Here is a 72,089-nt window from a genome sequence, read left to right as displayed (position 1 = left end):
TTTGTTTCAACTCCCCGCTCTCTTAAGAGACACTGTTCTCTTAAACAATGCTTTCAGGTTAACTCTAAAGGTTAAAAACAAGACGTTATGCTGAGTTCCTGGCATTTGAAACTTTGTTCGCTGTGCCCCACGAACAGCGAAAAATCAGCTTTCGTTTGAAACATCGATCATTGAGGTGCTGACGTGAGCTTAAACACAGCTCTGGTAAAGAGCAACAATTTCACATGAGGACTGTTTACATCAGAATGTAAGCATCCACATGGAGAAAATGCAGTGCCTCTTTTATTTTCAGCCCCTGCCCTATATATCAGTCACTTATCTGGAGCAAGTGGGATATGGCGCGTTGTTAATGCTTCAGAAATACACCGTTTCTGAAGAACATTTTATTCGCTAGACTTTAATAATAGGGAAAGGACCTCAGCAGTTGGTATGCGTGAACAATATTTCAAACTATACCTAGTCGTCCGTTCCGCGCCTCCCTACCCTTCCTGTACAACATGACGACAAAAGCTAATAGGAAAATGTTTTTTTCATCAAAAGAGACATGCGTCTTGAACTTTCATAACTTAATAAGTTTCGTCCATATTAGCACTTTAAATATTGATTGCAAGCTTTTCACAGGCTTAATGGTCTTGATGAGCGTCGGAAGGGCTCAAGTATGTTGGGCGACCTAGGTGTTACATTTCGTAGCAACAAGTGGCGAATCCACAAAATAAAATATTTATCCGTAATAATATAAAGGCAGAGGGGCCTGAATATCGCGTCTTGTGGCATGTGCATTCAGCAATCATGTGAGGATGAGTTCCCAGCGCGAGGTCTGATGAGTCGTTGAAGGGCCTACGAGTGAACTGAAAAGTGGGGGCAGAGTCGTCTACTCCGGCCCCCACTCCGTGTGGAGAGAAGTGAAAGCGGCACTAAAATTGACACGGCTGGACTACCAGGCATATTTTCCAAACTGAACACATAGTCGCCCGACGGCGCGTACAACCTATCTTTACTGCGCTCTCAATCGAGAAAACAAAATTGACAGTGGCTTAGCTCAGCTATGTCAGGATATACATAGCGGTATTTACGTTTGCCTGACAGTGCTTGTTGTGGTAATGTATGTGTCGCAATAAGTGACATTGTGTATACATATCTTTTTTTCATTTTGCTTTACAGCGACGAAGACTCCGTGATCATCTATGAAGTAGCATGCATAGACCTCAGATTCATCTGTTATAATATTAGTAATAATTGGTTCACAGGAAGTGAAAGGCGAAGTATCTGTCACACTTCCTTTGTGGACACCTGAACCGCGCCATAAGGTTAACGACGGTTCTTTTTCGAACTTAGCCGCTGTTGGTGGCGGATTACTGGCAAGACCTGCAAAAAGCGATTCCTTCACACATCTCAGTAATAATTTCACTTTCGCTTCCCCCGTCATGTTTGGGTTAGCGCGCCGCAACAGGCGATTCATTTCATCGACGTAAACGAGTACATACTCATTTGGGAGCGGAACTCTAGACTGGATGAGGGTCTGGGCTATTTCGTTTCAGACGAAACTTACGAAGGCCATCAAACTGTCGGATTTGAATGTCTCCCAGTCCTTCAAAGAAGTCTCATTATTTTCGAGCCAGGTTCGTGCAGGTCCTTGAAGGGTGAAGAATGCCTAACTTAGATTCGAAGCATCGTTCCAAGCATCAAATGCTGCCTCATTGACGAAAAGTTCCAGCCAATATTTCGCGTCTGCAGTGGGCAGTGCTTGAAAGATGGGGACTCCCGGGACTGTACAAAGACGAAAGGTGATGTAGGTTGGACCATTATCCATGTTGAGGCCTTCTTCCGTGGTCGTTCACTATTCTCACCCATCTTCTCTTAACATAGCTCTAACTCTCCTAGAAAGGGTAGTCCTATTATACATTACAGAAATAAAAATTAAAAATAAAGGCATAAAGTACAATCCTCAATGCTTTCCTTGGCCTTGCCGACTGTTGGCTTCTTACCTTCATGTATTATAACGAGTACCCTCAGTTCCCCTTCATTTATCTGCTTGTAGCCTACGGGGCTCTCGGTTCTGGCAGTCTTGAAGACACAGGTGGCGTAAAAGGGTTCTAGCTAAGCTTTCTCCCTCGCTCTTGATCACGTTCTACGTGACGCTGGTCATAACACAGGACGTTCCACGTCCTCCGCTATGGTTGAGGGCAGCGCTAGTGAACACCATCAAGGTTCGTATACAGACAACAATAATACCCAAGAAAGTAGCAGCTGGGACAGCGTCCGATGTAGCTCAGTTGGAAGAGTACCGGACTCGATGTTCGGAGGTCGTGGGTTCGGTCCCCACCATCGGCACGCTGTTTTTTCTTCGACTTTATGTTTACCTTTCCCCTAAATAAGATTACATTAATTTACGCGATTACCGAAATAAAAATTAAAAACAAAAGACAAAGTACAATCCCCAATGCTTTCCTTGGCCTTGCCGATTGTTGGCTTCTTTCCTTCATGTATTATAACGAGTACCCTCATTTCCCCTTCATTTATCTGCTTAAGCCCTACGACATGACAAATACGCTGCGACATAATATCCAGGGCTACCAAGGGCTTCCCCGGGCATGTTAAGTATACTCTACAACTCGCTACAGATCAGAAAGGTACACACTATCTGGAAGCCTCGTGTGCACAGCGCCCCAAAAATATGTTTTTCTCGTCATCAAACCTCCCCCAGTTGCCCCACTCATCACCGTTCCTTTCATAAATGCTCCGTCCCATAGTACCACGCATCCGACAGTCGGGTCTCCAAATTCAACAGGAAATGATAGCCACCACGCCATACACTAAACCAGAGCCAGAGCAACCCCACTACATATCTCATGTGTGGCATCGGAAGCCGCAATCACAGCCTGATGAAAGAAAATAGAGACAGTTTAACTCAGTTAATCACGGATTATGAGGAGCAGCAGGGCGTTTGATAGGATTGACTTTGGAGTTTAAATTATGAAACATTATTTTGCTGTTTTAATGAGCTGCTATGCTTCCAGATCACACGTTGCTAGTGCTTCAGAGGTGCGATCTTAAAGCAATGTTTTTCTTAGCGATGGCGTTGGATACGATTCACAATTTGTAATATAGTATGGTAAATACAATTTCTTGGTCAGTGAATATTGATATGGCCTTAATGTCCTCCACAAGAACACAAGATTGAATACAAGGTCTCTATAACTATTCTATTACCCTTCTTATAGGTTTCTTGCTGGTGTTTTCTGCCCATTCTGCCTTTTTGCGTCCACAAGTTCCTTTCGCTCAGGAAAGACATAGATCTCCGTTGATGCCTACTGGTACTGGCGTCCTGCCGGCTCTTCCCGTCATAACACACGACGATACTCATCGACAGACAACAAGAATGGCATCAGTTATTCTCCTCGCTAATCCAGAAGCCGTGTCATTACAGAAATTAGTCAAACACGCCTAGCAGTCGCAGTCGATGCAAACCAGGGGGAACTTTTCTCTGCCTCTCTCCCCTTTAACCCCCCGCCGGGGTGGCGCAGTGGTTACGACGCTCGACTACTGTTCCCAAGGACGCGGGATCGAATCCCGGCCTCGGCGGCAGCTTTTCGGTGGAGGCGAAAAGCAAGGCGTCCGTGTGCTGTGCAATGTCAGTGCACGTTAAAGAACCCCAGGTGGTCGAAATTTCCGGAGTCCTCCACTACGGCGTCTCTCATAGCCTGAGTTGCTTTGGGACGTTAAACCCCACAAACCAAACTACAAACCAACCCATCTCCGCTTTACCGATAGTAGTGCGGATAGTGCGGACACAGACACCCGGGTATGCTGAGGCGTACCAAAATCAGTAATGGGTTCTAATATTATACAGGCTGGGTAGCCCAAGTTAAGTAACATTGACCGATATGCGCAGGTAGAACGAGGAGGAGGAAGACGAGGTTTTGGAATAGAGGCGCGCGAAGAAAACAGTGGCATCGTGCCATACTGTTAGCCAAGGGGCCAGCCAGGAATTAAAGACAGTCAGAGGTGATCCTGCTTCTGCCTTGTTACCTGCATAGACATCAGGCAGCACAAAGAGATGGCAAAGTCAGGCTCTCCGATTGACATGAGTTGCCACTATAACTAAGTGATATTTTCATTCCCCATATAGGCAGTGCCACTGCATAACATTTTCAATCGTGGCACCCTTTCTGTCCTCTCTTGCAACCATATTGTAAATGCCACTGCATTACACTGACAACAATCACATTGGTTGTCGACTCATCATCATCATCACCATCAGTCTGGCTATACCAACTGCAGGGCGAAGGCCTCTCCTATACTCCTCCAATTAACCCGGCTCTTCGCTAGCTACATCCACTTGACTCCTGCGCACTTCTTAACCTCCTCCGCCCAACTAATTTCCTGCCACCCCCTGCTACGCTTTCCTTTTATTGAAATCCAGTTTGTAACAGTATGCGACCATCGGTTATTCTCTCTTCGCATTACCCATTTCTTCTTGATTTCCACTAGAATGGCAGTAACTTTAGTTATTTTTCTAATCCACTCTGCGCGCTTCCTATCTGTTAATGTTAACCCTACCAGTTTTCGTTCAATAGCCCTCTGCGTTGTCATCAATTTAAGTAGAACCCTCTTGGCTAGCCTCCAGTTTCAGCCCCAAAGACAAGTACAGGTAAGATGCAACTGTTGTATACTTTCCTCTTGAGCGATACCGGTAATCTGCTAGTCATAATCTGCGAGTGCTCACCAAATGCGATCCATCCCAATCTTATTCTTTTTGTTATTTCCATTTCACGGTCCGAATTTGCGGTTACTACTGGTCTTAAGTAGATATATTCGCCTACTACTTCCACTGCTTCGCTACCTAATGCAAACTGCTGTTCCTTTCTGAGGCTGCTGAACATTACCGTAGTCTTCTGCATATTAATTTTCAAGCCTATCTTTCTACCTTTCCTGTCTGGGTCACCAATCAATCTTTGCAATTCCTCTCCTGAGTAACTTAGCAAGGCAATGTCACCAGCAAATCGCAAATTACTGAGTTATTTTCCATCTACCCTTATCTCTAACTGCCCCCATTCCAATCCTGTAAATACTTCCTATATATAAACTGTGTATAGCACTGGGGAGATCGGGTCTCTTTGCCTAACGCCTTACTTTATTGGAATTTTGATACTTTCTTTATGCCGAACCATGGTTGCTGTACAGCCAGTATATATATCTTCCCTGACTTTCGCGCACGGCTCGTCTACCCCCTGATTTCGAAATGCCCGCATCACTGGCGAGATTTCTATCGAGTCAAATGCTTTTTCGTAATCAATGAAGCCTATGTATAAGGGCTGGTTATATTCGGAGCATTTTTCTGTCACCTGGTGGCGGCTTGGAGCAGGTTTTCGACGCACGAATCACTTCCCCGGTTGACCCAAAGGGTGATATCATCCGCATATATACTAAATTTTAATCCTTCGAGCTTTGCCAATTGCTCGGGGAGTTCCCTCATAGCCACGTTGAAGATTAGGGGGGACAGCACTGATCCCTGGGGCGTACCCTTACTCCCTAGCTCTATTGCGGGGGATTCCAGCGTCTGGAACTTCATGCAGGCCGTTCTACCCGTCAGAAAGTCCCTGATGTACCGATATGTCCTGGTACCTACATTAATCTTGTTCAGCCCTTCCAGGACCGCCTCATGTTTTACGTTGTCGAAAGCCTTCGTGAGATCGAGCCCCAAAATTGCTTTCGCATCTTTAGACTTTGAGTCTATTATGTCATGTTTGATTTGGAGCATGACGTCCTGCGTACACAAGTGAGGACGGAACCCGACCATCTCATGTGGCCACAGATCACCCTGCTCCATGAAATTCATCAGTCTGGTCTGGACGACGTGCTCCATCAATTTCCCCACGCATGAGGTTAAGGAAATTGGTCGTAAATTTGCTAGTTGAGGAGGGTTCCCTGGTTTCGGTATTAAAATAATGCTTGCCGTCTTCCACTGTTGTGGGAGCTCGCCTTTTTCCCAACATTCCTGCATATACTCCGTTAGATACCTAATGGAGTCATCATCTAGGTTCCTGAGCATTTTGTTCGTTACTCCGTCAGGGCCTGGAGCCGACTTCGTTTTAAGTCTTCAAATCTCCGCCCTCACTTCCGCTTCTGTGATGGGGGCGTCCAGCGCCTCGTTAGGCGATCCACCATAGTCAGGAAGTGGGGTTCGTGAAGTTTCCCCCACATACGTCTCAATTAATTTGTTCATGAAATCGTCATCGTTCCCTTCGAAAGCGTGCCTCACTTTTGCCAATCTTATACCAGATTGCGTCTTCGAGTTGTCTGGGTCCAACAAGTGCCGGAGGAAGCTCCAAGTCTTGGAGAGGTTCATGCTCCCCTCCATTTCGTCACACTTGTCCCAATTTTGTTCGCATAATTTGAAAGTATAGTCTTCGATTTCCTTATTATGTCGCGCAATCCTTCTTCTGAGGTTGCGGTTCCATTTCTGCTTTTTGAGACGACGCTCCATGCTCTGCTTAGCTTCCCACATATGCAGAAGACGGCTGTCCGCAATCTCCGGGGCGTTATCACCTTCGAGCAATTTTGTTGCCTCTCTAACGTCCGATTTGAGCGCCGTCGCCCATTCCTCGATGCTTCTGATGGGTTCTAGTTTCTGAGCCCTCCTCATATCTCTAAATTCATCCCACTCAACGACGGCCGGCGCGCAAGCCCGGCGTGTTTTAACGCCTTTCCTCAGTTTGGAGACAATTATGTAGTGGTCGCTGCCAAAAGTTTGATCCGAATTATGCCATTCTAGACCTTTTACGTTTTTCGAGAATGTTAGGTCTGGGGATGTATCCTTACTGACGCTATTGCCCACCCTCGTTGGGCTCTCGGGGTCCGTGTGCAAAGTGAGCCATAGGTCATGCGTATCCTCCCACAGCTGTCTACCTTTTGGGCACTGGTGCGGGTACCCCCATTCCTGGTGATGTGCACTAAAGTCCCCCACTATCAACAGTGGCTGGTTGTTTGAAATTTTGAGGGCCTTGCGAAGCAGAGCTCTGAACCTCACCTTCCTTTGCCTGGGTGAGCTGTACAAATTTAGAATGAATAGACTAGGGTCTTTCTGTTTCCCAGTTAAAACTTCTACAAACACGTTCTCGATCTCTCTCGACTCTAGATCGTGTTCAATGGCTGCAATGTTTCTTTTCACGAGTGTTGTGACCGAGGATTTCTCTCCCCTGCCACTATGAAATGACTGATATCCCGACAATTTTGCGGGCCCCCCGGTTTCCTGGAGAGCAATTGCCAATGGAGTCTCATCTAGTAGCAAAAGGTACTGTTGCAGAATCGGCTGCTTGCGCCGGAAGCCGCGACAGTTCCACTGCCAGATTTGATTTTCATTTGCGCGCCTGGCCATTTTGCAGTTGCGAGACGACCTGTTCTATATTTTGTTGCCACCCGTTTATGGCGGCCATCTCATTCCTTAACCTTTGGCATTCCTCGGCCTGTTTCTGAACTGCCCCGAGGACAGCTTGAATTTGGATGTTGATATGATTCATAAATTCACTCATCTTGGCATCTAACCTTTCCAAATTTTCCATCCTTTTCTCCATAGCCTGAATAGGGTCAGTGTCTTGAATTTTGCGTTTCACCGGTGGTGGGAGGGACGGCTCTGTGACCATCTTATCCTGTCCCTGCGGCTGTTGACGTACCGCTTGGGAGGTCGGTTGTCTAATGGGTTGTTGCGGAGGAGGTGTTGCCTGCCTCTGTGATTTCTTTAAGTTTTGGATCTCGGACCGCTGCGATTCGACTATCCCCGTTAAGTTTTCGATCATTTGCTTTAATTTCTCAATTTACTCGTCTCGTTTACCCCTGTGATTATTTTCCTGGGAGACCTTGCCCGCAAAACTCACACCCTTACGTTCCATGCTCCTACCTCGTCTCCATGCGTTGGCAGTATCCCTTGAGCTTGAGCGTCCCCTGGACTGGCTCCTGGCACAAGAATCGGAGCGGTCTCTGGGCGGCGGCGGTGGTCTGCCTTGTTTCGTTTCCAGAATCGGGAAAGAGTCCTCGCGGAATTCGAAGTCTTCTTTTACTTTCGGTTCGCTTTTTCGACTCTGATGTCCCCCACCAGTCGTCGCTGCATGGTCCATCTTCTCCCAATGTCGCTTCTTCACTTCGTAGGGAGTGCGGAAAAGTTCTCGACACTTGAGGTCTCCTAGTGCATGACCTTTGCCGCAGAGCTGGCATGTTGGTTCACATTTGTGTTCTCTTGACGGGTTCTCGAGGCCGCAGCCACGGCACTTGACGTTCGTCGGATCCGGGCACACGTCCTCGCGAGGACCGAGTCGGCCACAGGCGACGCATACTTCGTATTTTTTGCGGTACAGCTGGCACCTGTGCGGCGTCCCGTTCAGATAAATCCATCTTGGCACTTCTTTCTCCTTGAAGAGAATGAAGATCGACTTGGAATATTTGCCCAGTCTGCGGACGCCTCGAATTTCGGGGTTGTCCTTGCGATCTAGGCGGTATAGAATTTCTTCGACAGAATATCCGAGCGGAACCCCGTGGATGACTCCCTTGCCGCAATGCTCGGGGGTGGCCACGTAGGTGGAAGTGTCCACTTTTTCACCGTCGAACATGAGGTGTTTCACGCTCACGTACTTCAGCTTCCTCTCCGCACTTGTAGTGATGACCAGAACGAAGTGCTGCTTCATATTTGGAATTATTATATCTTCCTTCTCTTCTCGTGGATTGATCCCCGCCGACATTTTGATGATGTCAGTGAGATGTGCTGTTCCAGATTTGGTAAGCCTAAGTAGGCCTCCACGAGGTCGGAGAAAAATTTTCTCGGTGCCATCTGGAATGCGCGTCTGCTGACGATCGATCGACTTTGCCGCCATTTTCCTGCGTGCTTGCTTTTCCTTGGCTCGCTGTTTCGCAGTTTTCTGCCCGCTCTTCTCTAGCGGCACGTACCTTCCTCCTTCGCTCGTGAACCATTGTCCTGGTTCCAAAAGTTCCTCCGGTGTAATCGTGGTTCCTTCCACAATATCCATGATTCACAGCTTTCGCACGACCACGAGCGGCAAACGATCCCCCGGTAGGGACGCCGTGGGCCCGGTCGGCCGTTTTAGGCTTAGCGCCGTTAAGCTCAATTCAGCTACGTGCTGCGTCGAACAAACAAAGTCAAAAAATGGCAAAATAAAGTCCCACTTGCCGAAAAAAAGGTATCCTCGTGGTTCTCTTCTCTTCTGCCGTCGATTGAGCACAAAAGCCAGGAAAGCAAGATCGACAGGCTGCCGAAAAAGCCAAAATTCGCGGAGCCCATCTGAAGCGCGTCCACCCGCTTCGGCTCTCCAACAACATTATAGTCGATTACGCGGCAGAGAGAGGCCTAGCGTGCTCGCCGCAGAAATCAGAACTGTTTATATACAACCGAAGCACTTAAGGTGCAAGGAACCGTCGGAGATCAAAATTAAAGTGGCGGGTAATGAGGTACCAATAGTCGAGCAAATCAGAATCTTGGGCTTGATTCTCCAGTCACACGGACATAATGGCGAGACCATCAAGAGGCTGGAGAATCACGCGATGCAGACCCTGAGCCTAATTAGGCGGGTGGCCAACAGAGGCCGAGGGTTAAAGGAAAAAAATTTGATGAAACTGATACAGGCCTACATCTTCAGCCGAGTGAGCTACGCAACGCCGTATCTAGATTTGAAAGCGGTGGAAAAAGAAAAAATTGAGTCTCTAATGGTGAAATGCGTAAAAAGAGCGCTGGGACTGCCCATATGCACATCCACAGAGAGACTGATGGCTCTAGGGGTACACAACACATGGGCAGAACTTGTGGAAGCGGTGCGAACCTCTCAAATTGAGAGACTTAGCACCACGAAGACAGGAAGAGTCATTTTGACGAAAGTTGGAATAAATCCGGATAGGGGTCCCACGGTCAAGGTGGAGGTAGCTGGAGAAGTCAGACAAAATTTGGTTATTCCCCCGCTGCCAAAACCATGCACCCGGAATATAACAAAGACAGGAGGAAAAAACGAGCCGAAGCATTAGAAATTAGATTCGGCGAAATTTCGGAACATGAAGTGGCCTATGTCGACGCGGCGGGAGGTGGTGGCAGTTTCACGGTAGCAACGGTCGTCAGCGGCCGGGGCAATCCCGTGACAGCTGCCACTTTGCGCAGGCGGAGCATAGAAATAGCCGAGGAAACTGCGATCGCGTTAGCTTGCGTCGGAACGGAAGCGAAGTTTGTCATAAGTGACAGCAAAACTGCCATACAAAATTTTAGCAAGGGCAGGATCTCGCCCTTAGCAGCCAGAATCCTAGGCCAGAAAAAGTTGGATAGGAAAATTCAAATAATTTGGACTCCTGCGCACGAAGCCGTCCCCGGCAACGAGGCGGCCCACAAGCTGGCTCGAGATCTCTACCGCCGAGCCGCTACAGGGCCACTTGATGACCGAGGAAGTGGAGAGCGCTTGCTAAAATATGGGGAGATCACGCAGCACTACAGATTGGAGCGTAGACTGGTACCCCCACCAGACCCGAAATTAAACAGCAGACAAGCAGTGGCGTGGAGGCGACTGCAAACTTATACATATCCGCACCCGGTTATGGCGAACCACATGTTCCCTGAGGCTAGGAGTGACAAGTGCAATCTTTGTGGGGCGAGAGGGACCCTCGACCACATAATATGGGAATGCCCGTATTCTCCCAGGAGGACGAACAATATAGGCTGTAGAGACACCTGGGAGACCCTGCTGTGCAGCTTGGACCCTGAGCTCCAGCTCCTACTCGTCCAACTGGCTGAAGAGGCTGCTGGGACCCAAGACCTCCCGGCCTGCCTCTGAGGCGGCGGCACCCGCCCCTTGACCTGCGTGTCGGGGGGTGGGTAGATCACCTTATCTGTTGGACATTAAAGTTTAGTCCATCCATCCATCCATCCATCACCTGGTTGATGGTACGAATATGATCTATGGTAGTGTACCGTTTTCGAAAGCCTGCTCGATCCTTTGCCTGATTGCAGTCTAAGGTTGTCCTGATTCTATTAGCGATTAGCTTAGTAAATACCTTATACGTAACAGACAGTAAGCTGATCGGTCTGTAACTTTTAAGGTCCTTAGCGACCCCTTTCTCATGAATGAGGATAATGTTTGCGTTCTGCCAGTGTTCCGGTACCGTCGATGAAACCAGGCACTGCGTATACAGGGCGGCCAGTTTTTCTAGCACGATATCCCCCCCCCCCGTCCTTCAAAAAATCTATAGTTAACTGATCTCCAGCTGTTTTCCCCCTTTTTATAGTTTCTATTGTTTTCTTAACCTTGACCTTCGTCACTGGTGAAACGCCTGACTGTTTTTCCGTACCGCCAATCTCATTATGGTCCTACCTATTTTGGCTGCTGTAGAGATCAGTATAGAACTCCTCATCTTAGTTGGCTATCTTGTCCATATTCATGATGACGTTGTCCATCTTGTCCCTTTGCGCTCACATCTGATTTTTGCCTATGCTTAATTTCTTCTTCAGCGCTTTAAGACTTCCCCCCGTTCTTTACAGCATGCTCAATTTTCTCCATGTAATACTTCCTTATATCGGCCACTTAGCGTTTATTTATTAGCCCTGATATCTCTGCCAATTCTATCCGGTTTGTTGGATTAGAAGCTTTCATACCCTGGCGTTTCTTAATCAAACCTTTCGTCTCGTTAGACAGCTTACCGGCATCCTCTCTAACTATCCGACCGCCTACTTCTGCCGCAACGCACTCATAAATCATATTGTGAGCACTGTGTGGCGCTTCATCTTTCACACGGCTGAACGGGCTGCTTCATCTTCATCCTGCTCTCTCGTTTAGATACCCATCGTCATTGCGGGGTGTGGTTCGCTACAGTGTGCGACCGGCGCTTCAGGTCTCCAATAAACCTTGATCCGTCAAGTGCGACCTTCGTGTTACCTTACACGTGATGGAGGTGCGCCTTGATTTCCCCGCTGCTTCGTCACCTGTATCGACCTGGAGCTCCGTTCTCGCCACCGTTTGACCCCGACCACCGTCATCATGACCCAAGAGGGCCACTCCGCTCTACTGGGTTCTGCCAACCCTACCCCAACTCCCCTTGTCAGTTGGACTGTCAGCAGCCGTCAGAGCCACCCGCAGATGTTCATGGGTCTCCGCGGCGACAACGCTGATGACTGGCTCGACAGTTACGACCGGGTAAGTGCTTTCAGCCGTTGGGACGATTCTCCTAAACTAATTGTATTGTCATTTTATTTGACAGCTGTGACCAAAACGTGGCTGCTAAACCATATCAATCGACGATTTCGGACTGGGTTAAACTTAAACAAATGTTACACAAGATTTTCTGCACTCCTACTGTTCGCACAGAATCCGCCAAGAAGCTAGAAGCCCGACTTCGGCAGCCCAATGAGGCCTATACCTCTTATATAGAAGACTTTCTTGGACTTTGGCGGCGCATAAATGATACCATGCCAGAGGCCGAGTGAGTTCGGCACGTCCTTAGAGGTATGTGGCCAATCGCCGTTAAAGCCCTACCCCTGCAGAACCCTACCACCATCGACGACATTAAATAGACTTGTCAACGCCTTGACGAACTACAGTCAATACGCCTACAGCCTTATCCCACTTTCTTTGATTTCAATGCCGACGCTGACCTCCGTGCGCTTAATCGCGGTTTAATTCGTGAAGAGCTCTCGGCTCAAGATATTTTGTGCCGCCCTGCATCTGAGCCACATCCTTCAAGTTCCAGCCTGCGTAGCATTGTCAACGAAGAGCTGACCACAATGACTTCTTCCCCCACCACCGGTCGCTCCTACCATTTGTCATGTACGGCCAAGCCACCTCCTTACGCCTGCAGTTGGAGCGCCTACGCCACCGGCGCCTACCACTGCTCACATCGCAGCATGGGCACCACCTGCCGCGGCGACGACATAGTACCCCACCTGGCGCCCAGCCCGCCTTGTTTGTTACTACTGCGGGTACTGAAGCCATATTTCCCGTTTCTTTTGTCGCAGGCTCCAAAATGAACACTGCTGCTACGACACATTTGAAGCAGACTACCCTCCTCGCTTGTCCGGCTTCAACCACCGTTCATTCCCTAATTATCCTTGACGTTCATCACCCCCGCCAGAAACTCCCGCTCCGCCTGCTGGTTACAGGCCTTCAAGACGCCGCCTTCGGCTTTTCGCCGCTCACCCGCGCCGTTCCGCCAGACTTCTCTGACGACCCCTCTCCTACTGGAAATCTGACCACTGCAGGTTTAGGAGGAAAAACTGCACCCTCGGCCATCCCGAAAATCCTCCGGAACGTCCCTCCAATATGATTTTAGTTTGGGTTGAAGGTTCAACAATTGAGGCTTTGGTTGACACGGGCACCTCTCTTTCTGTGATACACATTAACTTGTGCTCCCGCTTGTGAAAAGTGAAAACGCCCTACGATGGAACTGAACTCCGTGGAGCTAATGGTGTGATCATTCGGCCTTCTGCAAAGTGTACTGTGCGAGTTTTTGTTGACGGTGTCCGCCACTATGTACAATGTGGCGTGATGTCACCTTGCGCTCACCCAATTATTTTAGGCTGGGATTTTCTGTCTGCCGCATCAGCCAGCATTTCCTGTCGTGACAGGGTCATTTACATGAACGAGAGCGATCCGTCTTCTGAAAGTCCAGAGCCCCGTCATCACCTGCTTGCCGCTACTGACTCAGTGTCGCCCCCTGGATGCGAACTTGTCACGCTTACTTCTACTGACATTGATAACTGAGATCTGCTAATCGTGCCTTCTGATCGCCATCTAACCCGTGGAATCGCGTTACCGCTAAGTATTGTTCGGTTTGAGCATGGCGCAGCGCTTGTCGCTGGTTTGAGCACTTCCCCAGAGCTCATTGCGCTCACTAAAGGGACATGTTTTCCTTGCGCCTTGGACATTCACCACGTGTCTCTTACCGCCCCCTCTTCCTCTCCAGCAGCTTCTTCCGATGCCTCTCCCAGTGTTCCCTTTGGCACCATCAATCTTGACTTTCCTGCGACTCACCGCCAAGCTTTGCAGGAATTACTTCGAAAACACCAAGCCTCCTTTGATGTCACTTCTCTGACTTTGGACTTAACTTTTGCTGCACAGCAGCGCATTATTACAAAAGGCACTTCCATTGTTAGCCGCCGCCCTTACCATGTTTCCTTATTAGAAAGTGAAGTCATAGAAGATAATGTAAATTATATACTCCGACGAAACATTTTCGGCCCTCTGCTAGCCCCTAGTCATCTCCGGTCGTCTTGGTAAAAAAAGGACGGGTGCGTGCGTTTTTGTGTTGCTTACCTCGCACTTAATAAAGTCACTCGCAAAGATGTTTACCCTATGCCACAAATGGACGACTCCCTTGACTGTCTTCAGGGCGCCGATTATTTCTCCACTTCGGATTTGCGTTCCGGTTAATGGCAGATTCCGATGCACGAAGCCGACAAAGAAAAAACCGTATTCGCTACTCCCTTTGTCATGCCTTTTAGACTTTGTAATGCCGCCGCTACGTTTGAGTGCATGATTTACACTGTTCTTAGAGAACTTGATGGGAAACGTGCTTTTGCTACCTGGACGATATGGCTATTTTCTCTGCGACATTTTTGATCATTTATGCCGGCTTGATCAAATATTATCGTGCCTGGCATCCGCCAGTCTCGAGCTGAAAACAAAAAAAATTGTGATTTCGCCAAGAAGTCAAGATCCTGGGCCACCTCGTCAGCCACGATGGCAATAGACCCGACCCTGACAAGCTTGCTGCAGTGTTGAACTTTGCACGCCCTTTGCTTACTAAGGATCTACGCAGTTTTATTGGCCTACCTTCATACTTTCGCCGTTTCATTCCTAACTTCGCTACCATTGCTGCACCGCTTCGCCACCCTCTTACCAACCGTACTACTTTCAATTGGTCCGAAGAATGCGAAAAAGCTTTTCAAACCCTGAAGAATGCCCTCACTTCGGACCCTGCTCTTGCTCACATCGACAACACTGCTGCCTCTATTCTGCACACTGGTGCCAGCAGCCTAGATATCGGCGCCGTACTTCTCCAACGGGATACCGCTTCCAGCGAAAAGATAATTGCGTTTGCCAGTCGACCTCTAGCATCAGCGGAATGCAACTACATCGTCACTGAGCAAGACTGCCTCGCCGTCTTTTGGACAGTTCAGAAATTCCTCCTCTATCTCTACGGTCGCCACATCACGATCGTTACCGATCAGCACGCTCTGTGTTGCTTATCAACCATTAAACATTGGACTGGATGTCTGGGCCGTTGGATTCTGCGTTTGCAGGAATACACCTTTGATATTACATACAAATCAGGTCGAAAACATCGAGATGCCGATGCTCTTTCCCGTTGCCCGCTCCCAGAATCACCACCTAGTGCTTCTTCGCGCCTTCCTGCGCGCATCTTCGGTGTCCCAATGTCGTCCAGAGCTCCAAACATCACCTGTGCTACTTCTGCCGCTGCTCCAGGTCGCTGCGCCATTATTTCACACCAGCGAGCAGATCCCTACTGCCGTTCCCTAATCGACCTTCTCACCGATGCTTCTCCCCCTCCTACGGCTAGGATGCGCAGGCAACTCCAAAAGTTCAAACTTGACAACGGCGTGCTCTCCCGTTATATTAATTGCTCTGAAGGCACCCGTTGGGTCCCCGTTATCCCGAGGGCGCTTCGCAGCCGTATCCTGGCGGCTCCCCACAATCATGCTACAGCCGGTCACTTAGGCCTTCATAAAACGTACTACCGCGTGAAAACCCGTTTATTCTGGCCAGGCCTCGCCTCAAGCGTGGCACAATACGTTGCCCCTTGTCTGTCATGCCGGCACCGCAAACGGCCGAATTCTCCTGCTGGCCTAAACAGTCGCTACCTTGCCCTGCTACTCCTTTCGCCGTTGTTGGCATAGACTTATACGGGCCACTTCCATTGTCCGCACGAGGTAATCGCGAAATTGCCATCGCCGTCGACCACCTAACACGCGACGCTGAGACCGCTGCCCTGCCTAATGGCTCAGCACCGGAGGTCGCGGCCTTCTTTTTGGAATCGCTCGTACTGCGCCAAGGTTCCCTCAAGTACTTCTCAGCGACCATGGTCGGACATTTCCGTCGAAGATTGTAGCCGAAGTTCTTGAGGCCTCAACCACACATCACAAATTGACCTCCAGCTACCACCCGCAGACCAATAGGTCGACTGAGTGGTTCCACTGCACGCTTTCTAACATGTTGTCTATGTACATCGACCAAGACCACCGAAATTGAGACGTAACACTTCCTTTTGTTACACTCGCCTACATTACAGCTGTACAGCGCACCACAAGTTACACCCTGTTTTTTTTGTTTATGGCCGTTTTCCGCTACCCTTCTTGATGCCTCTTTTTCTTCTACACATGCCTGTTCCTCGTCCTCTCTTCCTGACGAGTTCATTTCCCGAGTGGCCAAATCTCACCTGCTTGCTCGCATCACCACTGAAGCTAGTCTAGAAGACCGAAAGTGCCACTATGATGCAACCCAACCCACCGCCAAGTTTCGTTCAGTCGCGGTGAGGAGGGGTTTTTTTGAACGCCTTTACGTACTGCTGGCCTTTGTGACAAACAGTGTGAGTACTGTGTGTCGCTTCATCTTTCACACGGCTGAACGTGCTGCTTCATATTCATCCTGCTCTCTCGGGGAGATACCCATCGTCATCGCGGAATATGGTTCGCTACAGTGTGCGCCCTGGGCTTCAGGTCTCCAACAAAACCTGATCCGCGAAGTCCGACATTCGCGTTACCTTACGATATTTCTTAAAATATTGTATATTTCTTCTAGGGCAGTGCCGTCATCCTCAGTTAGAGCTGAATATCTATTCTGTAGCGAGATCCTGAAATTTTCTGTTCTCCTCCTCACCGCTAATTCGTTCATGGACTTTTCTCTAACTAATCTGTTGCGCTCCTTCTTCAGATTTAGACTGATTCGAGACCTCACAATCCTGTGGTCACTGCATCGTACCGTCCCGATTACCGCTACACCTTGGTCAGGGAAGATGTACAAATAATTCTGCGAATATTGTCAGTGTTATACCACATAAACTGACGAGAATGACCCTTGTAGCTTGCTTCCCCATATTGCCTAGGCGATTTTCAAATAGGACAGAGTAGGATCTTTCCCGCTGATTCTTGGGTGTTCTCTTCAGCAACGCTCAGTAATGTGCAATAAATGCTTATTTTCAGATGGACAGATTTACAGGAAAACACAACATGTTGGGTGAGGGATGTGTAGTTGCTATGACCGTCAGAAACATTTAACTGGCACATTATTACGAAAACAAAGATAACCAGACGGAGCAAGAGCTGAGCCATAAAGTTCTTATCCAGAAAGCTGTCGTAATTAGGTATTTAACAAATCAAGGCTGAAATGGCCCATAAGATATGAATTGAGTATGGCGTATACGAGCTGCTGTTCATAAATTTGAAACTGACCAGGCCAAGCATTGGCGGAATGCCGCTTTCATGATTTCAGTGAATATAAGCGCGCTAATTTCGTAACGATTCAAAGGCATTCGCCTCTGGTTGTATTTGCGGTTTGCTGGAGCTAGTACCTCAAAATTATCTCGAAAGTAGTCTAACCTAAGACATTCACTTGTACAGTTGTGAGCCGGGGTCTGTGTATTAGAACATCTGCACCACAAGTGATAGTTTTTAGAACTGTATTGACTGTGCGGCTTTCACGCGAACTTTAGCCAATGTCTAAAAGAAATCTATCACCTCGTGCTTTAAAACAAGTGATTGAGTACACGCTGAATAAGCGGCCGGCTTCCCGAATGCAGTTGGATTTCGGGCTTCCGTACGTGGTGCTATTTAAAATAGTTCTCATCCCTGCGTTTCTTGATTTGGCGTGTTCGTTGTCTTTTCCTTCCAATTAGAGTGTAGTAAAGTCGTGTTATAGAAATGTTTTAGCATGCTTGTAGTACGCCTGCTGCTCCTTCTTGTATGTGTTTATATTTATATTGAGATGCTTTGGCATGGGGTGTTGTGTATAAAATGACGCACCTGAATTAGCCACCTACTATAAATCTAATCTCTCTTCTACACTTTTGTTTTTCGTTTCATAACGCTGCAATGTAAACAGCTCAAAATGGACAACTTACAGGGCTCTGCAAGTTAGCTTCTCCACAAGGCTTGTTTTTCAAAAGAAAGGTCTCGTAGCTAGGCATCACTCTCGCAGTATTTGTAACAACATGCAGTGGGAATATCTCCTTCTTAAGTGAACACAGGAATATCTCCAGTCGACTTCACGATGACTCAGGAAGATGGGTCCGAGCACTACAATATTTTTATACCACCTCTTTAGATGTGAAATAGAGAGTGAATAATGTAGATATTCTCCAGCGCCCTGCTCATCGAGCGAGGGTGAGCTCTTCCATTTCCTCCCACTGCCTCCCTCCCTGCTACACGCTCGTGACTCCCAAATGGAAATGCGTCCCAGAGCAATGCCTGCTTATTTTTGTTTCAGCAAAGACTGTGAGTGTCATGAGGTAATCGAGATATTTCGATTAGAAAACAAAAATTTCAGAGAAGATGAATTAGAGATTTCCGCAAGCTGTCCATTCGTTTCCCTTCAAGCAATCTTAGGCACGCACGTGCGGGCCACATAATTATTTCCCTAAGCAGGCCGCACACATTTTATAGCGTAAAAACGTATCGGATGGCTCTACTACGAAACGTGAAAATTGCCGGCTGTTTTTTTTTTTCAGACGTTCGACTCTTAGCTTGCGGGCCACTTGTACCTTAAATAAAAGAGTTATATAGCATGCATTTTGCGCAATGCCTATGATTTTAATTTAGATTGAGAGGAAGAAGATTTTCTGTGTCAGAACGTTACTTATATATCTCTGCAGTGTTTTTGGAATTTGTGCAATATATTGGGAAGTGCTGCTCCCTTTCGCCATGGCAATGGACGAGGAGGCCACTGGGCCTCCTTTAGCAGCCAGTCGGGCGACAGTAGTCGCCTCGCCCAAAGGAAGAGAGTGTACCATCCAAGTGACTCAGACAGCCAGGACATTGATGCGCCTTCGGCGCTCAGTGACGACTCCTCGACCGACGACGACGGGTTCGTACCGGTTTTCAGTAAAAAACAAAGCACCGAAAGCGCCGACAAGCCGCCACATTGTCCTCATCGAGCACGGCTACGGTCAAAACAACACGAAGTGTACTAGCACATACGGCCTTATTTGTGCCGTAAAATGAGATGGACAACCTGAACCATCTAAACAGGCAATCTACCTCCATGTATCTGGAAAACCTCGTACCGGGGCCATCAAAGACGTGAGGATGAATCCTTACAAAAATATAATTGCCATTGATGTCGCTGAGGGAAGCGTACTGGACAGATTAGCCGCAGAAACCAAACTCGGAAATATCAGCGTTCGTCCTTTTAGTTTCCAAGGCAGCGGGACCACGGCTAGCGTCATTTACAACGTTGACATTGGCATCAGTGACACTGACTTACATCAGCTGATCAAGCCGGTGACTGATAGCATTACCATAGTCCAAGTTCAGCGCCTTGGAAAGCCAACATGCATCAAACTTTCGTTCAAGGGTGACTGCATACCAGCGTATGTCAAGGTCGGGCAGTTTCGACATTCAGTCCGATCATTCGTGGGTAAACCATTACAATGCAGAAAATGCATGACGATAGCCCACGTTAGCGCTGTGTGCAGCGACCCCATCGTGTGCCTCAGATGTTCAGAGGTACACAGCGCTGATCTCTGCTGAGCAAACGCCTTCAAGTGTCCCACTTGCAGTGACTCATCTTCGCGAGACTGCCCTCGGCTAAAGACAGAGGGCATTACTGTGGCGAATGGTGCGATATGATTTCTCTCACAGAGAAGCCACTGCAAAGGTGCGACTACGTCATTTGCACCGAAAACGATCGACAAAGAAGGCAACCACCATTGAAGAGAAGGCTCCAAGTGCTACTATGACATGTCCAACTCTGCGGCCCCCTACAGTAAACGAGGAAATCCCACCTTCTAGTGCCGCTAGACCTAGAGCCTGCCACACCTCTTGGCCATTACTACCGAAGCCTTCTAAGCGCAACACTGGTTCAACAGAAGTCCTTGTCACAAGTTTGGAGGGTGATTCATAGCTTCCGAATATCCCCTCAACAGCGCTACCCCTTCAAATCCCTCGCGCGGCACAGCGACGCAGCGAGGTTGATGTAGCCGAAGAAATCGGTGCAAAGATGACTGGCCTCCCAAACCCACCAGCAGCGGAATATTGTTCTGATGTTCCACCACCGAGGGATTCCCGTATGGACCTGCTATTTTGTTTACAAGAACTCAACGCCGCGCTAACTTGCTGCAGATGGTCGTCATCGTTAGGGTCTGACGGTGTGTCATACGCCGCGCTTACCAACCTTGGCCAGGAGGCTCGTCGTGCTCTTTTGGACCTTTACAACAAGACATGGTGCGACGGCGCAGTTCCCAATGACTGGAAGAACATCCGGCTCATTCCACTGCTGAAAGCGGGGAAAACCCCCTCGAGCTTTCATCCCATTGTCCGATAGCACTTGCCAACTGCGTCAGCAAAGTTATGGAACGAATGCTGCTCACGCGCACTGAGTGGTACTTGGAGAGATACCAAGTGTATCCAGGCTTTATGTCCGGTTTTCGACGTGACTGTTCGTCTATCGACAAAGTGGTTGACCTGGTCACATTCATTCAGGTGCAAAAAAGTTTGAAACGATTGACTGCGGAATTGTTTTTGGACAATAAGGGCACCTACGACAACAGTACACATCAGGCTATAATGGAAGCATTGCAAACCGGTGAGATTAGAGGCCTTATGTCCAGCTGGATACGAAGCTATTTACCAGAGAGGTCGCTTTCTATCCAGACTCAAGACGGACCAACCTCTTTACACCGGTGCTGACGCGGAGTTCCACAGGGTAGGATGTTGAGCCCAACCCTGTTCAACCTTGTTCCCATCGGCCTGGTCGGTTTGCTGCCACAATATGCTCAGATGTCCATCTCTGATGATATCTGCATTTCGGCGCCAAGCGTGACTCGTCCCCAAGTCCGTGCGAGAGTTCTATGAGCAGCATCAATCATGACGTCTTACCTACATTTGCATGGCCTTAGCATTTCAAGAGAGAAATGCTCTCTTGTGGCCTTCACACGAAAATCAATTTCACACGATACCATATCTATAAACAGGAAATTCATTCCCTATACAAAAAGCCATTGCTTCCTGGGAGTAGTCATCGGCATGAAGATCTCGTGGAGCCCACATTTGAATGACATGAAAAAGCGACTACTTGCTATTGTCCATGTTCTTTCCTTCCTCGAAGGAAAGTCACGGGACGCATCAGTAAACAGAATGCAACAAGTTTATCGACCATTATTTTTTGGGGTACATGTGGTAAAACCTTCCGAAATTCAAGAACATCACAAAGACGAACATTCGCTCCAAAGGGTGCAAGCACGAGCTCTCCGTATCTGCCTCGGTTTACCTGAATGCACCTCAATGGCAGCAAATGTTCTTCTAGCCTGGGAACAGTCTGTCACTACCTATGTTGCACTTGAGACTTTGAGAACACACATATTAGACACCTCGCACGAGTTCTCAATCCCTGCCTCGCAAATATCCCAGCAACTAGACCATGTGCTGCCTTTTCCAAAACCATTGAAGATCACTGCACTTATCTTTCATCGCAGTTCACCCCTGCTTCAAGACCGTGCGCACCCATGTGCAGCTTACATGAACCTCACATTCCCCTATCAATTCCTGGCATAAAGATGAAGGCTGAAGACCAATGCTTGCCTTGCAACAAATGACGCTGGATCACTTTACTTTCGGATGGCCTCACAATCGGATGGCACTGAGCACACGGATGGCTCAGTTATGTCAGCCAGCTCTGCGGGGTCAGTGCTAGTACCGGGAAGGTCCGTCTTGATAAAGCTACAGACTACACATCTCACCTCTTCGACTGGTGCGGCACTAGCTGCCCTATGGGCTGCAGTCGAATACATCAGCCAGGAATTCCCCAAGGAATGGTCAGTTTTCACTGACTCTATAGCAGCGCTTCAAGGCATTCAAGCAGCATTACGCCACGGCTCAAATGAACAACTAATTGCAGAGATCCGCACGCTGCACCACGCCGCAATATCCAAATGCCACGACATCATCTACTAGTGGTTGCCAGGACACTGTGGCATTGCAGGAAATAACCGGGCGGACGACGCTGCCTGTTCTGCCCACGACAGACTTCCAGTCCAAATTCCGGTAAACGAGAGCCAACAAAGCGAGCGGGCTTCGCCGTTTGACTGTGGAGCTGACACATTCAGCGTGGAACACCGGAGAGCTCTCAAACTATGGTCTCAAGGAATTGGACCCTGGGCTGCGCCTTCGTATTCCTCACCACACAACGCGTCGTGAAACAACGTTACCGTGCCGCCTATGACTTGGCGCTGCATTCGAAAACAAATACGCCTTCTGATCGGAATGGCTGACAGCCCTGCTTGTGAACGATGTGGCGCTGATAAAACGATTGAGAACTTCTTTTGTGATTGGCCTATTTTTGCAACTGAACGACATGCCCTACGTACTGCATTGGATCGTCTGAAGACTCACCCCTTAACGAAAGGGAAGGTATTGGGACCATGCCCACAAAAAATATCTGCGCTCAAATCATACAAGCCACTTCGCTTTTTAAGACAGACTAGCCTGATTGACAGACTGTGACATTTTCACCTCTCCTCTTCTACCCTCCCCCTTTAATCCTCATTCCCTTTTCCAGTGCAAGGTTGCCAACCGGAAGTCATTCATTCTAGTTAACATCCCTGCCCTCCGCCCTCTTTTTCTCCTCCTCATTCGTTAATCCTAATTTTATGGCAAGAATTTATTCCAGCTGTAACCAACAGAGACCATAGCGCGAGGTCACACACACCATGAAAGTTTGGAGATGCCAAAGCGACAATGATATCAGCGCCGCGATTGTCGCTGAAAAAATCGCACGAGAATGTGCCGCTGCCGTGAGGCATTTTCTGTGCTTTTGTCGTCTTTCACTTGGTTTGCCTCCCAGTGTCACCTTCGCATCTCTTCTCCCATCTCGTTCCTTTTTCCCATAAGAGCAACACATCTCCCCTCTCCGCGGAAGGTGCTTTTTTTCGTTCTGATTTCCTTACTTGCCTCTTTGAACCTGTTTTTCCTCGCGCCTGACAGCGCTCTACCTTGTTTATTCACTTTCTGCACAGTTCAGCAGCGCACGATCTCTTGCAGCCGCAACAGCTGCCAAATAGTTAGTCTGGTCTGGTAGCCGGTCTGACAAGTGCGACAAGAAAGCTTGCTCGCTCTAGAAAAGCTGTTTGTGTTCGCGATGGATAGACTTGAGTAGCGGCGGATGTGGCGGCACTCGTATGTGTGTTTGCAGTCGAAGCATATTGTGACGCCCGGATTGAGACGATTACGAGAAAGGGATGATGATGAAAAAGGGAAGAAAACGAACGATCGGCTCGTGCTGGGCTCTAGCAAGTGGACGCAATCTTCCGATGCTTCCTATACGGGCAATAAAATCTCTCTCGTAACATTTAGATATGAGGTGCGTTCGATGAAGGTGTGGATGACAGGCTGACCCATTATCAGAGGGTAAGCCGGCATAATAAGTGTGACTCTTCCGCCCAGTTGACCAACGTGGTGCTCGCACATATCGACGGCCTTAACGTGGTATTGCAACCACGAGGATAATTTCACGACATGGGACAGCTTCGTCGAAGAGATTAAGAAGTGCTTCGGCGAATCTGATGCCAAGGGGAAGAGGGCTGAAGAAACACGTTTTCAAATAGCTGAGCTTTCTGGCAAGACATGCACGAAGTATATTGAGGAGGTGGCAAAGCTGTGCAATCTTGTATCTCCTCGCATGACTGAATACGACAACATTGGCCATCTAATAAAAACGTTCGCGGAAGATATGCACAACTTCCTAATCGGCAAGTCAAGCGTCGACGTTAGTGCTGACGTAATCCAGCACTGCCGAATGTTTGAAACATCTACATGTTCCTAATCGCAAATCAAGCCTCGACGGACCTTGCGAAACAAAAAAAAAAACTGATAAATGTGAGTCTCGTGACAACGAACATGAAAAAATGAAGAATATAGAATTGATCCTCATGCCAGATTCAACGCGATAAGGTGTCATGCTAGCGGCTGTCGAAAAAAGAATTAACCAATATTGTAATGGTTTACGGCAACGGCAAGCGAAGGCATACAGTCTGCGTCACTCTTGTTTAGAGCACTCCACCTGCGCACTTCCCGGTATAAAGGTCAACCCCTCGTCGCCGTTTGTGCTTTTTATAGGCAATGGTTGTGCGGATTAGATCCACACACACCTGCGAAGAAGGTGAGCGCAATAACTTTGCCCATAAAAATGTGGACTGTTTCCTAATTTTAGCTTGTATTGTGGGATGAGCACTACCAGAAAATACGATAAAGCGGATTACCCAGGTCCAAACTGTAACCAGTTAAGGTGGTACGAGCTTGTTTGTGGAACAGTTTCTGGTTCCTATTAGTTGTAAAAAAATGAGAAATATTTAGATCAACCTTAGCTCATTTATCACACTTTCTGAAATGCGGCGCCATCCGGGTAATCACCACATTACCAGCGGAATTCTTCCAAGTTGCAAGTTCAGGAAACATTAAAGTAGGTGTTTCGATATTTTTTGCTGACGTGATTAACATTGTTTACAAAGACGACATGGGTGCAGCGCACACAACCAAGTGAGAATGCCGTCTATCTAGTTACTCAGTTTGGGCTGGAGGCTGAAATATATCCAGATGCAAACCCGCAAGCTTATTTCAATGCAAGTGTCAGCAACATAGTGCATATCCAGGCAACAGCGTCATAACTAGGTAGGTAGGGGCATTGTAGATAACTGTAAACGCATTTTCAACCCAGGAATTATATTTAGCCTACAATTAGCATGCAGAGGATGCATTGAAAAAAATTAAGTTTTGGTCCTAAGTTTGGCCACTATTAATGATCTAGACAGATAAAGACAGGATGGCAGGACTAAAATGAACGACTTTCAGATTCAACAGCCTCGCAAAGGAGCAGCAGTTGGAACATAGGTAGCGAGGCTACGGAATTCACCTTTCTTTATTTATGTCATACAGCAGACTATTTTAAAGTTCGAAGTAGAACAATTACGCAAGTAGATATTACAGACACCAAGTACATAGTAAAATGAAGAGCAAAATAAACAAAATGAAACATGCAGCGTGACTATGCACTGTTAACACTTGTGCGGGAAAATTCCACACTGCTATGGTACCCGGGAAAAAAGAAATTTGAATATGTCAGTTCGAGCAAAGTATACAGTAAGGGCATTGGTATTATGGTGACATGAATGCGTGTAGACAAAAAGGCTGCATAGGGTGCTGGATCAAGCGCCAAATTGTTAGTTATGACCATGGAAAGGAATTCTCGACGCATATTTTTTCACCGCGTATCGGGGGGTTGAATATTGTTAATATTCATAAGCGCAGACGAAGAATCAAACAACCAAAACTTTGACTAAATAAGTCTTAAGCATTTTCTTTGCTTTAATTGAGTTCTTAACATTAATTTTAGTATAAGTCATCCACATCCCGCATGCATACTCGAGCTTGGGCGTGATTATTGAGTTATAGGCGAGTAATTTAACTTCCGTGGGAGATTTCGAAAGTTTATTTCGCAGAAAACAACTTGCGAATTGCGGACGAACAGATATTTGCGACATGTGAACTCCAGGACAGGTTGTTAGTTAATGTTACACTTACATACTGAAAACTGGGTACTTGCCCAAAAAGCTTGGAGATTGCCCTAGGTGATCAGCGTCATCATCATCTTCAGCCTGACTATACGTCTGGGCGAAGGCCTCTCTCATATTCCTCCAATTAACCATGTCCTGTGCTATACTGTATCCACTTAACGCCTGCGAACTTCTTAACCTCATCCGGAACTTCTTAACCTCATCCATTCACCTAACTTTCTGTCACCCTCTGCTGTGCTTTTCTTCTCTTGTAATCCAGTTTGTTACCGTAAGTGACCATCAGTTATCCTCTCTTTGCACTACCTGTCCTGCCCATGCCCATTTCTTGTTCTTAATTTCCACTAGAATGTCAGTAACTTAAGTTGTTTCTCAGACCCACTCTGCAAGTTCCCTGTTTTTAATGTTACCGCTACCATTTTTGACTCCATAGTCCTCGGCGTTTTCCTCAACTTAAGTAGAACTCTCTTGGTTAGCCTCCACGTTTCAGCCCAATAAGTGAGTGGAGGTAAAAGGCAAATCTAGTGTACTTTCATTTTGCGCGATGCCGGTTATCTGTAGTAATAATCTGCGAGTGCTTGCCAAATGCGCTCCATTCAAATCTTATTATATTTGCTATTTCCTTTTCATGGTCCGGATCTGCGGTTACTACCTGTCATAAGTAGACATATTCGCCTACTACTTCCAGTGCTTCGCTACCTAACGTAAACTTCTGTTCTTTCCAGGGGCTGTTGAAAATTACATTAGGCTTTTGTATATTGATTTTAAGCCTACCTTTCTCACTTTTTTCAGTCTAGCTCATCAATTATTCTTTCCAGTTTATAACTTCAGTTACTTAGGAAGGCAATGCCATCAGCAAATCGCAGATTACTGAGGCATTCTTCATGTACTCTTATCCCTATAACTCTTCTCATTTGAAGTCTCTGCCGAGATTGATACCTATGGTCAAATATATATATTTTCACGTGTCAAGCGAATGAAAGTGGTCTATTTATCTATGAGCATGCGCAAATTCTGGAACCATACAAGGAGCTTAGAGCGATATCAAAAAAATATGGTGACTTGAACATCTAATAGTCCGGTACAGCACGCAGTATTGTAAAAACGATTCTCTAGGCGAGCAACAACTGTCAGCAATATCATTAATATAGATAAAAAATAACAAATGCCCGAGAACACTCTCTTGTGGCACTCCAAATGTGACTGCAAGACCGTCCAATTACTCTCCTTTATTTGATACATACTTTTTGCGGGTAGTTTAATAGTGTGAAATTCAGATAGGTAACAATGCAGGACGGCCATTTCCTTTCGGTTATAAGATTAATTTGTCACGACGGATTTGTCAAAAGCTTTCCTGAAGCCTAGAAATAATCACTCAACTTCACCAATGCTGTCTACGGCAAATGTCATTGAATGATTGATTGCTAATAAGTTATTAACTGCGTTACTGTCGAATACCCTTTACGTAAACGATGCTTAAATGTAAATAGGACGGAGTGCAGATTTAAGAATTAATGTATACAATTGGCAGTAACGTGCTCAATAAATTTACAACAGGAAAAAATATGGGAAATAGTGCAGTGATTACCTCAGAGCAAACAATCGCCTATCCTAGGTATAGGCACGGCTCGGGCGGTCTTCCGGTTAGCAAAAATGTTTTAAACAGTACACACAAAACCTTTGCCAGTGGTTCTGAATATCTCCCTAGAAAAATGTTTGCAATGCTGTCAGTGCCAGTTTTTGTTTTGTTTTGTTTCCAAGTTCAGAAGCATAGAAAATAAACCGGCACAAATAAAAAAATTACTTCTGTGTCGTAAAACTGGGCGGCAGAAAGGGTACCCAAGCTAGAACTTCAAACAACGCTTTAAAAGTAGGTGTTCAAATGCTGCGGAACGGCTCTCTGGTCAGTAATTATGGAATTCATGACCGATATTAGACATATTGGTCTTGTTTGCAGTCAAGTTTTTCTAGAACTTTTCTGGTGCGTTCTTTATAAAGTTCGGCAAAGACGTCGTAAAATAACAATTTTTGGAAACCAGGACTGGTTGCGCGAGTCTCTTGTACTCTTGTGATCATGCCAGGCTGCGATCGCTGTTCCTTTAACCGTTTTATTTTGCACTTCTGGTGCATGATAATGTTTTGAAGGTTTCGCGGCAATATGGCGTGTTAGCTAGGGTGTCTGTTTGTTAACTTTCTTTCGTTTGCTGTGGACAAACGTACCAATGCAGTAGTCACACATGAGCTGAGGGCGATCCCACAGGACGCAGATGTCTTTGTCATCGAATTTAGGCCGACAGTTTTCGATATGTTTTACGATGCGGGCGTCATTGGGACCTGAGTAATCATTAAAAGATTTATTCGAGGATGTTTGATATTTTTAAGTGCTGAAAGAGGAGCGAAAACAACCAGAAGTTATTAATCAGAGAGTCCCTGCACAACATGCACGGAATATTCAGTGATATCACGTCTTACGAATGCCAAATCTAAAACAGATCTGCTAGAACCATGTACGCAAGCTGGCTCATACACACGTTAATAAAATCGTGCGCTAGCATTATATCAAGCATGACATCGATACTTCGTTCGGGATCCGAACATTTTTGAAGTAGCTCCCAAGTGACACCAGCTAAATTAAAATTCGCCATTAGAAGAATTCGGCTGTTTTCAAATTGTGACATATTGACTCACAGTTTTCATAAGTAGCTAGTTGGCGAATACAGAGGCTTGTAGACAGCGTACAAAACAAAAATATAACCCCTGAGTGTCAATCTTATGAACAAAAATTCAAGATCATCAATAAAGTCTAGCATCAAAGCATCTATTTGATTTTTGACCAGCACAGCCACAGCACCACCCCTGATGACCTGTCATAACGAAGCACCTAATTCAATGGTAAAAAAATTTTGTCATCGCTTATTTCATTGCGAAGCCATGTTTGAGTTATTAGGGTGATGTGAGGGTAGTGTTGTAGTAATACTATTTCAAGGAAGCCTGTTTTATTCATTACGCTTCGAGAATTTGTGTACAGCAGACATAAATGTTTCTTACTAATTTCAGAGTGACGTCATGTCCCATTATCCACGGATTCTACAGCTTGACATTCCGTAACATGACTCCTCTTAATCTGAACGCACCTGTTTTGTTTCATTCCAAACGAAAACGTCTCTTTCGATCTTTAGCCTATCACGCACTAGAAAAACCGTCTTGCTAGAATGAATTTATGCCTTTTCACTTTCCCAAAGGAGTTCGCGTTTCTTAAGAGGTGACTAGGAATAGCCATATTGAATGAAAATACCAGACCCTTTAAGTTTCGCAATGTTTTTTGGTAATGCTTTCTTTTTCAGCGAAGTTCTCGAAATATATGATGAGTGGCCTTTTCCCGGTTTTCTTTCCAAGCCTGTGAATGCGTTCAATAGACTCGACCTTCACATTACTGCAATAAAACAGCGCTAGACAAACACCCCATTGCGCTTTATGTGTACGTGTTTCTAGCGCAGTTTTAACATTATTTCCAACCAACTCGCCCGACAAGCCATTTTGTTTCACCTTGTGTTAATCACTGAATACTTAATTACGAAGTTTTTGTTTTATTGAGAGTATTGTCTCATCCGGGCTTTCATCCATACAATAAATTACCAGATTCGATCGCCGACTAGGGTCTTCTTTATCTGTCAGTTTTCTAGAATGAAAGGTCACTCTGGAAAAATATTCAGCAGCATCCAGCTGTCAATAACTCATTTGAAAGACAGCATTGTGAGACTACACAGTTTTCAGGTACTCGTGAGCAATTTCAAGCAAACCTGAAGAGTCGTTATTAGCAAATGCAGGTCCTTCAAAGTGGTCCCAAGAAGTCCGTATTTTTCACGGCCCAAGCACTTCAAACTTCAAGGTCAATTCGTTTGGCCTTTGATCTACCTTAGAGACATTTCAAGGAGTAATGGGCACAGTGCTGCAGACCTAAAGGGAAAAAGCTTCTTAGTACCTCAGAATGCATTTTTTTCGTGGCAACGCTCGACGAACACCTACGTTCACTTATTGCCTACAAGGCTCCGATATTAAAAAAGTAACAAGCCATAATTATTTAGGGTTGACACTTACCAATGCATTGGACTGGTCACCGCATATCGCACGAATTTGTTCTTCGGCATTCTCGACACTCTACTTAAAAAAATAAATAATTGGTTCACTGGAAGGGAAAGGCGCGGTAACTGTCTCACTCGTTTTCTGTGAACACCTCAACCACGCCGTGAGGGAAGGTGAAACGAAAACTTAATCGCGCCCCCTCCAATATAAAGCTTTTGGCATGCAACACATTCATCCGGACTAAGCTCGAGTACGCCTCTATCATTTGGGACCCTCACATATAAAAGAACATAACTGCTCTTGAAATGATACAAGGGAAAGCAGTCAGGTTTATTTTCCACAAGTACAGCAAATCTGATTCTCCCACACAGCTGATAGATGAAAATGACATCCCACTCCTTTCAGTCCGCCGCAAAATGAACAAAATTTTGTTACTTCGTAAATTCTGTTACAGGAAGCTAATAATCCATTACCTAAATTTGTCCAACCTTCTACTGCCAGACGAACACGGCACACTAGGAAACACATGTTGCAACCTGTCTTTGTCCGAACAAATTCTTTTAAATTGCAATTTGCTTCCAGAATTTCTTTTCCAAAGCAGTAATTTTACCAAGGCACTGGAAGGTCATTTGTTTGGTTAGGCTGCTCAACTTTTTAGTACTTTATATTTGTTTCCTTTGTTCATGCTAACTTGTGCTGTGTGTTATTGTCTATTTTTATTTGTTAGACTGTTAAATTTTTAATAGTTACTATTACTATTATAATTCCTTTATTCTCGCCGAATTGTAGTGTGTATTGTATTTTTTGTTTTTCTGTGTGTGATTGTTACCTGGTAGGCCCCTCCTGCTTGGGCCATATAAGGCCTGCAGTATTTTGAAATAAATAAATAAATAATCTGAATGCAGTGTTGGGTGCAATCGTCTTCAGGATTCAGCCTAAAGACTGGAAAATGTTAGCTTTGAGAGCAATAACTGCTACTCCACGGCCCATCAATAGTAACGATGGTGTACATCTCAACACGCAGAAGGCAGTAATACCGCCCAGTTATCTCAACGCCACAACACAAAAGCAGTTGTCAGAATCCAGACTGCGGGTCTATTGCAGGTAATTTGCGAAAACCTTCTTGCTGTGCCGGAATACCCGGGTTCGATCCCGACCGCGGCGGCTGCGTTTTGATGGAGCCAAAATGAGAAAAGGCGTCCGTGTACTGTGCGATTTTTTTCCTTTATTGCCTAGTTTTGTAAGAATGCATTTCACGAGAACAAAAGACAAAAATCACTCAAATGCTATTTGCGTAAGCTATCTACATATGACGCACTAAAATTCACGCATACACAACAAAGGCTCTAGCCTTGCGAACCACTCTGGAGGTTCTGCTGCAGCTTTCTGGATAGCCAAAAACCTGTCCACGCTTGCCCGAAAATAAATTCTGGCAGGCCCTGCATCTTTATCGCAATGGTAACCCGCCATTCTTGAGCGCGATATACAGTGGAATCCAATGGGCGTAATGAAATCAAATGGTACCCCATCCTCATTTTCTACGCATAAGTACCGAATTCCATGCTGGTCTAGCGGAAAATCTTTCATTAGCGTTCTTTGCAATACATCCCAGAAATATACTCCTTCTCAACAGTGTTAAAACATGGTCTATGGTTTCTGGCTTTCTGCATAAGAAACAGTGTGATCCCCAGGGTATGAATATTCCCTTATTCTCAGAAAATCCTTTTACCGGAAAAATTCCGGGGTGAAATTTAAAGCAGAAGGTTTTTGCTTCTGGAGTCACCTGCATTCTTTTCACTCGTTTTAAAACATCTGCACATGGGCCTCCATCGTACAAGGCCCTGTACAAAGGCACAAGCAACATAATGTCACACAATGCACGGTACCCTTTTCTTTTAGGTTTACTGTGGGATGTCAGCTCATGTTAAAGACCCCCAGGTGGTCGAAGTTACTACGTCGTCCTCCACTATGGCTCCTCTTTCTCTCTATCCACTTTCACTCCTACTTTCGTCCCTTTCTTTACGGCGCTGTTAAGGTGTCCATAAAGACAAGTGTTACAGATACTGTTCCTTTCCCGTCTTCTCAACCAATTATTATTATTATTATTTCAAACATCTGACAAGGCCTAAAAAGGCACACATGTCGCCTAGCGAGTACCCCATGCGGAAGCCTCCAAGGGAGCTTCACTAACGCTTGCAGTCCCACCCTCCTTCGGAGAAATGTTAGTTGAAAATGCCAACAAGAAAGTCAAATGGACGAAAACGGCCGTAATTATTGTTTAATGTTTTTAATAAATATTTTAGACTTGTTAGCTTACCATCATTCTATTTATTGAATTTTTTTCAACATTAATAACATTATGTCACTTTTCTGCTTTTAAGCCATCAATCTTCTAATCGTTTTTATGCTAGGCTCCAGTGCAGGTTCATTCACCCGGCCAGTGGTATCTCTAAACCCTAGAGCTTCAGGAAGAGTGACTGCGCCTGTATCGACTTCTGTATGGATACCATTACATTTGAGTAAAATACGGTTAATTGTTTCTGTGGATTTACCCCATACTGCACATGTGTCACTTTCATTGTTAAATTTCTTTTTATAGCTGCGTGTTCTAAGGCACTCTGATCTAGCTTCAAAAAGTAGGACACTTCCTCTTCAATTATCGAAGAAAGCTTCCTTCTTGAGCTGTCTTTTCCACTTTCGATAGAGTTTCGCACTCTGTATTTTTTCGATCGAATTTATCCAATGTGTGTTTCTCACCTGTTGCTTCCATCCTGAGATTTAAGAAAAGACCGTGTAATGTCGACTGTTGGAAGGTATTAGCAATTCCTACGCCCAGTGCTGTTTCGTCCGTTTTAAAGATCCATCTAGTTAGTTGGCTAGCCTTCACCTGGAAGAATTAGATATGACTGGGGTGTACAAGTCTCGCCGCATGCGTCCTCACGCAGATAGGTTATCATGGGGTGCCGTCGACGCGACGATGAACGAAGCAGACAACGAAGTATTTTCGGGAGCAGTAAGTGCCAGCGGTTTCGCACAAAGCTAGGATCGGGTACTGAACTGTCACATCAATCTCGAAGTCAAGACCCCTTGATCTCCTGGAGCCTTGCAGTGTCGGTGGCCATCTCTCCCCTTTTCCAACATCCTTGGAAAAAATTTGGCACGCAACAAGACCATACTTCTTGTTCCTGTGCCCAAAACCTCTGAGAGGGCATTTTTCAGGTATCGCACGATAAGTCAACAGCAGGACCCCTCGGGTATTCAAGCACGTTGCGCAGAATAAAGGAGGTTTCCTCACAGCGGTTAGCTGCTAACTTTGCATATTGCATAAAAACGTTCCGAGACTGTCAGTGATACAAGGGCCCTAAGGGCAACTCGGCTGCTGACCCAATCCTTTTCATTAAACTGGGGCGTAACTATTCTCCCTATTCTTAGACTAAACAACGAGGAAGCTGTTGTTGGTGTTGTGGTTGTAGGAAAAAGGAAAAGAAAATGCACGGGCCATGCTACTGGCTTTGTAGCTGAAGGAAGGAAGGAAGGAAAAACTTTATTTAGCCCTATATTATTTGGCGGTTTTTGGGTTGTCTTTGGAGATGTCTGCTTGTTGAATCCATAAGAGTCTTCTCTGTCGACCTCGTCCACTTCTGCACAATGGTCGCTTGCCCTCAGTCCTAGGCTCCGCTGGCTACTGCCGCCCGTTGGGCTCGCTGTACTAGACCTTGCTGGTCTTCGCAGCGATCGCTGGACAGCAGAGTCTCTCGTTGCTCCGCACTCGGGTTTCGAATTTCGGGGTCACATCTATGTTTTTCACAGGCTCATGTGATGTGATATAGTGTTGGTTTTTCATCGCACCACGGACGTATGTCCGCGTATATGGTAGGGTGCATTGTTTAGTATGTGTAGGTTTGGGTATGAACCCGTCTGTAATTGTCTCCATATGACAGCTACCTCTCTGGTGAGAGAAGTGTGCGGTGGGGGATATCGCATTCGTCTTCCTCTATTGTTTTCTAGTATGGCCGAATATGCCTTAGGTGCTGCCGAAAATTCCACGAACTCGTCGGATGCTCGGAAGGTAGTGTATGCTCGAGCTATCCTGTCGGCCTCTTTGTTCCCTGCCACCCCCATGTGCGCCGGTACCCACATAATTTTGTGTCTGGGCTTGTTTTCTTCGTGCGTTTTAATTCTGTCGCTCGCGTTGAGGAGTATACGGAGCGCGTGACGACCAATCCTGCCATTCATGAAGTTTCGACAGGCTGTTTGAGAGCCTGTGAGTATTGTTAGCGACCGCCCAGTTCTATAGCCCTCCGCCACCACTAGAACAACGGCTACTTCCTCGGCCTCTGCTACTGTGCAGTGTCGGATAGAGGCACTGGTCACTTCGCTAAAGACCAATCGACCACGTTGGCCACTGCAATTTTGTTGTGTCCTCCTCTCGAGGACGCGTCTGCATACACGGTCGTGTCTTGAGGAGCGTTTGTCGTTTTGCATAAAGTCGGCCCTGGCTCACAAGTCACGAAACAATTTGAGACGTTGAGCAAAGCTATATAAGCACAGGGCAAACTCCTCGCTGCCGTGGTAACCGCGGCCCCTGCGCCGACACGCGTTCAAACCCCACAACTATCCCAGCCTAATCATGGCGAGCAGCTTGGGTAACACCACCATCTGGCAGTGGAACTGTCGTGGGTTCGCGCGTAAGCTTCCGGTCCTCCAGCAGTTCCTCGCCGCGAGTGATCGCCCCGAACTAATAGCTCTCCAGGAATGCGACAAGAACACGAAACTTGCCGGTTACAGTACATACCTATCGGAACGAGTAAAACCTCGAATAGCTACTCTCGTCAAACGTAATCTCACTGTCCTCCAGCACAATTTAGATCCAACTTTCCCTGAATACGCCTTCTTAGAAATATTACCTCGACCCTCGCGTAAACGTTGCACTAGTCTGTTTGTAATTAATGTCTACAGCCCTCCCCGAGCTCATAAGGATATTTTCGGTCCGCTTTTCCTCAAAGCCCAGCAGCTGGCGCAGGAGCAACCCCTCCTCATTCTCGGTGACTTTAATGCGCATCACCGCGCTTGGGGCTACCACTATGACTCTGCTAAAGGTCGACGCCTTTGGAATGACTGGCATACGCACCAGCTCACCCTTACCACGGACGTGTCCTACCCCACTAGACACGGTACGGGCCTACAGCGTGATACAACGCCGGATCTTGCCTTTACGACCTCCGGAGTTAAAGCGACTTGGTGTCAGACTCACGAAAACGTTCTGAGTGATCACTTCGTACTCGAAATCGTAATACACGAGCCTACCAGGCAATGTACGCGGCCGGCTCAGGTGGTTGACTGGGACTCCTTCCGGACGCACAGGAAACAGCAGGACAAACCTCCCGCTATTACTGATATCAAGGCGTGGACATCCGAAATTGTCAAACAAGTGGCCGACGCCACTCAAACCGTCTAGTTAGAGGACAGTATACCACACTGTGACCGCTACTAGGCCCATCTGTGGGAGCGCAAGAAGTCGCTCGAAGCTCTACTTGCCACTCGGAAATGGGACCGCAATGTCCGGCGTAGACTGGCGCGCACACATGCGAATATCGAGAACTATGCAATAGAACTCAATCGACAGAGCTGGCACAGCATATGTGACCAGATGAACAAGACTCCAAACGCTCGTAAAACGTGGAACCTCCCTCAATATTTACTCGACCCAGCAGGAGGCAAGCTCCAGACACGCCAACAGCTCGAGCGAATCTTCCACCAGTATCCTGGCACGTCTGACGAGCTCAAACAAGGGCTTATAAATACTTACATCCGCCTTGAACCAACAAACAACCTCCCCTTCTATCAGCGCGCGGACAATCTCTGTCTAGATGCTCCAATCACTTTTGCGGAGGTCCGAGAAGAACTCAATCGCCTCAAGACGACTTCTGCGGCCGGCCCTAACCGCATTTCAAATAAAATGCTTAGGAATCTAGACGACGCATTCATTCATGCTCTTACCGACTATTTTCAAGAATGTTGGGCCAGCGGTACCATCCCTCAAGAGTGGAAATGCCCCAATCTAGTTCTCATCCCCAAGCCGGGCAAACCACCAACCTTGGCCAACCTCCGTCCCATCTCTCTCACGTCCTGCGTTGGAAAGCTGATGGAACACGTTATGCAGACCAGACTCTCACGATACCTTGAAGACAACCATTTTCTAGCAGACAGAATGTTCGGCTTCCGCCCTCATTTAGCGGCCCCGGACATTATGTTTCTTCTCCATCATCAGCTAGTCATGAGACGTACACTAGACACGAAAGTCATCGTCGGCCTCGATGTTGCCAAGGCATTCGACAACGTCCTCCATGGAGCGATTCTTCAACAACTTTAAGCTCTCGCTGTTGGACATCGCATGTATGCGTACATCCGAAACTTTCTCACCGACCGTACAGTGCAACTTAAAGCCGGCACTGGAGATCCTTCCATCATCTCTCCGGGAAACCGTGGCACGCCGCAAGGCGCCGTACTTTCGCCGACGCTTTTTAACGTCGCACTGATAGGCCTGCCGAAGCTACTGGCCGACATCCCCCACCTGCATCACAGCATTTATGCTGACGACCTCACACTTTGGATCACGCGCGGCAGTGACGGCCAGATTAAAGAGACTCTACAGACTGCGATCGAACGGATTGAAGATTATCTAAGTATAGTTGGCCTCACTTGCTCGGCGACAAAGTCCGAGTATATCTTCATCCCTTCCCCGGGACGACGCCCTTCAAATATACTTCCTGACATCAACCTCCAGGTGCAAGGAAACCCGATTCCTCGAACAGACAACATCAGGATCTTGGGCTTGCATCTACAGGCCAACGGCAGCAACATCATCAAGATCAAACGGATCGACCAGTCGGGTCTACAGATCGGACGCCTCCTTAAGCGAATCTCCAACAAGCATCATGGCATGCGAGAGTCCAACCTCCTGCACCTCGTTCAAGCTTTCATATGCTCCCGCATCATTTACTCTGGACCCTACTTACGTCTTACTCGTGCCGAAAGCGAATGGCTAGAGGCGTCACTTCGAAAAGCATACAAGACGGCCCTAGGTCCTCCCATGTCCACAGCTACCCATAAGCGCATGGCTCTCGTAATCTCCAATACCGTGAGCGAACTGATCGAGGCAACCCTCACCGCCCTGTATGAGCTGCTCTCACTCACACATGCTGGCCGAGCGGTATTGCAGCAAGTTGGGATCTCCCCGCCGAGATCGGCCCCAAGTTACGCTGAACGTACACCGGAATATCGCCTAAATCTCCGCAATCCTTCTATTCCCAAATGGATGCACTCGGAACACCACGCCGAGAGACGGGCCGGTCGGGCTCGTCAATTCGAGAAACGCTTCAGTGGACGTCCGGACGTCACGTATACGGACGCCCCTTACCATCCATCGAGGCCAATGATGGTGGCGGTAGCTTTCGCCCCTCACCGCAGCTGGTACACAGCCTGCAGCATTCGCAATGAAGAAACAGTCACCGCAGCTGAGGAGGTTGCCATTGTGCTAGCGCTAGCCGACCCTAATACCAAAGTCGTCATCAGTGACTCTCAACAAGCTATTCGCAATTACGATGCTGGCCGTACCTCTTGCCAGGCGTTACACATTCTACGTTCTACAGCACCCTCTTCCACATCTCGCTTACTTCTTTGGGCTCCAGCCCACGAGTCGCTCAGCGGAAACGCCCAGGCAAACACTCTCGCTCGAGATCTCAGCTGCCGAGCCGAGAGTATGATCAGCCACCCTACTTCCGCTGACACTAATACATCACGCGCTTCTCTACTCACCACTTACACGGACATACTCCAGCACTGCCGACTTCAAAGGTGCACATATCCTCCCGCACACCGCGATCTAACAAGACGCGAGGCCGTCCAATGGCGCAAATTCAAACTGGCAGCTTCCCACACCCCCTCTTATACAGCAGGATCTTTCCGGATCCGATTGCCCCCATGTGTAAACACTGCTCAACTCCGGCCACACTCATACACATGGTGCGGACCTGTGCACATTACAACACAGACAACACAAACACCCCAGAGACGTGGGAGTCTCTCCTGTGTACTTCCGAGCCAGCAGACCAACGCTGGCTTATCCAGCGCGCGGTGGAGGCAGCGGCATCCCAAAGGATCCCCGCCGACCTCCTCTAAGTCAGCGCAACCGGCCCGTTGTCTGGTCCCCTGTTTTTGGGCGCGATAAAAGAGTTCAACACCACCACCCTTGCTTCTCGTCTACCTTGGTGAAGGTTAGGGTCCATATTTCTCGGGATTGGAGCTACCTTGAGGGACTGGCGAAGTTCGTCGTGGATCATTTCCATCCTCGCTATTTCTTGCATCTGCTCACAGTATCCGAGTCTCTGTAACAGCGCTCTTCCAGTCGTTGTCTGCAGCAGCGTTAGTTTCTGCGACTCAAGGTGCGCCTCGCGTAGTTCTTCGAATGTGTTTTGCAATCCAAGCGCCATGAGCTTTTCTGTAGACATGTTGCGCTGTAATCGGAGCCGCCAGATTTAAAAACTGATTTATATATAGGAAGGGAAAGGCGCGCTAACTGTCTCACTTGTTTTCTGTGGACACCGCAAACGCGCCGTAAGGGAAGGGAGGAAGGTGGGGGTGAAAGTGGCAAAGAGAGAAAGAGGAGCCGTAGTGGAGGGCTACGGTGTAATTTAGACCACCGGGAATCTTTAACAATCGGAGCCACCTCCGCTGCCTCATGCAGACAGAAGAGAAGAAGAAAAGGAAGAGGGAGAGAAAGACGCGCGCCGCAACAACAGCCGTCGTCCACCACCGAAGTGATGGCAGGTGCAATGACGGCCTGCAACCGATAAAAATTCTGTGGTAGCATAGCTATCTTTTTGTCATGGATGCCGACTACTTAACCCGAGACGCTGAAGCAAAACAATTGCCAAGAGGCCCTTATTATGTTGCTTGTAACACGAAGGATGATCTAGACAATGACGCGAACAAATGCTGTGTTTGCGCACGCTCAAAGACTCTAGGCGCAGCTTCATCCTTTACTTTGTCACGCAAGATGGAGTGGGATGCCACTTGAGTTTCCTTCTGAATTGTTCTAGGTTGCTCTCGCTAACTTCGGCGGCTTTATCTAGATGTTTCTTTACCTGCTTCAAACTCACTGCTGATAAAAGCCTCGATCTGAGGCCGGTATCCACTTTCTGTTAATAGTTACCGAGCCTCACTGTTCGTGCGTTGTGCGCCATGCGAAATAACTACAATTATGGGCTGTATTGGCCGAGATATCAAAAATAATCAATAAGCGCAAGGTGGCCGATATAAGGAAGTATAACATGGACAAAACTGAGCATGCTGTAAAGAACGGGGGAAGCCTTAAAGCGGTAAAGACGAAATTGGGCATAGGCAAAAACCATATGTATGCGATGAAAGACAAGGCAGCAACGTATTCACGAATATGGACAAGATAGTCAAAGTAGCCGAGGAGTTCTATACTGATTTCTACAATAGCCATAGTTATCAGGGCCGTAATGAGATTGGCGGTAGGGAGAATTAGTGAGACGTTCCACCAGTGACGAAGGACGAGGTCAAGAAAGCATTAAAAACTATGAAAAATGGGAAAGCAGCTGGAGACGATCAGATAACAACATATTTTTTAAAGGACGGGGGGATATCGTGCTAGAAAAACTCGCCACCCTGTATACGCAGTGCCTGGTGTCATCGACGATACCGGAACCATGGAAGAATGCAAACATCCTCATTCATAAGAAAGGGGACTCTAAGGACCTTAAAAGTTAGGGAGCAATCAGCTTACTGTCTGTTACATATAAGGTATTTACTAAGGTAATCGCTAATAGAATCAGGACACCCTTAGTCTTCAATCAATCAAAAGATTAAGTAGGGTTTCGGAAACGGTACTCTACTATCGATCATATCCATACCATCTACCAGGTGATCGAAAAATGGTCGGAATATGACCAGCCCTTATACGTAGCATTCATTGATTACGAAAAAGCATTTGACTCAGTTCAAACCTCAGCGGTGTTGCAGGCATTGCGAAATCAGGGGGTAGACGAGCCGTAAGTGAAAGTGCTGGAAAATATATATAGTGGCTGCACAGAAACCATAGTTCTGCATAAAGAAAGTCGCAAAATTCCCGTAAAGAAAGGTGTTAGCCAAGGAGACACGATCTACCCAGTACTATTCGCAGTTTGCTTAGAGGAAGCATTCAGAGACTTGGAATGGGAGCAGATAGGGATAAGGGTAGATGGAGAATACCTCATTATTCTGCGATTTGCTGATGAAATTGCCTTGCTACGTAACTCGGGGGATGAACTGCAAATAACGATTGATGACCTAGACAGGAAAAGTAGAAACGTAGGCTTAAAAATCATAATGCAGAAGACTAAGGTAGCGTTCAGCAGCCTCGGAAAGGAACAGCAGTTTACATTAGGTAGGGAAGCACTGCATATCTAGAAGGAGAATACCATGTCTACTTAGAACAGTTAGTAACCGCAGATCCGGATCATGAAAAGGAAGTAACAAGAAAAATAAGATTGGGATAGAGCGCATTTGGCAAGCACTCGCAGATTACCGGTATCGCTCAAGAGAAAAGTATACAACAGTTGCATCTTACCTGCATCGTACCTATGTGGCTGAAACGTGGAGGCTAATCAAGAGAGTTTTACTTAAGTTTAGGACAACGCAGAGGGCTATGGAACGAAAAATGGTAGGGGTAACATTAAGAGATAGGAAGCGTGCAGAGTGGGTCAGAGAAATAACTCAAGTTACTGACATTCTAGTGTAAATTAAGAAGAAGAAATAGGCATGCACAGAATATGTAGAGCGAAGAGAGCATAACTGATGGTCGCTTAGGGTAATAAACTGGTTTCCAAAGGAAAGGAGAGCGTGGCAGAGGGCGGCAGAAAGTTAGGTGCGCGGATGAGGTTAAGAAGTTCGCAGGGGTCAAGTGGATGCAGCTAGCACAGAACCAGGTTAATTGGAGAATATGAGAGAGGCCTTCGCCCTGCAGTGGGTATAGTCAGGCTGATGACGATGATGATAATGGGCACTCGGGCACGCGTCGATGTTCTGTCGCGTCCGTGACACACTTTACCAATCGAAGACGCGTAGACAATTAATAGTACAGTGAGTCAGCGTCTAACGAGATGCATTGACTGGCTAGGTCCCGCTCAGCTGTACGACTCCTCGATGTAGCCTCTTTAGAAAGTCACAGTGGACATTACGCAGTCTTTTCTTATATCTCAGGATGGAGGCTTCTGAATAGCGCCTAATGCTGACTTCCTCAACCGATTTCTCTGATACTGTTGCGGTACTTTCGACCGCTGCCTAAAGACTGTTCTTGCCCTTGGTACAATCTGTCACACTGTAGCATAGACATCTTCGAGTGATAATCAGAAAGGCAGATGGTTAGAACAGATGGTAAACAAGGAATTTTCGGTTTTGGGATTTTTGCATTTGGAACACTGCAGATCTTATAACCCTCAAACACAAGATTGATAGAACGCGCAAAGCAGAGGTTTCCTTACAATACCTCCACGTATATGGCACCCGACCACAAGAATGTGCGCACCATTTTTGCATTTGTGTCTAAAGCTGACTACCTCACTTTATTTCTGTGATACTGCCGCAGTACCTTCGGCCGCTGCTTAAAGCTGTTGTTGTTTGGGTACAATATGGTAACAATGCAGCATATCCATCTACGAGTGATAATCAGGAAGGTGTAGTGATCGCCAGGCAGGGGTGACAGCGGTCACATTTATTTGAGTAGAAGCTTAAGAGGTGACGACGGCAGCGTCCGCCCGAGGCGAAGGTCACGAGCATTCCTAAGCTCTCGTGCCAGCGCTGCTTGCTTCTCCTCGGCACGTGCCGGACGCATGCCACGCGAGTATTCGCCGCGAGATCGAACTAGAGGTGGCGCCACCGTCACTCCGGTAGTGTGGATCGGCAGCCGGCGGCGCTCGCAGAAACGCACGCTGCGTAGGTCTGCTTCCGAGTTTACGGCGGGTTTGTTGGCGATGAAAACGTGTCTTTTGAAGCCAATGCAGCAGAAGAAGAGCCGATTTTAGGAAAACAAAGCACGCAACCACCAGTCTTCTAGATTTACTTTGCACGTTTCTTGCGCTGTACCGCGCGCACAAGCCTAATGCTTGGGCCTGCCTAATGACACATCTGTTTTTCTTATCGACTTTTAAACAGTTTGCACGTGTCTCATGCGAGTGAGACCGGCGAATTTAGTGTCAAGCCGACGCAAATACAAGGTTCGTGCTCTGACCTGCAGTACTTTAGATTTAATCGAGAAAGCCTGATTTATTATATCGTACTTGACTCTATAGGATTAAGCAGGTTAAATGTAGCATTGGCAGCGCACTGCATGGCGAGTTGCTTTAGACTAAGTGCACATCAACTCTGGCCCAGACAACCACGCACATGACTCCCCAAAAATGAGATCACGCCGACAATGTACAGGAAACCTCGCCGCACAGGAAAGCTAATTGTTCACGTGTACAGCGCTGAGTGGATTGAATTTGCCGAGATGCTTTTTGCGGCCACTGTCATAGAATGTGATAGCGTATTACTGCATGCGCCACAAACTGTAAATGATTTCCTGAAACCAAGGAAAGTATAAGGGACTTCTGATGTTTGTGATGTTAATATATACCGGTAAATTAGTAGTGTAATTATTTTGTTTTGAAATGCGAATAAATTTCACCGCGTGAGAGAACGTTTACACACTTGACAGAATTTACAATAATCAGCGATTAATTTTCAGTAACGTTATAAAGTGCAAGCTACGAATTACTCGCTGCGAAATCGTTATAAACTGCGCATGGGCACTGTAATGTTCTGGGAAGCAATTTTACAGGCTGAAAATTTTTTTATCACTAATTATTTAGGAGTGACGAAATCTTATGCGAAGTAGAATATTAGGGTTGCTTCCAAAACAGATGCCGGATATAAAACTATTCCGAAAGAAATGGAGGTCATCTTATCATGTGACTATAAAAATGTATTTATTCCCGAACTAAACACGGATATTTAAGCCCGCATGAAGCTGTTTTACTCCCCTTGTCAGAAAGGACGAGTTTGTTCGGAAGACAGCACTTGGACGCAAAGGGATTATAATGATTATGATAGGCTACCAGTAAAGTACATTGATCTAGGTGCATTATGTAATATTTAGGGTAACAATTAGGTATACAGGGAATATGTTTCCCAAACATTCGAGCATTCCCAGTCGAAAAAAACTACAGAAAACTTTCTGATGTTGCGACAGAATTTCTGTGCGGTTTTTGACGGTAAACCTGTTGTGACAACGGAACATTCTGTCGTAACATCAGAAGTTTCTGTAGTTACAACAGAAAAGTGCTACAGAACTACAGACAACAGAAATATACTACAGAAAAACTACAGAACTACAGAAAAGTACTACAGAACTACAGAAAAATTTGATGGTTACGACAGAACTACAGGACATTTTGTCGTATTTTTGAAAAAGTTCTGTAGTTTTTTTCGACTGGGTTTCTCTAAAGCAAAACGCGCTTACTAGAACTTTTACGAATGCACAGAAGCCTTCAACAACAACAACAAAAAAAGAAAAGAAATGCATATTGGCCCAGGCTTAACGCATGAACGCGGCATCGGCTATGAAGGATGATATTGCAGAGGCTGGTTTTGGTGTCGTGTTTTTTTTTTATTATTAACACCACATTTACCACGTGGGATTGTTTACTGTACAGTCAAATCCTACAGCAGAGGAACGCCTTTCGAAACAGTTGTGATTGAATCCCCCGTTCTTGAAATCAGCAGTCGAGCGCCCTTACCACTGAGACACCGCGACAGAGGTTTAAAAGCAAAAACAAAGTACTCACCCAACTCTATCGGGAATACAGAAGGCATAGTAGGCATAGAGTGGTCTGTTCAAACTGCATTCTGCTATATGATGCAGCCTGCGGTGACATATGTTTCAGTAGCGGCGGTATTCCAAACAGAATCGGGAATATACGATTTCTGAGCGTTTGCATTAACTTTTATTTACAGCGGCGACCTGTTTTGCTTTGACACGGCGGTAACGACAGTACCACTTCGTTTGAGACATTGCATGTCAAAGGATCTCAAGCGCCGAAGATCGCGATGGATGATGTCCTTATGCAAGCATATGCTCGATATCGACAATCTATATATATATATATTTTTTTTTTTAATGAAGCGTGGGATTATAGACTGTTCATATTTATTTTGCAACAGGCATATAGGTAAGCAAAAGCTCACAAGAACTGCGAAACAAACAAAAACACTCCTGTACACGCCGCATGCGCGCGCGTAAATCACCGCGGGCTGCGTAAACGATTTAAGGCATATGGTATAGAAGAAAGTTTCGGTTTTGGGGTTTTTGAATTTTGGACATTGCAGATCATATCACCCTACAGAAAAATGTTGACAGAGCGCACGAAACGAAGGTTTTCTAACAAGACCTCCAAGTATATGGCACCCGACCAGAAGAGCTTAATTCCACACCGTTCTGGCATATGTTAACCGCAAAATGTCCATCAACAGTGCAACATATGAAACGACCTGGTATATTATGATATTTATTGTGGTGTTTTCTGCTCACTTCTGCCCGGAGTAAGGAGACTCTGCAGTACTGATAAATAAAAAAATATATCGCCCTTTCAGCGGCATGCATGCAAGTTTCGGTGAACTCGACGCCATGGTTCCGCTTTGATACACGACAATCTCTGCATCACACAAAACATTTTCGGCAGATCAATCTCGCTAGCTTGTGCCCCTGGAGACTAACCTCACCAGAGGGATCCAAAACTTGCTTGGGCAGTCGTGCTTATCAGATTATTTGTGCCACTTGAGATTTCACGCCCTTTCTTGGAATGCGGCTTAACAAAGATGATGTTGGTTAATTACGATGAGCCTCGCATTGCGTTAAAAGCTCTTTTCCAATAATACCCGCGTCGGCGATGGGGCTACAATATTGTAAATAACTGCGACATTGCAACTAGCGTAGAAAAAGACAAGAGACAGTGACATTAAGTTACCGACGAGACATCACTGTCCCGTCGCTACCTTATTGTTTCCACTGTCCCTTGTCTGTTTCCCCGCTAGCTGCAATGTCGCAGTCATTTACAGGAACGCACCAACTAGCCCAACTGTCTTCGTTAGCCATATTATTCTGTATGACTTTAGGAGGTGCTATTTGGTTAGCGATGTAACCGGGCCCTGCACATTCCGCAAATTGCGTGGCGCCACGTGACCACGAGACATAGCTAAGATAGCATAGCTGCCAACTAGGGCAGCTTTGAGATGGGGCAAAGGTGAAAAAAATAGCGCTTAGGAAGCGTTGCATTCCGTGCCAGAGACGAATTTCTTTGTCAGGCAAACAAGATCGCACGGTTGGGTTTAAGCGGGGTTTTTGTGTAGTTCGACACATTTGTGGCATAATGTGGCAGACCGGAACTGCAGGCTGATGATAACCACGTCTGAGACAGGAGAACAGAAATCAGGAAAATGGGTATCAGGCCACCAACTTAAAATATGTACATGAAGCGGAATCCGGGTGAACCCGCCTACGTAACATATTACCGCTATGGTGTCATGCCCTTAATCATCATCATCATCATCAGCCTGATTATACCCACTGCAGGGCGAAGGCCTCTCCCATATTTCTCCACTTAACCCGGTTCTGTGCTAGCTGCATTCACTTGACCCCTGCGAACTTCTTAACCTCATCCGCCCACCTAACTTTCTGCCGCCCCCCGCTACGCTTTCCTTCCCTTGGAATCCAGTTTGTTACCCTCAGCGACCATCGGTTATCCTCTCTTCGCACTACATGTCCTGCCCATGCCCATTTCTTCTTCTTGATTTCCACTAGAATGTCGGTAACTTGAGTTATTTCTCTGACCCACTCTGCACCCTTTCTATCTCTAAATGTTACCCTAATATTTATCGGTCCATAGCCCTCTGGGTTGTCCTCAACTTAAGTAGAACTCTCTTGGTTAGCCTCCACGTTTCAGCCCCATAGGTGAGTACAGGCAAGATGCAACTGTTGTATACTTTCCTCTTGAGCGATACCGGTAAGCTGCTAGTCATAATCTGCGAGTGCTTGCCAAATGCGCTCCATCCCAATCTTATTCTTTTTGTTACTACCTGTCCTACGGTTACTACCTGTCCTAAGTAGACATATTCGCCTACTACTTCCAGTATTTCGCTACCTAATGCAAACTGCTGTTCCTTCCCGAGGCTGTTGAACATTACCTTTCGACCTACATGCCCTTACTGGCTGGCCTTAAAAGCCGCGTTTGCCAATTTCTCCAGTCGATATGTGATCGACTCTACATTTATTATTACAGCCAAAGCAAGAACAAAAAATAATACCTTCAAAACCAAAATGCTGTTTCTATATAATCCTGTAGTTCTGGTTATATCTGCCTTCCTTCTGCTAATGCAATGGTAAGCTCATTTGTCAAGATCTCACACAAGCGCAGTAAACGTTTGTCTGTCACCAAGTGTCATTAGGTCCACATCTTACCACATATCTCACCGGCTTCATGCTCTACTGTTAAACTGAATAAAATGAAACCTAGCCAGGCCTTTATTTGATCTGTTTCGAAAATCAGTGCGACCGAAGAAAATAGAATATTTAGATGTGATGAGGCGGCGCATAGTGCAAAGAACAAATTTACTAGACTTATTTCTATCACAATTTTATGAGAATGTGCGTTCAAGCAATCACACCCTAATATGATCAATGGTTTTCTTCTAAGCTGTGGCGTGATAAAAAACACATTAGCCGGCTAAAGGAACAGCAAGTGTACAGTCGTCGACCATTCTTATCAACTGCCTGATGCTGACTCAGTTCTTTTCAATGCCCCTTTCGTTGAAGTAAACATGGCTCAAACAAACTGCCAGGCCAGGAATGGTTACGTCGCACTGTACTTCCTACACCCCAATTCTCAATTGAGATTTTTAACTGAAGCTCGTTTGTACTGAATAAATGTCTGTTATAAAGGCTAATCTACTGTACAGGGTAGCCTGGTAAAACGAAGGAATAAGAAACTTATTGAATACGTTGCCACCATTAGATTGGGCAAAGAACTTGTGGTCATCCGTTACTGATGTTTATTTATCATATTTCTTTTGTTACATCATGCAATGCAGCGAATTATCATTGATAGTAGGCAAGAAATTTTTAATGAATTCGACATTCAACCGGTTTTTATGGGTGGTGAAATATAATCCTCCCTATGCTTTCAGAATGGATGCATACCAATATGTTACCCGTTGAAAATGCAAAAAAGATGCGCCACTCGTTATTGTGAGCACTCATCACCTTCAGAAGAATGTGTGTGTGTGTGTGTGTGTGTGTGTGTGTGTGTGTGTGTGTGTGTGTGTGTGTGTGTGTGTGTGTGTGTTGGTTGGTTGGTTGGTTTGTGGGGTTTAACTTCCCAAAGCAACTCAGGCTATGAGAGACGCCGTAGTGGAGGACTCCGGAAATTTCGACCACCTGGGGTTCTTTAACGTGCACTGACATCGCACAGCACACGGACGCCTTGCTTTTCGCCTCCACCGAAAAGCTGCCGCCGAGGCCGGGATTCGATCCCGCGTCCTTGGGAACAGTAGTCGAGCGTCGTAACCACTGTGTGTGTGTGTGTGTGTGTGTGTGTGTGTGTGTGTGTGTGTGTGTGTGTGTGTGTGTGTGTGTGTGTGTGTGTGTGTGTGTGTGTGTGTGTGTGTGTGTGTGTGTGTGTGTGTGTGTGTGTGTGTGTGTGTGTGTGTGTGTGTGTGTGTGTGTGTGTGTGTGTGTGTGTGTGTGTGTGTGTGTGTGTGTGTGTGTGTGTGTGTGTGTGTGTGTGTGTGTGTGTTCGAGTCTCACAGGAGAATTCCTCGGCTTACCAGTCAAGCTCTGGCGCAACGCATCTCTCTATAGTGATAACGGGAGGTGGCTATAAATTTATCGGAGTGCACGACCGAAAATAAACTTTATGTAGCTAGAGACAATACAGCGAAATTAAGCGCTGAAACTTGAGCAGCCGTCCTAAATACTGTCGCCAGAAGCTCGTATAATCAGGGCTGCTCGAACGGTGGGTTAACCCGGTAGCCGAACAGAAACACTTCATGAAATCAAGCTTCAACGCCAGCCCCCGCGACAATTTCTGTAAATATAGACACATCGATTCCTTATATCGCGCCATGGGAGACGCGCACATGCACACGGCGTTGGTAATACAATCGCCATCTCCCCCAACGCTAGAAACGCGCGTCTTAATTTGTTACGAGCGGAAGAAATATCATAAAGTGACGCGTTGAATGCGTTTCAGTCGATCGCTGCTGTCTTGGAGTGGTGCGGAAAGAGCGGGGCTTAAAATGCACAAGGCTACGCGATGTGCAAGGATAAATAGAGGTCTTTTAACGAAATAGCATCGTGTGCCATTACACGGAAAGTCGGGCACCGGTGTTGTGAGCGAGAAGCACTGGCATGGCACTGAGAGCCCACAGCGGGCGGCTAGCATGGCCGGCACTGCTTCTTTTAATGTTTGTGAATTAACGAGACCACGTGATATCAGAAAGTTAGAACGATCTGCCAAGTCGGTTTGCTAATTTGAGGTTGGAAGGCGAACTAAATATCACTCTCCAGTTAGCTTGATGCCTTGTCGGACACGCTACACCTATGCTCCGAAGGCATGTTCATACGGCATTGTGAAAGCGGAGCTTTCTAGGTGATCTCCTACAATATAGCGTCACACCCATATAGGCGGGGCCGAAGAGTTCTCCAAAATGCTTGGCGTTGTTCTCAAACACTCTATGCGGAGTCGCGCGTGGGATTTCTTCGCGCCAGGCTCGATTATTGAAAATGTGCCCCGATTTCGTGACGCTAGGATGTCTACTATTTCTGTGGAGGAATCGGCATCCTGTCCACAGCCTCGTTATAGACTCTGCAGGAAGCCTTTGCGGATGATACAGACCTTACCAGACTTGCAATTGTTTCGATAATGAGAAGTTCACAGCCTCGTTATAGATTCAACAGGAAGCCTTTCGCAGATGATACAGACCTTACCAGTCTTGCACTTGCTCCGATAATGTGAACATTTTTAACATTGCATTTGCTATTAAAGTGACGAATTGAGTTTCCTGAGCGCACTTATAACTGCAGAAAGTTCTCCGCTATGCAAAGTGGATTTTAGTAAAGTTTGTCAAAGTATTTTCATGGTGCAATATGTTACCTTAACCATCTCGATAGGGACACAAAAACAGGTGTTGCATGCTTCTGTATTTTTCTTTCTACATGCCGTTATCATTGACTTGATTGGCCCTTGACTCTTCATGTAGGGGTGTAAGGCGTCCTTACGTTATGTGCAATAAAAAGAGAACAATGAGTTATTAAGTACTGGAACGAAATGTGTTACGTTTAGGGCAGGTTTTCCCTATACAAACGACGAACGTTCCTTCGACTGCGTTAAACCGGGTGTGACCGCAAAATCTCTTCCCATATATGCCAAAGTGGTGGCAGAAGACCGAGAAGCGAATCAACACACTCCTAACCTATATCGTGTCAGATTATTATAAGAATCTTATGTGTCTACCCTTACAGTATCTCTATGCGCAATCTTCGTTTTTTACATTTAATCATTTTGTTATCACCCACGATGCTTCCTATGCGTTTCAACCAGTTACATAAAATCTTCATTTATTTACTCTTCCGTTAAGTTTTAATGACGAGATAATGCGTACCAACTCAGAATGCATGCCAAATGCGCATTCCACCATCCATGTCATCGCAATTAGATAACTCTAGTGGTCTGAATGTGAGGCCACTACTTAGCCAAATCAATTGCACCCACTTACCACATCTTAATCTTTGCCAACTATCTGAAACTGATCCCTTACGAAACTTTTAAACGTTTTTCAGATTCTGAGTAAATGCTTCATGTTTATTTTTAGAGTAATCTTTCTATTTCGACTGTGTAGCTGCTCTTTGTTGGTTTCCCTGCACACTGCCAGAGTCATATTTACGGTGTTAAACTATTTGCACCTAGCTCCTAATCCCTAACGTCTTTCACCGATGGACACTATAAAGAAACATCGTAGAAAATAAATTCTCCTAATTTTGCCATGCAACCTTACGGACTGTTACTTTGTCTATATTTATGTGGATGACGATTGTCTCTGCACAACGAATATAGATATTTGTGGCAACAATTTCAACATTATGCCCAACTAGCAGATGTAACTTCTTGCGTTATCAGCCAATGCTTCAAGTGGTCAGATCATTCCAACCACCAGTCAGGCATAGCTACCTGAAGTCAACACCCCCGTTCATCACGCCAGCTCTTCTTTACGTCATTCGGGTTGCTCCCTCGAGATTGCATACCCATTACTGCACCTGTATGAACTGACGCATGTTTTTCTCGCGTGTCGGGACTTCAGAAAATCAGTTTTTCTTTATTTAAAAAAAAATTGTCGCATAGTATTTTCACTTCTTCGATCTCTTCAATGGGACCAACAAATCTAACTGCTATAATTAAAAATTGCGTGTTTGAGTTGGATTACTAGATAATCGCAGCAGCTCTGCGGCATAATTGGTGCCGTATTTGAGAATTTATTCCTGCAAATTCGTTTTTGTTCTATTTCTAACACAAACTTTTTAAATTATTTTATTTATTCCCTAAAGTACCCTGTATACGGGCCAAACATAAAGAATAATGGCACATTTTATCAATCGGACATGTGGTTCAACAAAGCATTGATTTGGACTGGTACTGGTTGTTACAGATTCATGATATAAAAAGTGCAAAGAGAAGAGAACATGAATGCAGAAGAAGCACGGATTTGAAATTACATGTTTAATTTCTTAAAACCTTGGCACATAAAGGAACACGCGGGGCGTCAAAAACAGATATACTATTGAAACACGACACTAAACAAAACACAGATAGGCGCCCAGGGAAGCACTTGTGCTGATTTTTGTGCTTGTTTTTGTGATTTAAAATAAATAACAAAATCAAGATAACCTATCAAATTTTGCTGAAGCATTGTCTACAGCTTGAAGTGGTCAAGCAGAAACAGAACTTCTTTCCTGTGCGATAGGCAGATTGCTTTTCTCCAGAACGCTTGAGGGTTTCACGAATATCGGTGTGGAAATGGGCATTGTGTTTCCGCCTTACATTTGTTTTTGTGCCTCCTCATAATTCTTTGTCTATGAATGTTTGCCAGATAAAACACCCACTCGCCAGAAAGAGCTTGGACTGTATTTTCTCTCCCTGTGGTCCCTGATCTTTCGCGCTTTTTACACCCTGAACCATGGGACAAGTCGACGCCGTCACTTGTGATTCCTTGAAAACTTCGGATGGGACGTTGCGCTTGTGTTTAGAGTACATTGACTTTAATAAGGAATACGTTAAAACCTATTCTTCCTACCTTTTTAGCTGCCTCTCTCCACCGATTCCTGCGAATATTGTCGATTTCTCTCTTAGGTCTATAAAACAATGTTTGCAGATTGAAGATGGCCAGAGTTATGAAGAAATTGCCCTGTGATTTCCATTATCGATAACACGAGCATTCTGTGCGGTTTTACTTATATTTTGGGTTTTATATATTCTTAGAGCATAATAATGGCATGTTATTTTATATATGCGTAGTTTTAGCCTAGTCTATATGGATCACGTCTGCGGCTCCCTTTTCGTATTTACGTTCTCAGGCATGCATTTAGCTACGGTGTAAACCCCTACGTTCAATTTTGCCGCTATGTTGAGAATTATTTCCATCATTATTAGGTTACAGTAATAAGTTACTACATCGTGTGAAATATCACCCAGCATAAAGTCCCGCGTTAACCAAGCCCTCTGAACGCTTCTGCTTGGTCTAGGAGTTGCATGTCAGACTAAGTGTGAAAAAGTCGCGCGTTCAATTCCTAGTGGACGACTGGACATTCAGGAGCATTTTGATTTCGCCGCCATGCCTGCAATCAAAGTACTTGCGAACTCCGATATGCAAGAGTCATGCCAATGATTTTTCTTTCAAACGCCGACCCCCACTACATACCGTTCTCCACTTTCCACTTAACTTTTTCGCCTCTCCACTTTCCCGCAGCCGACCAATACCTTCAGGAGGCACTAGAGTACTATTAGCAAAGTTTGCATTTCCTTATAGAGTTGAGTGTTTTTAGTATTAGAGCCAAATGGGAAAACGTTTTGTTAACCGGAAATTTCCAAATCATTTTTAAAAAAGTGGACCAGACGATAGCTCGCAACCGATCGGAGCGACAGATCTCCCCACTGTTGCTCATGGGGCTGCTGGGCGTACTCGCTCGCTAGACGCTCCGAAGTTAAGTGGACGGGAAGGAGCGTGGTGGGTCGCCGCTGCAACTTCGTTTTTTTTTTCTTGCGCGCCGGCGTTGGTTTGTTGAGGGAGGAGAGCAGGCGCATGAATTTCGATCGCCAATAAGCTTGGTGCTACTGAAGTTAAAAAAACTATTTTTGCGCGGCAGTGGGGATAGGTGAGATACCTATTGCTCTACAAGAACTCGTAAACGGGCTAGATGGTTTTCAGCTTCTCCTTCCTTTTATCTTGTGTGCGTGTGCACTTTTTGTGCTAAGAAGGCCGTCTGATTATTGCTCATGCGCATTTAATAGTTTTTTAGAATAGTTTTTTTATGGGCCATTTAAGCTTCGTGTTTAAGGGAAGGAGGTGGTAACCCTAAGTGGTTTCTCATGGTGCCCACGCTGCTCATTTTTATACTGTTCCGATGTGAGTGCTGCTACGACCATGACCGGCTGCTGGGAGTAGAGGAGAATCTAGCGCCTCAGCCACTGTCAAGAGTGATAGGTCGATCTGATATACCACTTGAGCGTGGTCTCTTCATATAAAACATACATCTACGCTTTCAAGACGTACCTTCTGGTCGAAGCCGGCTAAATGAATTAGCCACCGAATAATAAACGATTCACAAACCAGCATGAATGTATTTCCAATTTCTTCCCACAAAATATCAGATAATCATATAAATCGCCGCTGCAGAACAAGGCTGTCGAATATATGCAGAAAAAATTTAATTTCTTTTTGTGAACTTTTTCAGCACCGATGGGGGTCCGCCGAACTGTCTCCAACCACCAGCTGATATTGTTGGCTGCCAGGATGGAGGGGTAATTATCAGAATTTTTTCTGAGCGGGTTAATTTCAGGCATAACACGTGTTTGCTTTACAACAGCAAGTACGTTTGCTGCGTTTATTGCACAGTTCTCTCATCAATGGTGGAGAGTAGTGCGCCGAATTGAACACAACGCTGATGTGAATTTTATATCAGTGTTCTTTTGGGCTCACATTCAACCATATGCTTAGCGTAACATTATAAATTTGAGCATGCTTTTTACTGCCAATCTAAAGGCTTGTGAGGTTGAGATTTATAACTTGGCCGCTTACAATATTGCAAGTAACTGTTGGCGTATGACTTTATACAGGGCTGCACACGCTTAAGAAACATGTTATTGAATGCAGTCGCAATTACTCCGTCATAAATGTAACATATTTCAATGTTACATTACGCCCCAAGGAAAGTATCTGAAGAGTTAGAGAACAGCAACTATTAATATTGCGTTTTTTCTTAGAAATGTATTGCCATAACACAAATTTGTTATAACAAAAAACAGTTTCCTTCAAATATTTTGCACTGTTATTTATCAACAGTTGTTTGCCAAAGGCGTCACCCCTTATTTTGAAGTTTTTTTCCCGTGAAAATCGCGCTACAATCAACACTCCCACAATTTGGGCGGTCGAGCGGTGGGTGGTGTTCATGGGCGCATAGACGTACCGTGTCGCCACCACTCGGCAGCGCTAGCGTAACGCATAAGTTGAGAGCGCGTTCATGAAACTGCTACGGCGTGATGCTTTGTTCAGCAGTTTATTTACGCGTTAACGCTGCATGTATTTATTTATTTCAGATATACTTCACTCTGAGCATGTAAAACCTAAATTAGCGTGCTAAACCCTTTCATTCGGCAGAAAAGCACTTCACCGAATAAAGGGGTCGTGTCAACAATTGTTTGAATATAAACAGTTTATTGCATCTTATTCCTCATATATCAAGCAACTGAAGCTCAAAGCTTCAGATCCAGCGGGGGTGGAAAAATTTTTAAAACTAGTATTTTCATTTCTACGCTAACAGCGTGCTGATGTGGCCACCTGCGTAGCCGATAACTACGTAAAACGACGCCGTGTTGTCTCTGCACGAGCAGAATCAACCGTTGTTACACGGTTCTAAGAGTTGCACGACGCCTATGGGGCGGACAAACAGCAATCATGTCGCCAACCACGGTTACCGCAACCTGCTTTTCAATCCCTGTTAACGATTTAACGTAGCCAAGAGCGAGACCTGTGGGCAGGATTTGGGGCACGTCGGCGCCTCAGCACGAAAGCCACATGATCTGGCCAGTTCGACCCACGCACACACTCTACACTGAAACACGTCTTGAAAGCAACACATAAATAGCGCATATAGTGTCGTTCTTCGTTTACCACCCGACAGCGCAGCAGCGTACTATGTAGGTGCAGCGCGCTACATAGAGGCGCCCAATAACCTCTCCCGTACTTCGCATTGTTTACGCTACTTGTCACGCCCAGGCCTGGCACCAGCCGCATTATGAAAGTATACGATAAACTCGTGAGGCTTATAGGACAGGATGGCGCAAGCGTAAAGCAATAGTGCCGCCCGCGAGCGCAGCTGATGAAGTACCACGCCTGGCCGTCTGTTTCTCCCTACTCGTCGCTAGGCCGGCATTGTTTAGCATCGAAGACACAGCGGACTGCACTTTGTAAATGATCAGCGATGCGTTCAATAAAAGGACCAATCGATCATGAAGCTTCCTCTCAACCCCACTGTTCTTTAGTAAAGGAAATTTTTATTTTCGGTGACGCCTTAACCACGAGCATGCGTACATGAACACGGGCACAGCACCGGAGGAAGCTGCTATGCGGCTGCAAGCAAAACCTAGCCCCGTATGTCTCAGTATGTCTCAAAAAGCATTTATTTTTTTAATTTTCACTTTCCGGAGCCTAACATTATTACGAGAAAAACAAATGTCAGCATGCTTTTTTGACACAGGCGCGTGGGATCTGCCGTATCGCAAGCGGGGCACTTTCGAAAGGCTCGAAGAGCACGACTGGCGCGGCGGCGGTGTTTACGGCGGTGTACGGCGGTGGGGGCAGTGCTGACACGGAGGATGGCTGCGGTCGCGTTGATGGTGGATATGTGGGCAAGACCTAAATCACACTTCACTATAGTTCGTGTTCTGTTTTCGAAACATGCTGAGTACACTCCTTCGGAGTCATGCTGGTCGGAGAGCAAGCGTGAACACAGTAGTGTATCCGAAGCTTATCGGCGCCACCGCAGGATCAGCCTGTGACGTCACCAATCGTCTCAACATGGCGATCGCTCTCGATGGGAGGAGCTTCGCGATCTATACTTCAGTTACTTATTTGGCTATAAATAATGCGTGTAGGGCTCTCAAAGTTCGGAAATAAAATAATAATGTCCAGTATTAATTGCCAAACCACAGCACTGCAATATATTGGATGACCATGGCATGACACCTTTAGGAGAGCTGTGAACGCAAGGCCAGTGAGTTTTCACTACTGCGACGACAATGCGCAGCGGCCAATGTTTGTGCTGCTGTTATCAAACTAACATAACTTGTCTCACAAACGCTCACTGCAGAATTGTGCTAAACATCGGTAAGCGAATTTCTCTGCAAAAGGAGTGAAGCTGTCAGGCGCCTGACAGATACGGAACACTCCGGAAACTGCCGGCGGAAGCGGTGTGCTGTTCGACTGTTTTTTTGAACGTAATAGAGTCGGGAACCGTGACTGAACTTGAAAGTGAAGCATCCACCATCGCAGAGATGATGGACACTTGGATGCGCCACTACGATTGAACTCTCCGACCGGAATGCTCAAAGCACTACACCAGCGCATCTGCGAGTAGAGCCGGCCTTTGAGGCCACATCCGAGAGATTGTCCGAGAGGAATTCCGCAAAGTTGTGCCATCACCTCAAAAACCCCGAGTGGCGATGCTCGCGGACGTCGCCCATCCAACCACTGGGCGTTCCTCATGCGACGGTTCCGACGCCTCCAGTGCAAGAAGCAGCAGCGATGAAGTATGTTGCTGAATTACGTCGTCCTGCACCCAGACGCGACCTCCCAAGCCCTCGTTGCTACCATCATGCTCCCGAAAGCCATCCCTTCGCCCCTACCCGCCTAGCCTACGAACGGCCTTCAGTCCGCTAAAGTGCGATGCCTGGAGGACTACAAACAACCGGCCACTACGCTTCTATTGTGGTGAGGCTGAACACATCCTCCTTCACTGTCAGTACAGACGTATTGGCCTTCGTGGTTTCGCCATCGACGCCTCAGGACCCCGTACTGGCGAGCGACCACAAGAAATTGGCGACTTCCTGGGGAGGCGAGAGCACGCGTCGCCTGTCACGCTCGCCCTCGCCGTTCAGACTCGCTTTCCGTCACCGCGCCAGAGGTACGTGCAGGGAAGGTCCCCTAGCCCGCGCAAGGCAAACTAAAAAGAGCAACCTTTGGAGGTGAGGTTGCTTCGCGGCGAAAGCACGAAGATCCTTCACCGCCGGTGACGAGTGACGAAGGCGGAGCCATTAAATTGCCGCTCCACAGGACGACAATCTCGACGAGATCACCACCAGACTTCAGGTTGGCACCGCCGACCAGCGAAGTGTCGACGGTGTTCTCCATTCCAGACCTCATCACAAGACGAAGCAGCGATCGAACATAGGGGCCAACGTGCAATGCGAGGACGCGAGCAAGCAACCTTGGAGTTGCTATTGACGGTCACCGTCACTGCCCTAGGAGACACCGGAGCTGACTATTCAGTCCTCAGTGGACCATTTGTTTCCCATCTCAGGATAGTAACTGGCGCTTGGGATAGTCTGCTGATTCGCGCACTGCGGGTGGTAACCTCATTACTCCGGCGGGGGGGTGCACTGCAAGAGTAACTGTAAACGGGCGCACTTGCCCAATAAGCTTCGTGGCTGTACAGCTGGGTGCTCGCGAAGTGATTTTGGGCATGGACTTCCTCAATGGGCATAGGGCAATCATCAACCTCCAATTTCAGCCCATCGTGCTGCTGCGCACAAAGCCATGACTACTACGAGTTCGACGCAACACGTTGCTCTAAACGTCCTCGGCCAAGAATTGACCGTGCCGCCCCGATCAAGCGTCTACGTCCCTCTGGGTACCTTCGTCATCTCGGCGAAAAGGACGACAACAGCCTTAGCACGCCTGCTTAGCACGCGCAGTTCGTTCTACGTGGCTACAGGACTGAATGCTGGCGGTTCGCTGTTAAGTTGCCGCCTGGCATAACGGGTCCTGCAAAAATATATTTGTGGAGACCCGATGACGAGTGTCCGTGGTTCATCTCCACAGGTACAAAAGAAGTCGAATTCGCTGAAGGGGTCTTCAAAGGAAGCACGCAGTTGTTATTGGGTAAGGACTTTGCATCGGAAGAGGCATCAACCATTTCCGGAATGGACAAGCTCAGGTGCTGGTAACCAACTTCAGCGAACAATACCAGCATCTCAACAAGGGAACAACGATCGCCTTCTCGACAAATCAGAGAACATACGAAATGTGTTAGCCTTCTCCGATCAACCCCTGGAAGATGCACCTAACCAAGTCCGCCACTCTACGTCCAACATCAACCTGTCGTTACCCCACAGTAGAAAAGACAAGATTCGTAGTCTTCTTGAAAGCTACAACGAGTGCTTTCTTCATAGTCGAAAGTCCACTGGCAAAGCAGCAAATCATCACGAACGAATGCGCTTGACCACTTTGTCAAAGCCCCTATACTGTATCGCAGCTAGAATGGCAGACCATACGCAATGAAGCTGAGAAAATGCTTCCCTATGACGTGATCCAGCCAACGAAGAGCCCCTAGGCTTTTGCGAAAATGAAAGACGGACACTTCGTTTCTGCGTCGATTACCGCCGCCTAAACAGCGTAACGAGAACCATGTGTACCCTCTCCAGCACATCGACGACACACTATACCGTCTCTGTAACGCTAGGTATTTCTCGTCTATGGACTTGAAGAGTGGGTACTGGCAAATTGAGGTCGGCGAAATCAACCGCGAGAAGACGGCGTTCATAATACCAGATGGTTGCTTCGAATTCAAGGTAACGCCTTTAGGCCTGTGTTCCCTGGTAGCCACGTTTTAACGAGTAATGAACACTGTCCTGGTTGGCTTGAAGTGTCAAATTTGTTTGGTACACTTGGACGACGTCGTCGTCTTCTCGGCAAACTTTGAAGACCACCTGGAACGGCTGCAGGCAGTGCTGGATGCCATTAAGTCATCAGGACTGACATGAAACTTAAAAAAGTACCACTTCGCTGAAGAAGAGGTGTATATTCCTGGGCCATGCTGTGAGCAAAGATGGTGTATGCCCACACCCGCAGGAAACTGCTGCGATCTACCAGTTTCCGCAGCCTTCCGACAAGAAAGCCGTGCTCAGGTTCCTTTGGCTATACGCTTGCTACCGCCTATTTGTCAGGAACGTTTCGCACATCGCCAGACCATTGAAGTGACTTACAAAGGCTGATATGACTCTCAAGCGGGTTGGTTGTTTGGGAACTTTGGGATATTCACGGGAGGGGGGGACCAGACACGGGTTATGCCGGCCTAATGTCGCGGCGGCACTCTTGGTGTCCGGGGGATGGGAAAGTGGGACGTGGGGAGGGGTGGGGGAGATCGTCTTGGCCCGCACCAAGCAAACGGCCCGGTGAACGTCGGCAGGTCGGTAGTCCGGTGTGCAGCCTCCGGTGCAGCAGCGCCCATGGGTGTTCCAGGCGAAGCCTGGTACTGCGCCTCTGCGAGGCACAGGGAGGACTGCTGGTGACAGCAGGAAACCACGGCGATTGGGGCAACCGCCGCAGCAGGAGGGGACCGCGATAGGCTGCTGCCAAGGCAGCAGTGCGGCGGGTGGCACTGTGGAGACCGTCCGTAGACAGCGCGCCGAGGCCCGCGAGCAGGGAGCCCACGGGAAGCTGTGTCGCTGGAGAATCCGGGCGGCAGCAGGGAGGACCGCTGATTTACCTCTGCCGTGGCAGAGGTGCGGCGGATGATGCTGGAGAAGCCACTGGCAAGGCGGCGCATCGAGGGCCGTGAGCACAAGGCCCACGGGAATGCTGGCGAAGCAGCGGGGGGACCGCAGGAGCGGCCGGGGACGCGGGTGCGTCAGGGCCCGCGGACCGTGAAGTCCGCGGGAGACTGGCAGTGGCCAGTAAGGCTGCGCCCATGGAGGAGCTGCAGTGGGCCGCCGCAGTAGCCATGAGCCCGGTCCAATGCAGGGGCGCGCCGCAAACGTGGAGGCGACGACGGGGGTGCCGCGGGGAAATCCAGGTCACCGGCACAGCAATGGTTCGATGCCTCGAGGGCGGAAGGGCCGCACTGTGAGGATCCGGTGATCCTGGAGTCGGTTGCAGCACTGGGTCGCACCTCGCACGCAGCAGCTTCGAGGTGCGCGAAGGAAGTCACGGGTCCGGGGCACCACGGCAGCAGGAAGGTTGGCAGAAGCCAGCGAGATGGCGACGATGGCCCAGGGAATATGCACTAGCGGGCTGGAGCAGGGAGGACTGAACCCCCGAAGGGGGCGAGCAGGACGCACGAATATGTGAGGGACGGTCAAGGCTGACGAGAGCGCGGCGAGAGCGGGAACGCACGAGCTCGCCGGAGCGAGCGCTGCACGCACCCGCTCTCGCCGACTCTGAGAGGAGACGCCACTCTCAAGCTGGAAGCACCGCAGGTGGAAACATTCAAGGAACTTAACCGCCGCTTAGAGACCCCACCTGTCCTTAGGCATTTTGACAAAAACAGTGAAACAGAAATACTTACATACGCAAGCAGCGTTGGCCTAGGCGCTATTCTCGTCCAGAGAGGTGGAGGACAAGAAAGAGATATATCGTCTGCCATGCGTTTGCTGTCGAAAGCCAAAGCGAGTAACCCAACGACCGAGAAAGAGTGCCTCGTGATTATCTGGGCAAATTCAATGTTCCGTCCGTACGTAATTATACGGCCGATCCTTCAAGGTGGCAAGCAATCACCCCTGGCAAATACGACCTTGTCATCACTACGTGGCAACAATGAAGCTGCTTGTGTTTACTTTTTCTTCACGTCACTGATCAAAATCATTAGCTTGATTGTATGTCTCCGTACCTCTAGGTCCCCAAACTTGCATAAACAAAATATTTTTTTTTATATCAGAATAACCAAATTAGGGGTACGCATAATCTGTGCTTTATGAATAGACGCGAGAGACTTTACCGCAACATTTTCATTGTGCGAATCGGGGTTTGTTGGCCATGTTTAAATGATTTCAATTTTACAGTTTATGTTACTGTAAAATCAGTACACATCCCGCACATGGTAACAAGTCATGCACCGCAACAAGTTCATTACGTGCTCTTTTAATAAGTGTAGTAATAACTATACCCTTCGTGACCTAGCATCGTGTGCCCGCCGATATGCAGGGCACCTGTGATGAAACCCCTATGGCAACCAATTTATTTAGTTTAATATAATCCATAGGTTTATAAATTTGTGTGGTAATAAATTCCCACACAAGATCATGTGGTTGTGGCGTGATAACCTTTTCGACGATTCAAATTTTACGCACGAATATTCACGACATGCTGTAGCCCACAACTACTACAATTATACTATGGCTTTTTAATCCAACCAGTTTTATACACCAGATTTTTTACCCTCAAGCGCAGGCTGCTAGAGCGCTCCTGCTCTCGACACCAGGCGACATCTGCCAAGCACCCGCGGCCAGCGGACTGCGGAACGCGGGTCGCGCGTGGGCCTCGCGTTGAATATGTGTTCGGAAGCGATTGTTCTTCAATTCTGTCGTTAACATGCTCTACCACTTATGCATTTAGGTGTGTGGTGTGCCTCGCTACGCACATTTGTTCCTGTTCCAGGGAATACAACAGCATTTTGAAGCGCACTGTTCTCTTGTTGACGAAATATACGAAGGTTGTCTACCATGCCGGTTGCGAACTGTTAATGGCCGTTTGTGAGCTGTGGTGGCATTTTTTTCTGGGGCTGCCCGTCACATGTAATAAATGCATGCGTTTTACTTTTTACATTTTTGATTTGGCGCATGAGCATGTAGAATTTTGGGTCGGACTCCATTGTGTGAGATGTAACCGGATCGACGAACGTCGCGCTGAATGTTGCTTTGGTAAAACGTGTGTTTTCGGCCCCAATGCTTCGTCTTTAGATTTTCTTTGCCGCTCGTTAACGGGAGTGTAAGTCCGACTATAACAGACGCATGGACGAGTTGGCAATCCAAGTGTGCAGAAAGGGTGCAAAGAAAAAAGATGAGGACCTACTTCTTGCTTTTATTTATTTTTTTTTACGCTGTCTGCACTGCAACTATAAGCAATCCAAATTGTTATTTGCTTATTTAAGCGATAAGTCGGCGTGCAATATGGTTAAGCGTAGTAGCTTTTGCTGTTAGTATCTACCTCAGACACAACAAACACAATTTTATTACATGATATGACCTGGTCCGAACGGCTACACTGCTCTTTCAAACACACCAAAAGCGTTGAAATAGAATATACTCGTATTCAGCCTCTACTTTTTGAATATTTGTTCAAAACTCTAAAAAAATAGAGAAACGGTCTTGTGCCCTCCAGCGGCGTTTCTGTGGATAAGGCTCTTGAGAGCTGAGCCGGTTCGATCACGGAATCTATGGCCGCACTTCAACGAAGACGAAGCTGAAGGCGCTTTTGTAGTATGCGATGTCAGTGCACGTTAAAGAACACCGGGTATTTGTTAAACTTCCGGAGAACTCCACTACGGCGTGCCTCATAGTCGATGCCACTTTTGGAAGCTAAACTACATATACCAGATGATAACTTGCTTGTCATGCTCCAGCTAGCACTTCTTTGATGCTGTTTTTTTCCTTTGGATTGTACGACAATGTACGTGCAGGACTATATATATATATATATATATATATATATATATATATATATATATATATATATATATATATATTGCCGCGAAACCTTCAAAACAGTATTTGTTGTTTTTTAACAGCCGCCGGCATACAGGCTTATCACTCTGATTCTGGACCGCGTATCAGTTCCGTAATCTTTGTTTGTTAATGCTCGATGTCGCGAGTCACACCTTTATCAGTTTTGTTGTAGCGCAAGATGCACCGAGATCTGTCTCGAAGGTTCCGGACACTTGGGTGTCTTTGGTGCCCTTTGGGTGTCTTTGGGTGCCCGTGCTGGTAGCTGTTTGCGACGTTATCTAGATTGTTCTGTGCAGCGTTTAAATTGAGCGTTGCCGAATGTGACGAGCATTCTTTGTTCGACGATCAACGAGCACGTTTGTTTCGATCGCCGCCGCCGAGTTGCTTAGTTCTTTTGCGGGCGCAAGTCAGCCCAAATAAACAGTTTCTTTAGTGCAATCATCGACCCCTTCATTTTTGTCGTCGACCTCGTCACCACTACGTGACATCTGGTGGAGGTGCTGCCTTTGATCCTTCAAGCGAAGACCCAAGCCGTGTTTCTGTCGCCCTGGAAAGACCAGCCTACAGGTCACCGAGCCAGCCGACGACTTCAAGGCCTACAACCCGAACACGGTCTGCTGCTTGACCCCAGTCGATCTCGGAAGGCATCGACGCTGACAATGGCCCAGCCTACAGCACCGGTTGTTTTTGTCCAACCCCGTGAGCCCCCCTGCTTCCATGGACGATCGGATGAAGATGCGGGTGACTGGATCGACCTTTTCGACCGTGTGGCAGAATTCAACGGTTGGAACGACGCTGCGAAACTCAAGCAGGTCTACTTTGTTCTTCAAGGACATGCCCGAGTTTGGTTTGAAAATCACGAGATTTCTTCCAAGGATTGAGAGATATTCAACGCACAGTTCTTGATGGCCTTTACAAGTTCTGTCAGAAAAGAAAGAGCTCAGGCCCTCCTCCAATCAAGAATTCAACTACCAAACGAGCCCGTCCTGGCCTACGTAGAGGAGATGAAACGCCTGTTTCGCCGCGCCGGCCCTAACATGACCGAAGATGACAGAGTGAAATTCTTAATGCGAGGCGTTAAAGAGTCGCTTTTTGCGGGGCTTGTCCGGAACCCGCCGAAAACTGTGGAAGAATTTGAGATGGAAGCATCGACCATCGAGAAGACGTTGGATACCCGGATGCGCCACTACGAGCGACCACTTCAACCAAACTACTCATGCCACTACCCCAGCACATCTGCAAGCGGAGAGAGCCTTCGGGAACTCATCTGGGAGATCGTGCGAGAGGAGCTCCGCCGAATGCTGCCATCATCGCAACAACTCCAGGTAAGTCCGTGAAGAAGTTCAGCAGGCGCTGGGCGTTCCTCAAGCGACGGCTGCTACTGTTCCAGCTCAAGAAGTAACAGCAATGAACTACGCTGGTGCATTAAGTCGCCCTCCGCCTCGACGTGATGACTTTCCCAGCCATCGCCACTAGCGTCCTGTTCCTGAAAACCGCCCCTTGGCCCCCGCCCGCCAAGCCTACAACGACCCCCTAACCCCAGGAAGTGCGACGCCTGGAGGACTGCAAACAACCGGCCATTATGCTTCCACTGCGGTGAGGCCGGCCACATTCTGCGCCACTGCCCTTACCGACGAATCGGTCTGCGCGGATTTGCAGTCGACGCTCCACGACCAGGCCCAGGTGAACGACCACAAGAAATTGACAACTAACTGCATAGCGGTGAGATTGCGCCACCAAGCCGTCGGTTCAGATCTCCATCGCCGTACAGGGCCCGCTTTGCGTCGCCAGACCGTACCTATGATGAGAGTATGCGCGGAAGGTCCCCAAGCCCGCGCAGGGGAAACTGAACAGAGCAACCTTTGGAGGTGAGGTCGCTCAACGGCGAAATGACGAACATCCTCCGCCGCCGACGACCACTAACGACGACGCAGCCATTTCACCGCCGCTCCACACGACGTCATCAGCGACATCACGAACATACTGCAAGCAGACAACGCTACCCAGCGCAGTAACTATGGTATGCCCCGGCAATGACCTGAAGAAACGACGGAGCCGAGATCGGACACTAAGGCCCACGTGCAATGCGAGGACGCGAACAAATGACCTTGAAGTTGATATCGACGGTCGCAGAGTCACTGCCCTAGTAGACACCGGAGCTGACTATTCAGTCATTAGTGGACCGTTAGCCTCTCAACTCAGAAAAGTTACCACCGCTTGGGATGGCCCGCTGATTCGCACTGCAGGTGGCAACCTGATTACTCCAGAGGGACGATGCACTGCAAGAATAACCGTAAATGGGTGTACTTACCCCACCAGCTTTGTGGTCTTGCAGCAGCGCTCCCGCGACGTGATTTTAGGCATGGACTTCCTAAATGAACATAGGGCTATCATCGACCTGCGATCCAAGCTAATCAAGCTCTCTGCAGACAAAGCCATTCCTGCTACGACGACGTCGATGCAACACATCCCCCTAAACGTCCTCGATGAAGAATTGACCGTCCCGCCCCGATCAAGCATCGCAGTGTGCGTAGGTAGCGCAAACATTGAAACCGCTGAAGGCATCGTCGAAGGAAATATTCAATTGCTCTTAGAACGAGGTGTCGGCATCGCAAGAGGCATCGCGAAATTCCGGAGAGGTCAAGCTCAGGTTCTGGTAACAAACTTCAACGAAGAATATCGGCATCTCAACAAGAGCACGACGATCGCCTTTCCCGACGAATTAGCGGACCTCAAAGATGTATTCACCCTCCACGACCAAACGCTGGAAGACGCACCGGACCTATTCCGTCAGCCCACATTTAACATCAACCCGGCATTGACCCACAACAGGAAAGACCAGATTCTCAGTCTGCTTCGAAGCTACGGGGAGTGCTTCTCATCGTCATCGAAGGTACGACAAACACCACTGGCCAAGCATCGCATAACAACGGACGAACACGCCCGACCTCTGCGCCAGAGCCCTTATCGTGTATCGCCGCGAGAACGCCAGGCCATTCGCGATCAAGTTGAGGAAATGCTGCGTGATGACGTAATCCAGCCATCGAACAGCCCCTGGGCGGCACCAGTCGTTTTGGTCAAGAAGAGAGACAGCACACTTCGCTTCTGCGTTGATTACCGCCGCTTGAATAGCATAACGAAGAAGGATGTCTACCCGCTTCCCCGCATCGACGACACTCTCGACCGGCTCTGCAATGCAAGGTACTTCTCATCGATGGACCTGAAGAGCGGATATTATCAAATTGAGGTCGACGAAAGAGATCGCGAGAAGACCGCATTCATCACACCGGACGGCCTTTATGAATTTAAGGTGATGCCATTTGGCCTCTCCTCCGCACCAGCCACGTTTCAACGAGTAATGGACACAGTCCTGGCAGGGTTGAAATGACAAATTTGTTTGGTATATTTCGACGACGTTGTTGTCTTCTCGTCAAACTTTGAAGACCACCTAAAACGACTACAGAAAGTGCTGGAAGCCATCAAGTCATCGGGGCTAACGCTAAAAGCAGAGAAGTGTCACTTCGCCTACGAAGAACTCCGATTCCTAGGTCACATCGTTAGCAAGGACGGTATTCGCCCAGACCCAGAGAAAACAGCTGCAATCGCACAATTCCCACCGCTTGCCGACAAGAAAGCTGTGCGCCGATTCCTCGGGCTGTGCGCTTGTTATCGACGATTTGTCAGAAACTTTTCGCGGATCGCCGAACCGTTGACGCAGCTTACAAAGGCTGACGTACCTTTTAAATGGGAAGCGCCACAAGGAGAAGCCTTCGACGAACTTAAGCGCCGCCTGCAATACCCTCCTGTACTTGGCCACTTTGATGAAAACGCCGAGACCGAAATTCACACCGACGCGAGCATTGTAGGCCTAGGAGCCATTCTCGTCCAGAAGACTGCCGGACAGGAAAAAGTAATCGCCTACGCTAGCAGGTCTCTCACAAAAGCCGAAGTCAATTACTCGACGACCGAGAAGGAGTGCCTTTCGATCATCTGGGCTCCATCATCATCATCATCATCATCAGCCTGATTATACCCACTGCAGGGCGAAGGCCTCTCCCATATCTCTCCAATTAACCCGGTTCCGTGCTAGCTGCATCCACTTGACCCCTGCGAACTTCTTAATCTCATCCGCCCACCTAACTTTCTGCCGCCCCCTGCTACGCTTTCCTTCCCTTGGAATCCAGTTTGTTACCCTCAGCGACCATCGGTTATCCTCTCTTCGCACTACATGTCCTGCCCATGTCCATTTCTTCTTCTTAATTTCCACTAGAATGTCGTTAACTTGCGTTATTTCTCTGACCCACTCTGCACGCTTTCTATCTCTTAATGTTACCCCTACCATTTTTCGTTCCATAGCCCTCTGGGTTGTCCTCAACTTAAGTAGAACTCTCTTGGTTAGCCTCCACGTTTCAGCCCCATAGGTGAGTACAGGCAAGATGCAACTGTTGTATACTTTCCTCTTGAGCGATACCGGTAAGCTGCTAGTCATAATCTGCGAGTGCTTGCCAAATGCGCTCCATCCCAATCTTATTTTTCTTGTTATTTCCTTTTCATGGTCCGGATCTGCGGTTACTACCTGTCCTAAGTAGTTATATTCGCCTACTACTTCCAGTATTTCGCTACCTAATGTAAACTCCTGTTCCTTCCCGAGGCTGTTGAACATTACCTTAGTCTTCTGCATATTGATTTTCAAGCCTACCTTTCTACTTTTCCTGTCTAGGTCATCAATCATTATTTGCAGTTCATTTCCCGAGTTGCTTAGCAAGGCAATGTCATCAGCAAATCGCAGATTACTGAGGTATTCTCCATCTACCCTTATCCCTAACTGCTCCCATTCCAAGTCTCTGAATACTTCCTCTAAACAAGCTGTGAATAGTACTGGGGAGATTGTGTCTCCTTGCCTAACACCTTTCATCTGGGCTACTTGTAAGTTTCGTCCATACCTATACGGCCGACCATTCAAGGTGGTAAGCGACCATCACGCGCTCTGCTGGCTGGCTAATTTGAAAGATCCTTCCGGCCGCCTTGCCAGATGGAGCCTACGACTTCAAGAATTTGACATGACTGTAGTCTATAAGTCGGGCAGGAAGCATTCCGACGCAGACTGCTTATCCCGCGCTCCCGTCAATTCTCCCCCGAAGGACGATGACGATGACGCCGACGCCTTTTTGGGACCGGTAAGCGCCAGCAGTTTCGCAGAACAACAGCGATCAGACCCTGAGCTGAAAGCGCTAGCCGATTACTTGGAAGGAAAGACCACTTCCCCTCCTGGTGTGTTCAGGCGACATTTATCATCCTTCACGTTAACCAATGGCCTCCTCGTGAAGAACTTTGCACCCAACAAGACCGCGCAGCTTCTCGTAGTGCCTAAAACCCTTCGGCAAGAAATTCTGCAGGCATTGCACGATGAGCCCACAGCAGGCCACCTCAGATTTGCGCGCACTTTGCGTCGAATCCAGGAGAAGTATTACTGGCCGCGACTGCCTGCCGAAGTTTCCCACTACGTGAAGACGTGTCGTGAGTGCCAACAACGCAAGACGCCGCCGATCGGACCAGCGGGACTACTAAACCCGATTCCGCCCCAATCCTACCCTTTCACCAAATTGGGATGGATCTCCTCGGCCCCTTTCCATCTTCGTCTATGGGTAACAAGTGGATCATCGTGGCCACTGACTACCTTACCCGTTACGCCGAAGCAGAGCACTACCAAATGGTACCGCGGCAGAAGTCGCCAAATTTTTTGTCGAACAAATTCTCTTGCGACACGGCGCCCCAGAAGTGCTCATCACGGACAGGGGAACGGCGTTTACGGCAGAGTTGATGCAAGCCATCCTGGAATACAGTCACACAAGCCATCGACGAACAACTGCGCACCATCCCCAGACCAATGGCCTTACGAAGCGCCTGAACAAAACGATCGCGGACATGATCGCTATGTACGTCGAAGCTGAACACAAGACCTGGGACGCCATCTTGCCGTACGTGATCTTCGCGTATAACACGGCAGTCCAGGAGACGACTAGAGCTACCCCGTTTAAGCTTGTGTACGGCAGGGAGCCCACGACGACGCTCGACGCAATGCTGGCGCACGTAACCAACGAGGACAACCTTGACGTTGCCGCCTACCTGCAGCGTGCAGAGGAAGCTCGACGACTCGCACGGCTGCGTATTAAAGACCAACAGCGCACCGACAGCCGACGATACAATTTACGACGACGCCACGCAGAGTACAATACAGGAGACCAAGTGTGGGTTTGGACACCAATTCGCCGTCGCGGATTAAGTGAAAAGTTGTTGCGTCGATACTTTGGACCATACAAAATCCTTCGCCGCGTCGGACCACTGGACTATGAAGTCATTCCCGACGGAACGTCAGCATCACAACGGCGACGCGCACGCCCAGAAATTGTACATGTTGTGCGACTGAAGCCATATTCCACGCGGTAAAGAATCTGTGGTGTTTAAACTTTGCAGTGTTTAAGTTTCTCTGTTCTGGAACATCGAGGCGATGTTTTTTAAGGGGAGAGTTGTGTCGCGAAACCTTCAAAACAGTATTTGTTGTTTTTTAACAGCCGCCGGCATACAGGCTTATCACTCTGATTCTGGACCGCGTATCAGTTCCGTAATCTCTGTTTGTTAATGCTCGATGTCGCGAGTCACACCTTTATCAGTTTTGTTGTAGCGCAAGATGCACCGAGATCTGTCTCGAAGGTTCCGGACACTCGGGTGTCTTTCCACAATCTTCCAGCCCGTGCTGGTAGCTGTTTGCGACGTTATCTAGATTGTTCTGTGCAGCCTTTAAATTGAGCGTTGCCGAGTGTGACGAGCATTCTTTGTTCGACGATCAACGAGCACGTTTGTTTCTATCGCCGCCGCCGAGTTGCTTAGTTCTTTTGCGGGCGCAAGTCAGCCCAAATAAACAGTTTCTTTAGTGTAATCATCGACCCCTTCATTTTTGTCGTCGACCTCGTCACCACTACGTGACAATATATATATATATATATATATATATATATATATATATATATATATATATATATATATATATATATATCATGCTTGACATGCAGGCGCTTTGGTTTGATAGACACTAGATTTTCCAGGGATGACAAAAAAACTATCCTAATGCGGTGATGTTTAGAAATAAAGCGCAGGAAAACTCGCCGGCTGTTAGCTTGTAGACTCAGCTGAGCATACAGCGATAATTCGTTGGTGTTACTGCCCACCACGCAAACGACAGCACAGTCTAATTGGTGAAGTTCCAAATGCCTGGCATGAAGGAAGAAGAGCTCAGTGGAAGAGGAATTGTATGCGGGTCGTACGTAAGAATAATACTTGCAATTGTTCTCAAATGTTTTCTTGTGAGTAAGCTATCCAAAAGGCAGCAGTACAGCGCGGCTGTGTGCTTAGCACCAACACAGGTAACATGATCGTAAAACTAAACACACTATTGACCAGCCGATTTTAGCTCTACGTCAAAGCAAATAAAATTGTTCCAACACAATCGTAGGTGAATATATTTTTGACGATATTCTCTAGCATCCGAACGTTAGGTAAACGTGACAACCCGGCAGTCGCAGCCGCGGCGATACCGCGGCCCCGCAATTTTCAAGAAAGCGCCCGCGCGGCAGAGCGCCATCGGCAGAAAATGGCCGCGCCCGAGAGCGGTTGAAAACTCTGGTCTATAAATTTCGAGTAAAAAACAGAAGGCTGTTTAAGTTTCGTGTTAAATGTCGGCGCGATAGTGCCTGTAACACACTGTTACATTCCGCAAATATGTAGCATTGCGGCAGGCTAAAGTTTCGGTGTGTTAAACATCTTTAGCTGTCCAGTTTTCGGACAAAAGAAAGCGTCTGTCTGTCTCAGTTCACTGTGAACACGAGTAGGTGCAATTAACAGCACGCAGTTTTTCAGCGGCTAGAATACCTAGCTCAAAGTAGCCTCCAACAGTCACGAATACTGAGTGCGAATCGAAGTAATTTGATAACATCCTGAACGGTGCACAACAAACGGTTGTCTTACAGTTTCCATTCTGAATAGTATTGTGTTCTTCCTCAACTGTTTCCCTAATTCTCAGTTACAGTGATTGCGACGGCAGCAGCGACGTCGGCACCTTTTCGACCTAACGAGCTGCATTCACTTCACTTCAAACGTGTTAAAGAATTTACAGATGATAAATAATCTTCACTGGACATACACGCAAGACCCTAAACTTTTCTTCAGGATGCTACATGTTTATATTTAATGGCCATAAAAAAAGCGACATTCAAGTTTCTGAATATTTGTTTTGCGATTGAAATTCCTCCTTAAGTGACATAGACCTTGACATGTACGTAACTGTGGACATATATTTAATACGAAGGTTTCGGGCTGTATAGAATCACCACGGCTTCGTGAACTCAGTGGTGCACGCTACCTGCCCTGCCACCTCCAGCAGGCATTCTCACCAATTTTCGAGGCGACAAAACTTACACGCGGCTTAAGTGTCCAGTTTGTTCGATTCCCAACTAAGCCTCCCATTGAAAGAACCTGCCTTAGTCGGCGGCTCCTTCCAATCTGATTATGCGATCTGTTCATGGCATCACACAATATAGTGACCAGACAAACGTCTGACGACTTCCATGAACGAAGAAATGATAAAACGCCATTGCACCTTCGACCTATCAATATTCACCCATAGCACCTGTTTAAACTGCCTGCTGCCACCCGTTAATGTTCAAATCTTATTGACGATGCTCCGCTTATGGTGCACACGCTCCCAGACACCCTTAGAGTTACTGGGGCAGCTGGGTTGACCCCTTGAGTCGAGCATTAGCACGCAACAAACGCCACAACACTCGGGCTAACACTGGCTGGCTGCTCAAGCGACGCGACCTCCTCAATAAATAGGACGTGCCGCGTCGGTCTGTTACAAAGCGCCAGGGCCGGCACGCACATAAACGTAATTTTCTCTCTTTTAATCGTCCTCTCTTCCCTCCGCCGAGTCGCGTGTCGTCATTGGTTAGGTGCGGCAGAGCTTTCTGGGTAGCATTCGCACATTCTCGGTCGGGGTCCGTCGCTGCCGAGTGGTACGGTGGGTGACGTCGAAGCGCACAATGCCGCGGGCTCTTCTCGCGCGAGGATGTTTCTCGAATGTGCTGGAACGCTCGACGCAGAGGCTGCACGGGCTTCCTCCGGGCCGCGATGGCTAAATAAAAGTGTGTGCCGATTGACGCCTTCCTTAGTGATGCTAGTTACTTTTCGAGGCTGAAATGACTCAAAACGAGGGTGCAAGGTTTCCAGAGTTTATCACCCGCCACTCTTCACCTGCAGTCTACATACTCGTGGTATTTACAGGCTGCGATAGTTCAAGGGATCGAAGGGCATGGAGGCGTATAATTTATGCTGGCATCGTTACTAACGCTCTTGCCTTGAAGGTCTGGGAGATGAATGCTTCCGATATCTTAAGGCTGCGAAATGTCAGGTTTTCGACGTGCTGAGGCCGACGCAAATGGATAATGTTTTGCCGATATAAGAGTACTAACACTCGGGTTATAAAAAAAGCTGTCCTGGCAAATAGTAACGTACCCTTCTAGCATAACGGAAGTTTTCGCTTTGGATCGCACCACAAACCGCCTTGTTCAATTTTATTTTCTCCCCAAATACTTTCTATCCCAGTCGGTAAAAACTACAAAAATTTTCTGGTGTTACAACAGATATTTCTCTGCGGTTTTTGACGGGAAACGTGTTGTGACAACATAAAATTCTGTAGTAACATCAGAAATGTTTGTGGTTACAACGGAAAGGTGCTACAGAACTACAGACAACAGAAATATACTACAGAAAAACTACGGAACTACAAAAACGTACTACAGAACTACAGAAATATCTGATGGTTACGACAGAACTACACGATATTTTGCCGTATGTTTGACAAAGTTCTGCAGTTTTTTTCGACTGGGATTTAGAACTACAAAAACGCACTGCAGAACTACAGAAAAATCTGATGGTTACCACAGAACTACAGGTTATGTTGTGTTTTTGACAAAGTTCTGTAGTTGTTTTCGACTGGGATTCAGAACTACAAAAACGTACTACAGAACTACAGAAAAATCTGATGGTTACGACAGAACTACAGGATATTTTGTCGTAATTGTGACAAAGTTCTGTAGT

General features: G+C 47.2%; 1 pseudogene; it reads left to right on the top strand.

Annotated features, from left to right (window-relative positions):
* Window positions 1-35,812: 35,812 nt before the first annotated feature.
* LOC146200327 (uncharacterized) lies at window positions 35,813-38,034 on the top strand (annotated as a pseudogene).
* Window positions 38,035-72,089: the final 34,055 nt, after the last annotated feature.

This window comes from Amblyomma maculatum, chromosome 2 (assembly GCF_055883805.1).
Source record: "Amblyomma maculatum isolate TAMU_Amacu chromosome 2, ASM5588380v1, whole genome shotgun sequence".
In the NCBI taxonomy this organism is placed as follows: domain Eukaryota; kingdom Metazoa; phylum Arthropoda; class Arachnida; order Ixodida; family Ixodidae; genus Amblyomma; species Amblyomma maculatum.
This window is presented reverse-complemented; position numbering and strand designations above follow the sequence as displayed.